At 36.8% G+C, this 69,368-nt stretch overlaps 10 protein-coding genes across 12 annotated transcripts in view; 2 read left to right on the plus strand and 8 right to left on the minus strand.

Moving 5' to 3' along the window:
• LOC149384153 (protein STRICTOSIDINE SYNTHASE-LIKE 12-like) overlaps nt 1-1,754 on the minus strand; it is a 2,174-nt gene extending 420 nt beyond the window's left edge. Inside the window, exons 1-3 of the mRNA XM_089627992.1 lie at nt 1,525-1,754; nt 983-1,255; nt 1-166 (exon numbers count right to left, since the gene is read on the minus strand). The exon at nt 1-166 is cut by the window's left edge and continues 420 nt beyond it. Coding sequence (XP_089484118.1) covers nt 1-166; nt 983-1,255; nt 1,525-1,754 — 669 coding nt within the window. The remainder of the gene's footprint in view (nt 167-982; nt 1,256-1,524) is intronic.
• Nucleotides 1,755-3,822: 2,068 nt separating this feature from the next.
• LOC149384154 (protein STRICTOSIDINE SYNTHASE-LIKE 12-like) lies at nt 3,823-5,398 on the minus strand. Its single transcript, XM_089627994.1, has 4 exons — nt 5,338-5,398; nt 5,049-5,229; nt 4,702-4,974; nt 3,823-4,294 (listed from the first exon to the last, which is right to left on the minus strand). The coding sequence occupies exons 1-4, from the start codon at nt 5,396-5,398 to the stop codon at nt 3,823-3,825; spliced, it is 987 nt and encodes a 328-aa protein (XP_089484120.1).
• Nucleotides 5,399-8,755: 3,357 nt separating this feature from the next.
• Nucleotides 8,756-10,312, plus strand: LOC149384155 (ARM repeat superfamily protein). The gene is made up of 6 exons (XM_089629191.1): nt 8,756-9,080; nt 9,158-9,194; nt 9,305-9,378; nt 9,468-9,561; nt 9,663-9,745; nt 9,883-10,312. The coding sequence occupies exons 1-6, from the start codon at nt 9,009-9,011 to the stop codon at nt 10,057-10,059; spliced, it is 537 nt and encodes a 178-aa protein (XP_089485317.1). The 5' UTR covers nt 8,756-9,008; the 3' UTR covers nt 10,060-10,312.
• Nucleotides 10,313-10,781: 469 nt separating this feature from the next.
• Nucleotides 10,782-14,728, minus strand: LOC149384156 (WEB family protein At3g02930, chloroplastic-like). The gene is made up of 4 exons (XM_089629546.1): nt 14,450-14,728; nt 14,127-14,292; nt 13,511-13,715; nt 10,782-13,412 (listed from the first exon to the last, which is right to left on the minus strand). Exons 2-4 carry the CDS (start codon nt 14,141-14,143, stop codon nt 11,025-11,027), a joined length of 2,610 nt encoding a protein of 869 aa, XP_089485672.1. The 5' UTR covers nt 14,144-14,292; nt 14,450-14,728; the 3' UTR covers nt 10,782-11,024.
• A 6,012-nt stretch (nt 14,729-20,740) lies between these two features.
• LOC149384157 (F-box only protein) lies at nt 20,741-33,543 on the minus strand. Of its 3 annotated transcripts, none has more exons than XM_089628185.1 (3): nt 33,371-33,543; nt 32,693-32,911; nt 20,741-21,039 (listed from the first exon to the last, which is right to left on the minus strand). In XM_089628185.1, exons 2-3 carry the CDS (start codon nt 32,863-32,865, stop codon nt 20,919-20,921), a joined length of 294 nt encoding a protein of 97 aa, XP_089484311.1. In that variant the 5' UTR covers nt 32,866-32,911; nt 33,371-33,543; the 3' UTR covers nt 20,741-20,918. The 3 variants fall into 3 exon arrangements, with proteins under 3 accessions (XP_089484311.1, XP_089484309.1, XP_089484312.1); XM_089628183.1 differs by having other exon boundaries at nt 32,693-32,871; nt 33,371-33,512; XM_089628186.1 differs by having other exon boundaries at nt 32,693-32,962; nt 33,371-33,510.
• A 454-nt stretch (nt 33,544-33,997) lies between these two features.
• On the plus strand, nt 33,998-36,012 carry LOC149384158 (uncharacterized). The gene is made up of 5 exons (XM_089629289.1): nt 33,998-34,224; nt 34,348-34,406; nt 34,882-34,982; nt 35,423-35,477; nt 35,597-36,012. The coding sequence occupies exons 1-5, from the start codon at nt 34,141-34,143 to the stop codon at nt 35,727-35,729; spliced, it is 432 nt and encodes a 143-aa protein (XP_089485415.1). The 5' UTR covers nt 33,998-34,140; the 3' UTR covers nt 35,730-36,012.
• Nucleotides 36,013-40,945: 4,933 nt separating this feature from the next.
• On the minus strand, nt 40,946-41,583 carry BZIP70 (basic leucine-zipper 70). The gene has a single exon (XM_089627995.1). It carries the CDS (start codon nt 41,573-41,575, stop codon nt 40,946-40,948), a length of 630 nt encoding a protein of 209 aa, XP_089484121.1. The 5' UTR covers nt 41,576-41,583.
• A 4,631-nt stretch (nt 41,584-46,214) lies between these two features.
• On the minus strand, nt 46,215-47,977 carry LOC149384160 (uncharacterized). Its single transcript, XM_089629222.1, has one exon. The coding sequence runs from the start codon at nt 47,870-47,872 to the stop codon at nt 46,541-46,543; it is 1,332 nt and encodes a 443-aa protein (XP_089485348.1). The 5' UTR covers nt 47,873-47,977; the 3' UTR covers nt 46,215-46,540.
• A 1,904-nt stretch (nt 47,978-49,881) lies between these two features.
• Nucleotides 49,882-54,946, minus strand: LOC149384161 (transducin family protein / WD-40 repeat family protein). Its single transcript, XM_089629398.1, has 12 exons — nt 54,512-54,946; nt 52,917-54,031; nt 52,659-52,835; nt 52,433-52,546; nt 52,075-52,179; nt 51,724-51,858; nt 51,548-51,603; nt 51,350-51,449; nt 51,081-51,197; nt 50,874-51,000; nt 50,654-50,784; nt 49,882-50,567 (listed from the first exon to the last, which is right to left on the minus strand). The coding sequence occupies exons 1-12, from the start codon at nt 54,789-54,791 to the stop codon at nt 50,127-50,129; spliced, it is 2,898 nt and encodes a 965-aa protein (XP_089485524.1). The 5' UTR covers nt 54,792-54,946; the 3' UTR covers nt 49,882-50,126.
• Nucleotides 54,947-61,916: 6,970 nt separating this feature from the next.
• On the minus strand, nt 61,917-62,677 carry LOC149384162 (LOB domain-containing protein 23-like). The gene is made up of 2 exons (XM_089629278.1): nt 62,265-62,677; nt 61,917-62,171 (listed from the first exon to the last, which is right to left on the minus strand). The coding sequence occupies exons 1-2, from the start codon at nt 62,624-62,626 to the stop codon at nt 62,057-62,059; spliced, it is 477 nt and encodes a 158-aa protein (XP_089485404.1). The 5' UTR covers nt 62,627-62,677; the 3' UTR covers nt 61,917-62,056.
• Between the last annotated feature and the right edge of the window lie 6,691 nt (nt 62,678-69,368).

Below are 69,368 nucleotides of genomic sequence, written 5' to 3' on the forward strand. Positions count from 1 at the left end.
TTTAGATATGAACTCAGTCACAAGAACATAAGAGAGGTCTGAACTCAGTGCAACCCCAGCTGGGCCACTAAGATTGGATAGAAGCTGTGTCACTTGATTAGTATTAGGGTTGTATTTTAGTAACTTTCCTGTTGCGTCGTTGGCGAGGACTGCTGTCTCGATTTCGCTGCAAGAGGATAATTAAGATAATGACGGCATCGTTAAATGTTAAAAACATGCAAAGTGTTTGTGGTCATTAACTCATAATTTTTTTGGCCGGTAGCTTAAATAAAATATAATATTACCAATTATTTAGCAAATTAGCACGTTTTCAGCGAAACAATCGAAGTTATATTATCCAATTTATTTTTTAAAATGTAATTGTTATTTTTGACGATTTATATAAAGAATTTATCACTTTAAAAAAACTTGCTCATAGAGTCAAAAAAATTATTGAAATATGATACTTGTACATTTTGGTTATTTCACTCATTTTAGATAAATATTAGCTATTTTCCGAATCCATTAACTTTAATTGACCATTTAGCTAAAAGAACCAAAATAAAACATGTTTCAAGTTTATAATTACTATTGAATGCAGATTTGTGCAATAGTACAATTTATTTCATAAATATATTATTGATAGAAATCATCATTTATTTATCTTGAGGAGTTAGGCATATAGCCCATTTAAACTCCTTATGTTATAAGTTTAGCTGGACTATCTAAAAAATTAAGACAATGGTTCAAATTAAAGCATGACACGTGTACCATATTACAGAACTATAGGCATGAATTGAGCTATTTCTTTAATTATTCAAATATTTTGGCTATAATTTTAATTGATGGTAGCCGTTTGACTATTTCATATAGTTTTTGAGTTAGTATTAATGAAATCAATATTTTATATTCAACCAAATTTTTTTTTCTCTTAAATCAATTAGTTCTTTGATTTTTCAGTGTGTAAAGACTCCATATATGGTAATTATATATAAATAAATACCTGACATTGAACCTAGTACTGGCGATTACGTAGTAAACGTTTCCGGTTGTCTGGTCAACGTCCAATCCGGCGGCAAACTTGACTCCAACCGAAGTGTCATTGGAGATTACCGGAATTGCAAGCGTGTCCCCATTTCCAGCCACAAGAAGCCCTCTAAATGCATCTCCAACATACAACTTGTTCACTTTCAAATGAAATCCCAAACCAATTGGCCTCCCACAAATAAACCCTAGCCTGCCTGGATCATTTGTACCATCACATACCAAACTAGTCCTGAAAATATATATATATATATATATATATATATATATATATATATATATATATTAAATTAAGGAAGAACTAATTTATAAATATTTAAGCTAAAAAAAATGTAAAAATTTATATAAAATGGGAAAAAAGTGCAATAAAAAATTTGAGAGGGGCTGGCTATAGCTTCATCCTTGCACACTCGTATACACACACACACACATATATATATATATATATATACACTTATATATATATATATATATATATATATATGATTTTTTAATACTAACCTATTCGGTGACGTAATGTAAGCATCTATAAGGCTAGACCGGCCATCGTATCGGACAACTCGGCCATCGGAAATACCCGTATAAACTCTACCCTTGTAATCAAAAGTTGTGTCCTCAGGGCCTTTGGAAGTGCTTGGTAAATCAACCCTTCGAAAACGAAATATTGGGATTGCAGAATGAGCAATGAAGGGCAAAGTTAAGCATAGAAAAATAATAAGCTTGGTCTTCATATTATTTGTACTCGGTAACTAAAGTTGTAACTTTTTAATGTAATGATGGACTATAGCAGGACAATCCCGCTAGTATTTATAGAACGACTTGTCTATTTCAAAGTGCCGTGTCGAGTTTTTTTTGCCTTGACTTACAGGAGAGCTAGGCATATATATAGCTTGGACCATTTCTGTTAAATTTATAACATAATTATCTCATAATTAAAGAAATCGTCCAACTTAATTAGACAACAGGTATTTACCAAATTAGGGAAGAGTTAAACATGAGCCGGACTGTATTTTTAATTATTGAGTAATTAGACTATAATTTTAATTTGACATAGTTATTTCAAACAGATTCTTCTTAACTTACATGTTGCATTTTCTTTCATCACATACCAAACTTTAAATATTTGTTAGGCAGCTTAATTATGAAAGAGGAAGTTTGTTAGGCAGCTTGAGTATCAACACACTACCCGTAGGCATCTTGTATGGATTAGATTATTTAAATTCTGAACATCTTTATCTTATCGTAGATCTCTAGTGATCATGGGTAATTAAAAAAAACTTAATAGTTAGGCAAGTCACTCTTGATTGAGCTAGATACTATTCTTTGATATCGTGCTCTTAATTTTTCAACTCGTTCTAGTTGTTTAGTATTTTATTTGCATTTGATATCTCCTGACCCCCAAACATATTTTAAGTAATTGTTCTTCTTAATACTCTGTAGATTCGGAATTAGTACAACACATCAACGACTCGGTAAGAAAAAAATGTACATTTTTTTTTACATTTTTTACCGATGGCATATATCGGCTAAGCGTATAGAATTCGTAGGTAGAGCGATACACTTTCCTTCGAGAATGTTACCCAGCAAAATAACCTGGATGTTCCAATTATGTTAGCCACAATAGGGTCCAAGCTTGTTAAGTATCAATCGATGACTCGAAATAAGCAGAAGAACAACCAGTTTCTATAGTCGGGACGTAATCTTTCAAGCAAACCCTCTGATAGAGGATAAATTAGTGACTCAAAAGGCCTAGTCAAACTATAATAAAATGTTTTCTCCAACTGAAAAGAACCACACAAAGTCACTTAGATGTTTACGTTGGATGTAACATTGAGTTTATATGTTAAATAATTAGTGTATTGTGGACTGTTTAATGAATGTGCTGAGCTTTATTGTTAAATAATTAGTTTAAAAGTGATCTAATACGATTTACGGATATCGATCTTTAATGTATTTATTAAGCTGGGACTTTCACGTGTATGGGCATCTATTTATGAGATTGGCTCAAATAAGAAGTCACTATATTAACCTAATGAGTACCTATAAATATGACTAGTCTCTAGGTCATTGGCAACGATGGTCATTTTTTTATATCACATCATTGGGAGTGAAATGAGAGAGAAACAAATGAGTTCTCTAAGATATATTTAGAAGTTCAATTATCATGGATTCATACTGGTTTATGATTTCTCAACTATTCAACATATATGATTCGTTCTTAGAATTAGAATTTGGTGATGGTTTAATATAACAGTGTCCTCTCGTTTTGAAGGATTGCGCGATGTTAATTTTGATATTCGCATATAACAGTACTTTCCTCTCGCTTCGCAGGATTGCATACTTGTTGTGCTGAATATTGAAGCGAACAGTTAATTCGGACAAAATATTGTCACAGCCATAATTTTTGGAAAACACATAAAATACGAAAATTATCTATGTATTGTAAGCAATAGAACAAGCGGCTATATAACAATTTTCATCGGAAAGTACCATATGACATATACCAATACCAAAATAGTAGATATATTATTTTATAATCATAGGAACAAGCTAACCCAATAGCAAGTTACACGCGTACCTTATTTTTTTTGTAGTCTTATTCGTATACGAAGCCAGCTTTAATTGAGGAGGGGCTTTAGCCCTCCCTCAATTTTTTTTTTTTGTATTTTTTACCCACTTTTCATTTTTTTTACAATTTTTTACCCTTAAAATTTACAAATTAGCCCCCCCTAAATTTTTTTTTACAAATTAGCCCCCCCCTAAATGGAAATCATGGCTTCGTCCCTGTATATATTTAGTTTAGTTTATTACACCAAGAAAATCAGCTTGGAGTGATCCAATATAGTATTGCACGCCACGTTGTTGGAAGCTACTAACCATCGTATTGTTGTAAAATCTGCTCAAATCCACTATACTCAAAATCCTTCCATTGCCGTTGATTCTTATCGCTTTCGGAAGAGAAATCCCATCACGAACCGTTTCAGTCACGGCCACCCAGAAATCTCCAACAATAGTCCTCTTAATATTTACAGGCCGTCCTTGAAGCGTCGCAATCACTTGCGACGTTGAAGCTCTCGGACCAGTCAGCCAATAGTTTGTGATTGTTTGAGATATGAAACCAGCCACAAGAACATAAGAGCGGTCTAAGCTCAGTGCAGTCCCAGCTGGGCCTCCCAGATTATCTAGAAGCAATGTTACTTTATTATTATTAGGGTTATATTTTAGTAACTTTCCTGTTGCGTCGTGGGCTAGGACAGCTAGCGGAAGTTCACTGCAGGAGTATATTTGAGATAATTAATATCAATTGAAAATGACATTAGGCTCGTTCATTAATAATACTATTGATGGGCTGTTTATAGTTTATAATTATAAAAAAAAAAAATTAGGTAAATAGTCAACTAAAATGTTTGGAATTGTTATATAGCTAACGTTTCGTAAATGTTAAGTAAATAGCTATAAAGATGACGTGGTCTAATAAATAGAAGTGACTATTTATCTAAGATTTAGATCTGTAAATATATGAAAATTGATATTTACTTAAGATTTACGAAACGTTGACTATTTAGTAAAGTTAAACCGTAAATGTGACTGTTTACCTAGACACTTATATTATTATTATTGATGGAATTAAATATAATATTATATATATATATATATATATATATTATATATACATACCTGAGATTGAACTTGGTACTTGCAATTGTGTAATAAACGTGTCCGGCTAGTTGGTCAACGTCCAAGCTACTAGCTGCTTTGACTCCGTCTGAAGTGTCATTGGAGATCACAGGAAGTGCGAGCCTATCCTGAGCTCTAGCCACAAGAAGTCCTCTATAAGCATCTGCAATATACAACTTGTTCTCTCTGAAACTAAACCCCAGACCCAATGGCCTCCCACAAATCAGACCTAGCCTGGCTTGATCATTTGTTCCATCACATACCAAACTGGTCCTGAAACATTAAAAAAAAAAAAATCATCAAATTGACAGTGCTAGTCATAAATACAACTATAGATAAGTACTAACCTATTCGGCGAAGTGATGTAAACAGATATAAGGGTTGACCGGCCATCGTATCGGAGGATTCGACCATCGGAAATACCCGTATAGAGTCTACCGAAAGAATCAAAAGTTGTGTCTACAGGGCCTATTGCAGTGCTTGGTAAATCAACCCTTCGAAAATTGAATATTGGGATTTGAGAATGAGCTATGAAGGCGAAAGTTAAGCATAGAAAAATAATAAGCTTGCTCTTCATTATATAACTTGGTAATTAAAAGTTGTAACTCTTCAGTCATGACTTCTAGCAGAACAAACCTTGGTAGTATTTATAGAGACTGTCCATTACGTATACAATTATTTCGAAATGCTGTGTCATATTTCTTGCGTTGACTTATACTTCACTTGTTTGTTTATTTACTATTTTTATTAAAGCTGGTGTTATACTTGTAAATAATTAATTCTGGCGAGCTTACTAAAGATAAAGTTTGTTATGCAGCACATGGGGAGCAATACATTATACGTTAGCATTATATCCTCTACATATTTTTGTTATTATAAATTATGAACATCTTTATAATATCTTATCAAGTGATGGGTTGTAAATAAAAAAGTTTGTAGTACGTCACTTTTTAGAATTAGCTAAATTTTATTCAAATCTTTGTTATCTTTTTTTTTTTTTTTTTTTTTTCTATATGAATGTAATTTTTTGATTCCTCCTCTTGGTTTTTCAAGTCTTCAATCTGTTTACTTTGACAATTATATTACTAAAATCAAGAGAGAAAATTATTTTCTTACAAAAATATCATTTCGTGACTATTTTCTTATTCCGTCATTGTTTTCTTATTTTGTGATCAATATGTCACAATATATTTAAAGTAGATCACGAAATATAGAATTTTGTGATCGAACTATTACAAAAGTTTGTATTTCGTTACCGATTGGTCAAGGAATTATAAAATGTATTGTAGTTTTTGTAAAACTCGCTAATTAAATTATTGAATTTTGAGTTTTAGTTTATTTTGGTAAAGTGACATGAATTTAGTAAAACTTGTATCAAAATCCCTTTAATAAATGGTAAAGAAAATAATTGGATACAAAATTTAAATAAAATATTAATTAAATAAGTCAAAAGCCTATATTTTAAATTAAATACGTAAATTCACGGTTATAAAGATTGGAGGAAACGACGACAAAAATACTTAATATTTTAGACTGGATACACTTTGCCATTAGAAGTGTCCATCGCTCTCTAATTTCCCGCTAAACAGCAACTCCGACGGCAGAAACACCTCCTCCGGAGCTACCAGAAAAAGTGGCGGCACAGCAGGAGGGTCGCCGTCATGAGCGGACCCAGGTGTAAGGCTCAAGAGGCCTAGCCCCTCCCAAACCCAAATTTTTAGGCTTAAAAAAAAAAAATTCAGCCTAAATTGATTTTTCGCCCACCCCCCCCCCCCCCCCCCCCCCTTCTAAAATCTGGATCCACCACTGGTCGCCGTGCACTTCGTTTTCGTCGGACCATAGCAGCAACAACGAAGAGAAGATGGAGGAAGGCCTCTTTTTATTTTCAATTTTTTTTCTAACTTTTATTAATTACTTTTTTTTTTTTTTTTGTAATTATTCAAACTCACAAGATTGTGAAACGTGTACTTCCGTCAAGACTAACGATCAAAGTAATAACGGTGACACTAGAATGTAACGTAAGGTATTTTCGTCGTCGAAAAAAAAATAGGTAATAAAGTGTATCAAACCCAAAATTTTAAATATTTTTGCTGCAATTTCCAAAAAATATTGAAAGGGGTGAGTTTTGACACTATACAAACAATCCATTTAGTCTTCTCAGTTCCAGAGGCTAGTATAGATGCACACACATACATACATAATTGCAAACAAAACTACAAACAAATACTTGTATTTAGACTCACAGATAAGCAGTGCAAACAAAAATGGAAAAAGAGGACACAAAGTAGACTATCCATGTAACAACTTTCAGAGAAAGAGGAAGCGGAATCGACATGGCGACGAAGAAGGCCGTGACCATGAAGAACACCCCGACTCGCTCCAGCACGTGGCCGGCGATCGGAAACTTGTCTACGATGGATTTGGCGACGAAGAACGAAGCGATGGCCAACACGACTCCCAGAGAAACCATGTGTACGCTCGCCGGAATCTCGGACCGAGCTTGTATGGACACCATTGCTATAGCCATGGCGGCTCCGAAGCAGACCGGAAGCATCGCGTTCGCCCACTCGGTGCTGCTCCGGTGGTCATTTTCCGGCGAACCCCCGGTTTCTGAATCCTCATCAGCCCTAGTCGAAAGACGCATTTTGTCGAGCACCTGGCGGATGTGTTTGAGGGTGTTATTGGATAAGTGTATGTCAGTCATTGTTGAGTCTGGGTTTGTCAATATTGAAACGAATTGTGTTGTAGTGTTTGATTTATATAATGGTTGATTGTTTTGAAGAGTGGGAAATAATGTGAGGCTGAGAAGTGAGCGCTTTTGCTTGTAAGTTTGAATCAGTGTTTGGGACACGGTCGTTTGTTCGTGAAGAATCCATGCATATAATGGTTGGATTCATTAACGGAACAAAGTACGTGCAGGTTTAACATAAAAGCGACTCCAATGCCTAGCTAACTTCGGATATTATCCAAATCTAATCAGCGCTCTAATTTTCTTTTGTTCTGTTTTTTTTTTTTTTTTTTTTTTTTTTTCTCTCTTTTTTTGCTTGAAGTTTAATACAATTTGTATTGGTAGCTCGGCGTTGCTTCTCGACCTATTGCACAATAAGTATTTTTATTAAAAATTTCACTACAATTTAGAAAGAAAAAAAAAATTTGAGTAACTAGTCAATTAAATCGTTAGAGATTCTTTTTAGTAAATCTCAGCTAAATAACCATAGAGATGACGTGACATTTTTTGTTTGTCTTTTCATTAGTATAATTCTCCCATAAATGATCAATCAGAATATGTAATTTCAATCAAGAAATTGTTGACATCTTACACTCACATTTGACTCAATTTCAATAAACGATTCTTATTTGATTATGCACGCACTTATATATTTTTTTCCTATTATGTCATGTGTGATAAGTTTAGCTTTTATTGAATATAATTGGTGTTGTTTTTATTTAGTATGTATTGTGTTTAAGTAGTTTTATGTACTTTATTCAATTTATCTTATTTACTCATTTTTTTTTATTAATGATATGTAATTTGTTTTTATAAATTATTTAAATTATGGTCTAAACTATAAATTATTTTTTCAAAAAATTAAGTAACTAACCAACTAAAATATTTGAGATTGCTATATAATCAATGTTTTTTAAATTTTAGGTAAATAGCCACAAACATACATGACGTGACATTACTGGTTTACTTTTTTATTGGAATAAAATAATGGAGTACGTACGTTAATTTACATGTATAGATACATGGACGTGACTTCAAATTATACACGAATTTGAAGTAAAAATTAATGTGGATTAGAGTAATATTCATATAAAAAAAATGTCACTTCTTACACCAAATTAGCATGGGAGGTTGGAGATGACCTTTTGAAAACAATATTTTTTTTCTTATATTAACATTTAAAAGCTAAAAAAAAAAAAGAAAAAAAAAAGAGCTAATGATGTGCTCTATTGTCATATTAAATGTTTATTTAATTGATTTTTTTTTTAAAATAGTTACTAAAATTTCAAATTTGCCCCTTGAGAATTTATATACAAATTAGGGGACGTTCGTGGTCGGAAGATGCACAAGACACCGTGAATATACCAGACCCTCCCCGGTAAAAAAAAAACAAAAAAACAAAAAAAAAACAAACCAATAAGCCCTTTCTCTTATTTTATATTCCCGGCAAGCTTGATCGCGAAGACACCGTGAATTCTCATCTTCTTCTTTACGCATTTGATTCTGTATGCCCATCACCTGTTTGATTAAAGCACCGCCTGAATCTGCATTTTTTCTGTAAAATTAAAAAGAAAAAAAAATGTTTACGAATGATCGAAGGCAAGAAGAGCGAATGGGAAGATATGGAACTCCAAGGCTTCAATACCTTCAGGTAAAGTCAATGATTTCATGATTCATTTCATTCAAATCTATTTCTTGTCGTTGATTTTTCATATTTCTTTGTTCCAGGAATTGGTGACTCAGTTTCAGAACTCTACAAATGAAGGTCTGTTTATCAATTGAGATTGAATATGCTTTACCTTTTTTTGTTATCCTGATAAACCCTAAACCACAAAGAATGTTTCTCTTAGAACTAGTGTTGTTTGTATTCAACAGAAACTAAAGAGAAAGTTGTTGCAAATTTGGCCAACTTTGCTTATGATCCGTACAACTACACATTCTTGCGCCAGGTAAAAGGCTATTTCTCTCAGATATTTTATACTTTCCCTATTTTTAAGGAAAATCTTTAGATTATGATTTTAATGTGTTTTGAAAACAGCTCAATGTGTTGGAACTTTTCCTCGACTGTATCACAGAACCGAACGAAAAGCTTGTTGAATTTGGAATCGGAGGAATTTGCAATTCTTGTGCCGGTACTTTGTTCATGTGTTTTGAATTTCACTGTGATATATAGTCACTAAATTTTGCTGGATCTTGTGATCTTCGCTACATTGATGTTTTTTTCTATCTCAAGATCCGGCGAATGCTGAGATAATCATTCGATGCGAAGGAATTCCTCTCGCGATTCAGTGCTTATCAAGCCCAGTTAGAAACACTGTAAGTTGAATCACTGTCATACAAGAATGGAGTTTTTTTTTTTTTTTTTTTTTTTTGCTACATTATATTGACTCAGTGGACTTTTTATTATGAAATTTGGACATTCATAGCGGATCGTTATTTTTTTCAAATTTTAGGTGAATTATGCCCTCGGGTCTCTGTATTATCTCTGCAACAGAACGAACAGGGACGAGATTTTGAAACCCGAAGTGTTGGAACTCATCAACAGATATGCAGCCTCAGAAGCTGTTAGTGTCAGCTTCAGTAATTTGGCCAAGGCCTTTATAGACAAACATGTGAATGAAAACAGCTAAAAGAAGAATAATAGCATCAATTTTCCCTCTGTCTGCGATTCTTTGACTGCCTATAATGTGATGAAAAATGCTATCGAATATGAGCTTGGGCAAGCCGATGCGAAACTGCCTCCATTAACATTTTTTTTTTTTTTTGGGAATTTGGTGTAACTTTCTTCTCTTGCGACTTCAATCAAGATGGCTTTTTCTAGTTCAACAACTTTGGAAATTAATATCAATGGCCATAGTTGAGAATGAATCTGAGCTCGGCGTTGAAGCTTAAAAGCGTAGACTTGTTGCTGTAATTGTAGGCTCATCATGTTTTTTTAAGAGACTTTAATCCATCTTTTATTTAACATTGTATTACTTATAATTATAGATGAAAACTGTGGTTACTGGTTAAGTCAATTGTAAGTTATAACTACTTACTGAAAACTAACTGTTAATAATGGTTTCAAAAAGTAACATCGGTAAACCGGTTAATTGTTAACGGGCCAGTTCGGTTACCGGTTAAGCAATATCTTTTTTTTTTTTTTTTGGAGATGTTAAGCAATAACTTTTAAAGAGACTTTCTTGAATTAAAAAAAAAAAAAAAAAGTTCATTTAATCGGCTGGTTTTGACCATAGCGTGTTCAAATGACGGTCAAACTGGATAAACTGAATTAAAAAAAAGCACATCGTTTGTTGTACCCCATATTTATTTGTTCGAAAAACCACTACCAAATAAAGGGTACATTTTCAAATAAAAGAAACCAATCAAACAAATTTATAAAAAGAAAATCTGTAAAAAAATATAGATATCCCCCCATAATACAACATCTCACTGCAAAAGAATCATACAAACCTTTTTTTTCATTTTCCAAACCAAACATGTTTTGAGTTTCAAAATAGTATCCAAACAAACTGTGATCTAATAATACCCATAATATAATAACAACAAACAAATAACAAATAAACAGCAACATTTTTTTTAATCACCAGATTATCTACTTGGGGGTGCTTGATCCTTTCTTCTTCAACAGGCTTCCGAACTTGCGAAGCAACGGCTTCTTCTTCTTCGGCTGTTTCTGTTCCTGGGTCGGAGAAGTGAGCTCGCTCGTGTCGTTGTTCTCGCTCGGCGAAACTCCGTTTGTCTGATCGAAGCTCTCTCCTCCTCCGCTCACCTTCGAATCAGCCTCCTCGTCGAACGACTCTCTCTCCGCCTCTCTCTCCGGCGAGAACTCTTTCTTCTCGATCTTCACGCTCTCCCACATCTTGTACTCTGTCTCCGCCGCCTCTTCGCTCTCACCTTTCTTCTCCTCTTCCTTCTCGGCTTTTCCGTTCGAATGGTCGATTTTGGCCGGCCCCGAGTCTTTCGATCCATCGTTGAGCGACGACTTGGGCTCTTCCACTTCCCTTGCGTGCCCGTTTTCTTCGGAGAACTCGACCACTTTCGGGAGCAAATCGTAGTCCTTTTCGGTGTCCGAGACCTCTCCGTTCTCCGAAGATTGCTTCTTGGCTTCTTCGAGAGACTGTGAAAGCTCTTCGGCCCTCTTCAGAGCCGAGGCCTCCTTGGCTCGAAGCTCCTCGTTCTCGTGAGCGATGTTCTGAAGCTCGGTCTCTTTGTCCAACACGCTCTCCTTCAGTTTCTTGCTCTCGGCCTTTGCCTCCGCAAGAGCTTCCTGTAAATAGATCGCCTCGGATTCGACTTCCTTCAGGCTTTCCTTCAACTGTGCCTCTTTCTCCTTCTCGAGGTTTAGCAGACTTACCAGCCTGTTCACTTCGCTCTGCAACGAAGAGTTTTCCTCTTCTGATTTCTTTACGCAGCTCACGAGGTGGATCTCTTTGTCCTCCCACTCGGCCCTGGAATCGTTTAGCTCGGCCCTTGACCGCTCTATGCTGCTCGTAAGAGAGTCCATTTCGTGCTTTGCTTCATCGAGCAGCGATTCGTACTTCTCGTTCGTTGCTTTCAGGACCAACTTCAGGTCTTCGATCTGGGACTCGTGACTCTCATGCTCGACTTGGCCTGATAGCAGCTTCTCTTTGGCTTCTCTAGCTTCCGCGGAGACTTCGTGCAAAGCCGAGGCTAAGCTTTCCATTGCCTTTTTGCTCTTTTCTTCTTCGTCCCTGGAATTCTCCAACTCGCTTGCAAGTTTGGATTTTTCTTCTATTAGGGTCTGAACCTTGGAAGCTGCGAGCTTCTCGTTGTTCAGAGCCTGTTTCTTCTCCTCTTTCGCAGCCTGTAGTTCAGACTTGAGAGACTCAACCAACTTCGCCATTTCGGAAGTTTCATCTTTGGCCATACCAAGTGAGAGATCAGCTTCCTCGAGATCAACTTTCTGTCTCTCTATGGTGATTTCTAACAGACCCATTTTTCCTTTGAGAGAAGTGACTTCAGTTCGAGCGCCATGTAGCATATCATTGTTTTCCTCTAATTGCTTCATCACCGACTCCAATGATTCAGATGCGGATCTTTCCAATCTATGCGCTTCCTTAACCTGCCTCTCTAGTTCATCAACATTGCTTTTCAATTCTTCAACAACACTTCTCGCGTACGATTCAGCCATCCTCGCCGCTTCGAGCTCCACGTTAAGCTGCTCAATCGAAGCCTCTTTTTCTACGAATTTTGCCTCAAAACCTTTCGCCTCTTCGAGCTCCAAATTAAGCTGCTCGATCGAAGCCTCTTTCTCTACCAGTTTCACCTCAAAAGTTTTGGCCTTTTCAAGCTCCACACTAAGCCGCTCAATCGAAGCCTCTTTCACTTTCACTTTCTCCTCAAAACACTTCGCCCTTTCGAGCTCTTGTCGCAACGACGCCACCTCCGAAGTCAGCTCCATCACGATCTCGTGCTTTTGGCTGGTCTCCGTTTCGTTCTTTGAGTCGAGCATGGCCTTCAGTTGGGTCAACTCGGTCAAAAGACTCTCCGCTTTTTCAGCGTGAATTTCGGCAACCTTAGTTGCATCGTCAGCATGGGCAAGAGCCTGGTTCTTCGCATCGCATGTCATGGCGAGTTCTTGCTTCAGCCTCTGAAGCTCCTCGGTGATGGATTGGAGAGTAGAAACATCCATGGCATGTTGGGTTTTCACGGACTCGATCGCCTTTTCCCATTCCTCGTCCTTCTTCTGGGTCGCCTCAATCCCCGCCTGTTCCAACTCGACGGCCCGGAACTTCTCGATCTCGGAACTCTCCTCCGCTCGCTTCTGCGCCACCACAGCCTCTCTGAGCTTCTCATTTGCTTCTTCAGCGACTCTCTGAGCTTCGTGCAACTCTTCGAGTGCCTTTGCCTTTTCCTTCTCAGCAAGAACTATCTGCTCCTTGGCTTTCTTCAGGTCCTCCTGAGCAGTGCTCAACTGAGCCTGCAGCTCCGATCCCTTTGCAAGACGGCTCGGTTGTTTCTGAAAAGCATCAACAGCGCAAAGGACGAAATTATCATGAAAACATGGAATCGGGATTCGAAATTATCGACGAAATTTAGTTCTGGTAAATGACATACTTCTGGAGGAGTGGCAAGCTTTGGAGATCGACGGTCAATTGTGGTCTTTGGGGGAAGAGAGCGCGGAGAACGATCAACAGAAAGACGAGAGCTTTGAAGAGGAGAGTGTGAATCGGTTTCTGATTTACCGAATCCTCGGCTGCTTGGTTTACTCACTCTTGGAGTTACCGGTGAAGTTTTGTTCGGAGTATCCGACAAAGCAGATCTGTTTCAAAATGATCATAATCAAACAAACCTATAAGCACACTGCCATGGTAGATCTAAACTCAAAAGTTACAAACTTTGTTCATCAATCCAAACAACTAACACCAATGGGTGAACTTTAGATGAGACCCATCTAATTATTTTATAAAAAAAAAATAATAATGAAAGAAATATGTAAATTTGAAGTAGAAACTGATAGTTGAAAAAGGAAAAATGAGACAAACTGCAGATGCAAAATTAAGACAAATCAAAGATGCATTTTGGAATTTTGAAGAGAACTGAAGAGGCAAAAGCAATAGATCCGTCAATGGAAAATTGAGATGATCACAAATCACTGACGGGACTAAGGAAAAAGCAAAAAGAGTGGTGTGAAGTCAGATCTCAGTGTATAACGAAGAAGAAAGAGACTCACTTGGGCTTGGAAGCCATTGTTTGCTGTGGCGATGAGTGAATCGGTAAATAAAAACCGGCGTGAATGTGAAGACGAAAACGAAGCTCCGTAAAAACCGCTAAAATGCTGTCATTTTTTTAAACCACAGTCGTAATCTCGAAGAAACTCTTCAGACCACAATTAATGTCTGCATTAGGGAAACAGCAAAATTGATGTCAACTTTAGTTACCAAAAAAAAAAAATTACAACCGGAATTCTGAGTAGTATCACGAATCCGAAAAAGCTACTCATCGCAGATCTGAACCTGAAAAAAAATGGTACGAGTTAGAGTGAGCAGATCGAACCTGAAACTGAGACGATTCCGATGAGTTCTGAGAGTTCGCGATCTGAGCCCTAAAACGACGACTTCGAAGACCCTGCTGACATCACGCCGCCATTTGAAGCGTAAATACTCTCAAACTTGACTGTTGGGAGTACTTTGTGAGACTGAGATTTTGAGAGGTTGAATTCGAGAGTATCGCCGAAATGAAATACGAGCGAGCAAAGTGGAAAAAGAAAGAAAAGAGAGAGAGAGAGAGAGAGAGAGAGTTTTTACTTTATTTTTAGTTTTTACTCACTCAAGTCTCTGAACAAGACAACCAACTTTTTTTTTTAATCAATATCAAACCAACCTTTTGTTTTTCAAAACCGAAAAAAACAAAATCAAACAAACAGTTTTCGCTGTGTTTTAACGTTTAATTAAAAAATGTATTACATTGATTAAAAATTAGTGAAGTGGAATTTAATTCTACTAGAGAAAAATAGTTTTTCAAAACTGAAAAAACAAAAACAAACAAACAGTTTTCGCTGTGTTTTAACGTTTAATTTAAAAAAAACATATTACATTGAATAAAAATTAGCGAAGTGGAATTTAATTCTATTAGAGAAAAATAGGTCTTCGAAATATCACAAAAAAAAAATTATGTATACAATGAAAATAGTAATTTTTCTTAATAATTACTTTTTTGGTACAACCATATAAGGCTATTATTTTTACACGAAAACTTCTCAATATTTTAAAGAGAACGGTCTTTTTACGTGGTAATTGCTCGATAATTTTAAATATATCAAGTAATATTTAAAATATAACGGCTTTTTTACTCGATAATTGTTCAACAAATTTGAATAGTCGATCACTATTTTTTACGCGGCAATCACTTAACGCTTTAGGATAACGACATTCTTAACGCATTACCGTTTACGGCTTGATAATGATTCTGTTATTCGATAATTATTCAACAGTTTTGAGTTTTTAATAGATCAATTTCTATTTTTACGTGACAATCACTCAATATTTTGGGATGACTATTTTGCTAACGTATTATTTTTTTCGGTTTGATAATGCTTTTATTTTTCATGATTTTTCACTAATTTTAAATAGATTAAGCAGTATTTTTACGCGCCAATCACTCAACACTTAGAAATAACGATTTTTTTAACGTGTTAACTTTTACGAGCTATACAGATATAGTAATAAATAAAATAAGATGATCTAGACAAACATTTATTTATTTCTAGTTATGCATGTCGTTTTTTTTTATAGAAACAATCTTCTCTTAGACAAAATATTTAATATAAAAAGTATAAAGTCAACGAAAATCATTATGAAAAAATGGTATCGAAGATAGACCAAAAATAATGCATGGTGAAAAAAAAAAAAATGTGGCCAACGTGTATCTCCAACACTCTTTTAGGGAATAAATGTAATGTTAGGGAAATATTATTCCCAAAGATCACGCCAAATAATTTTAAAACACTATGATGGATTTTATCAGAGTAAAATACTTTACCCACTTTCTAGGATTGGTTTTAAAATCTTTCAATTTTTACTTCTTTATTTTGGCATTTTGTGAATATATCAATGATCTTTTTTAATTGAAAAGGTGAATATATCAACTCACTCAAATACACTCTTAACTTTAAGCTTTTAGTGAACTGCATATATAAGGGCATTTTTACATGATAACGGTGTAACGGTCTAACGCTGGTAGTTGTTCAACAATTTTGTATTATTAAGTACTATTTGAGGATAACAATTTTAGTAATTGTTCAACGCATTTGAATAGATTATGAAATATTTTTCTGCTGCAATTTGATCAATGGTTTTGAAGGGTAGCACTTTTCTTAACATATATTGATTATTAAGCTAACGAAGAGGCTTAAGGTTATCCGCGGTTAATCAAGTTCTCAACTCACAACCGTTATAAAAATCGCATGCACATTTTGGTGACGTGTCTTCCGCAATGAAAGGGAACCAGATTTTTTATCATTGAAATTATACTCTTTATTCTTCTTTTCTCTTTAACCGAGCTCTTTCGTTCCTCATCATGAATTATTTTTTACGATATCGTCAATAAAAGGTCATCAAGCCAATTTTACTATTCGTGACTTATATTCTTGCTTATCCATGTTCATATTCTCTAAACTATATATTACCTTCCATCACCATAGATTAGAAACGAAAATTCAACAAAAACAAATCAAATTATCTACAATGTCATCCTAATTTCGAAAAGGTGTATCTCGACATCAACAACATATTCTATTGTTTTTTTAATCATACAACTATTCTTTTTCTTTTCTTTTTTACTTATATTTTGTTCACATCTTGTGAAAAATATCAATTCACTAAATCAAATCTTACTTTAAGTTTTTCACGATCTAGGTGTAAGCGTACTTTTACGCTGGAACTATACAATTGTTCAACAGCTTTGGATAGATCAAACACAACATATATAATTTGATGATAAGTTCTATTATTTTATGTTGGGGTATGCTAAGAAAACTAAATAATAATTATATCTTAATTAATAATTAAGATATATTCAAATGTTTCAGTATGCAATAATTTACTAACAATTTAAACTTTTTTTACAACAATCATCAGGGTTAAATGGCTGGCTGTGTAATAATGTAGGGATATTTTTGTATATCCCTAGAGAATGTTGTTGCCTAATTTTCGTTTCAACGTTTAGATTTTGGAAGAGATGGCTCTTGAACTTGTTGAGTAAAGTTGAACTTAGGCTTTCATTAATTTTTGTTAAACTTTTACACACATGTAGTCCCTTAACTTTACCAATTTTGAGAGATTGGTCCTTATTCTTTTTTTTTTTTGCGTCAACCCAACTTTAAAAATTTGGCACGCATGTTCCTGAATTCCCGTAAAAAAAATAGCATCTCATTAATAATGGTAAGTTCATTTGAAAAACGCATAATCAAATTAACATTAAGGTTTCCAAAAAAAAAAACTGTGGGTTACACACTTGAGATTGTGTTTAAAAATTAATTTGGTGATGACCCCTGCAATTGAGTCGATCTTTTAACCCTAAAATTAGTCACGTAGAAAGTGTGGGTCAAATCAATAATATTTAGGTTTCAACATAAAATGAAGAAAATCAAAACAAAAGAGTCATGGGTGTCAAGTTTTCAGTGTTCATCCGAAAAATGTAAACTTCGTTAATTTCAAGAATCACATGACATAAATAAGCATTTTTTGTTCAACTCTGAACAATTTTTTTTGTTTTTGGGCATCAATAACACATTCTTTAAACGTATTTCATATTTTCAACGAATAATACTAGTACAAAAAACAGCATTGGGTGCGACTTTTTTCGCACCTAAAAGTCAAAAGTCGCACCCAATGATACCTTTAGGTGCGACTTTGGGTGCGACATTTCCGCACCCGAAAGTCCGCACCTAAAGGTCGTGGCTACGAAAAGTCGCACCCGATGATCATGACTTTTAGGTGCGGTTTTTCGCACCCATAAGTCAGAAAAGTTATGCGAAAACATAACTTTTTTTCATGTGTATTATAAGAAAATGACTAATTAATTCTTTTTTATTTATTAAAACAAGCATAACAACGAAGACATGTTAAATAAATAATTTATAATAATATTTTATGAAACTTGAAAATTATTGAAAAATTTTAATATACAAACACAAAAATAAATAGGACTACAAATGCAAAAAAAAAAAAACCAATCATTCTAAAAATAAAATAAAATCAATAGTGAATGTCAAAAGAAAAATAAAAGACTACTAACGTGCAAGTACTCGATAAGTTAAGAGACCCCCATGAAAAAAAATTGAAGTGGTAGATGGAAGTTATATTATAACAGTAACGAATATACAACCAAAAAAAAGGTCTAAACATCTTTAAAAAAAATTTAACTATAATTTAATCAGGTAACTTCAAGCGTAAAACATTATATTCCTCAACCAGCCAACAATCACGATAGAGATTATATACTGCTTTATTATTATTATTATAAGTGTAGCAGTTTAAAAGTCATCCTAGCCAGTTGAAAATGACTCGAGGGAGCCAAAAAGTGAATCAAGTTAAAAAGAAGAGGTTAAATGTTGCGCTCAATGTAGTTGAGTATCGTTCTTCTATTGCTCTAATATTTAATGTAATATAAAATACTTTGGTTCTTTTTCCCTTCTACTCAAGCCTCTAGTTATAAGTTATAACTAGCTAACCAACTAAAGAGATACTCTCCGGTTAGTTAGTACTTGCATTGTAAATTCGCAACTCATCATTAGGTGTAACAGGAGTGATCAACCACCAAAATGAAAGAAGTTATTATTTAGGAAAAGCGACTCCGAAACTCTAAAACTAAGTTTAGTGTGTTTGAGATTTACACTTAAACAAAGTAATTGATGCATCTTTGTTCGTACTCATTATCCATTTGGTGTGACAAGAGCAATCAACGGACCAAATTCAAATAAGGGATCATCTAGGAAAATGACTTGGGAACTCCTGAAATGTGATAGTTTTTTTTTGTAGCATTTTTTTTTTGGTATAACGCAAGAGTAGCGTTTTTTAAATTTTTACTATGAAAATAACATTTTTAATTTATAAACGGTGTTTATAATTTTTTTTATAAAAATGTTTCTTGTTTTGGACTCTATTTACAAAATCATTTATATAAAAAAAAATAAAATAATGTTTTCCGTCTGAAAAAAAAAATATAATTTTAAATTTTTTTAAAATAACCATTATATTAAAAATGTTGCACCTTAAAGACACTATTTTGTAATTCCAAAACAATGTGGTACCTAGCATAGGCTAATTGGTAATTCAACATCATTTTCAAAATGGAGGTCACAAGCCTCCTAAATTGGTGGTAATTCATATCGTAACGGCATGATGTAGGTGTTTCCATTTTTAAGCAATAGAAATATTGATAAAGATAAATATAAAATATCATTACGGATGGATATATCGTTTTCTTATGATTATTAATTGAGATTCCAAAAAAGGTTTCATTGAAAGAAAGATAATTTTCATATATATGGTCTCTTAATGTCAAATTTTATACATTAACATATAAATGATAAATATAAACGTAATAGAAACTAGAGTTGCAATATGAACAAAATGTATGAGACTTTTATTCCATATATATATATATATATATATATATATATATATATATATATATGTAATATATATACATATATGTATGAGACCACTCGTTTTGGATTTAACAATACTCACACCGTGAAATGATTTTAGAATATGCACTAATTAATGTATGTTCATATATAAGTACCATACGTTTAATACACCGATAAGTACATCAATATGATTAAATTATACTATTGGATCTATTTTAGTGAGATCTCCAAACTGATTGTATCTATGACGAATCAATGTATTCAATCCATGGGTGTTGTTAATCGAACCATGTTTTATAAGCTGCAGGAAAGTATTTGAAGAATGTAATAAATAAATTATACATGGAATTTTGGTTAACCTGTTAACCATAATCTTGAATTTTGGGTCAAGGTTAATCTTAGACTGAAATGTTTTATTTATCGTTGGTTTATTACAATAAAGTTTTTTTTAGTTAAATTAAACAGGTTAAGAACCCATATTTAAAATAAATAAATAATATTGTTTTTTTGTAAATAAATAAATAATATTGGTTTGCCTGGTTGTTAAACGTGAATAATGATATGGTGTAACAATCAATCCATATAAATGGGGTTGTGTGTGGGATAGTAATATATATGATATATATACAAGTAAAAAAAATTGGAGGAGCCATGTGCAAATATGGATATTCTCATGAAATGTCGGTCTAATGGTGTTGGGGACCACGTCCAATCCAATCAATCATGCAAAGTAATCGAACGTACCTTCCACTCTCCCCAATATATCAACATTTATAATAGTAATAATAATTATTATATAAGATCAAGGAAGATCAATAATATGCGATCAGAAACAGTTGCAACATTAACAGCTCAAGTGTGGTGATCTGTGAAAAAAAAAACAGGAACCCAAAGTACATATGTTCGACTGAATTGCATTAATTACTTTATTTGAAACATAACGAGACAAAAAAACGTGCACAAAAGTAAAAGAGGAGAGATCGTGAATTTTTTTCATATGTTTTTTTTTTTTTTTTTAATTATTCGGTGTAATATTTATTTCTTGCGCAATCAAGTTGTCAGTTGTAAAGCACTGCACAAACAAATACCCCATGCATGATTGGGTTATGGCAACGAATTTATTCGTGTGCGTAAATATAATTTAGTTAAAAGAAAAAAAAAAAACTTCAGCAAGTGATAATGCTATGACAGCGTGTTTAAAACAATGTTGCAATTTATTTATTTCACATGCAGACAATGATCATGTTGCTCCCACATGCCATGTTCCTAGCAAAACATCATGCTTTTATTTCCCACATTTATAGTGACTGAGTGATCAAACAAAATGATACATATATACACAATATATATATATATATATATATATATATATCAGTGATCGTAGGTCACGTGAGCGGCGGTGGTGCAGCCGGGTGCTCCGGGATCCTCGGCCCCACAGCAATCGTAGAACTTGGCCGCATATGGTGGATCGTCGTCCCTCAATTCATAGTACCTTATAACCCAACAAATACCACTTCAAATTTCAGTCTCATTATATTATACATAAAATTTTCTCTTACTCACAAAAACACTAGTTCAATAAACAGTTTTTTTAAGAAAAAATTTGAGATTGGACACTAGATTCTTGAGTAGTGTTCATTCGTACCGATTTTTGTTTTTTTTATCAGAAAAATAAAATATCTCCAAACAATTTTAAATACATTTTTTTTTCAAATCTAAATATTTATGGGCATGTCTCTATATATTTTTTTCTCCAGACTAAAATATATTAATTATTTCGCAGCAAAGGGCGAGACAAATCAGGTACAACCCTAGGGAACATGCCTTAGAAAGCCGGTCAACTAGGTTTACCGCTAGGCTACCTGAGGAACACATAGAAAGAGACGTACAGATAGAACCTTTTAGGACAGACGACCTTAGAAGGAACATTGAAAGGATAAACAAAAACATAGAGTTTATTAAGTCCTCTATAGGAGCAGAAGAGTAATGTCGGATTTAACCAAACCACATTACTACAACGAGGGAATACAAAAGAACATACCTAGAAGGGATAACAAAACTGGAAGAAGTTTCCTTTACACCAGAAAGTGGGAAGGACAACTCATAAACGAAAACGTAATTCATATAGGTTACGCCCTTAATAATGTCAACGCATTATTGGGAGAAAACTATATTCGAACTATAAATAAACAGAAAAATACTAAGATTGATTTATCAGCAGTGGAACGACTGATAAACAACCAGAACAACAAAATCGATTCCTTGACACAAGAAATCGAAAAACAAAATAAGGGTGAGAATCCAAACTCACAAAACCTAAAAGAAATCAAAACAAAGATTGAAGACATTCTAGGAAAGAATGATCTTGGAAAGTTCAAAGATCTCGAAAATCAGATCAAGGAACTAACCAATACAGTAAACGACATCCAAAGAATCATCAAGACTCTAAACGACAAAATCTAAAGATGGCACTCACGGATGCCACCAAAGACATCCAGAGAGTTGTAAACGAAGTAAAAAGCCTTCTGAGTTCTGATGGATCTGCAAGAACTCGAGAAAAGAGTAAATCGACAAATCGCAGAACTCAGAACCGACTTCGCTAAGGACATAAGAAATGCCAAGACAAACACGAAATGGAAATGAAGAACTATGTTGAAACCGCAGCGGCAAAAGCCATCAAAGAAGGAGAAGACTGCAAATGCCAAGAAGAGTTAAAAAAACTCTTAGACGCATTCAACGGAAGAGCTGTCAAGACGGCGCCAGATCAATACAAGCAAAAGGAAAGCATACCGGAACCACCGCCTTTACCAAAGAAGAAGGAAAAAGCACCAATACCGGAAGAAGAACCAAGAGACAGATACATAGGACGAAGACAACCTATGAGGGAAACTGTGCAACCATTCGTATTTGGTTACACAAGATACCCGCAAAGGTAAGAGAAAATTCTTAAGAAAGGTAAGAAATTTTCTACTAATCTATACTATGAAATACGAATTGGGAAAAGTTCTCAGACCAGCACATAGCTCTTGTACTATGAGGCTGCTTGCCGAGGACATAAGTCCAAAGCACAATCCGAAAGGAGGCTCGAGAACATAATAACCAAAACTAAAGCATAGTAAAGAAAAGAAGAAAACTACACCATTCTTTGAGAATAAATTTCTCAGTAGAAGAAACAGAAAGCCAGCAACCCCTAGATGAAGACTTGCTAAGAGAAATTGAACAACACTTCAACGAATTAACAATTGAAGAATCGGCTTCTGACATTGGCTCAGAACCAAGAACGACAGATGCGAATTTCACACCAAAAGAAATTCCACGGAGGAACGATAAAGGAAAATCCACATCCACCTCAGGACCTACTAGGACTGAATCAATCCCAGTAGAGAAGGTACCAGGAGAGATAACAAGCACAAGAGCTCTAAATCTCGATTGTGGATCTGATCAAGAAGGAAATATCAGAATCCAGAAGTGGTACAACGAAATGAAAGTTCTCGTATACGCAAACGAATACTTGAACAGGGTCGCGAATGATCCAAGGGCAATCAAGGAAGCCATAAACGTAACCTTAACAGGGAACGTTGCGAAATGGGCAAAATACCTTGTATTTCCCACAAACCTAGACAGAAGCGGAATCGAATACCTCGAAGGATTCGTTCAAGGCTTATATCAAGAATTCCTAGGAAAGGACTACAATGCGTTTCTAGAGGAAGCAAACATCATTGAACAACAGGAAGCAGTTTTCAGATTAGATAACATGAGACTCTGCAATCTCTGTGATCTAGAAGCATTCATATGCGAATATCTGAAAAACTACTACAAAGTAAGCGATCGAAAGCGACAACCCAAGTACAGAGATCTTATATTTGATAAGATGCCACACGGTTTTGGAATAGACCTAAAGGCAATCTTTCCAAATTCATCTTATCCTCAGACAATCGGAAGAGCTATAAGATCGATAAGATGAAAACTTCTCATAGCCTGCAAAGAGATAACACAAAAGATAAAGGTCAAGAAGGCCTTAAAGAGAGGATATTTTTGTGAAAAACAGGAATTCACAATTAAGGATTTCGGATGTAAGAAGCAGAAGGACAAAAGGAGAAAACCTTCAAAAGCTTACTACTACAAGAAACCCTTCAACAAATACATGAACAAGAAGTATAGAAGCTTCAAGAAATACTCAACGAAGAAGTACAAAAAGGACTTCAGCAATTCATACAAAAAAACCCAAGTTCAGGAAGAAATTCTTTAAGAGAAAACCTGAATGGAAAAAGAAACCACCATGCCCCAAAGGAAAAGGCAAGGATTGTAGATGTTGGCTCTGCAATGAGCAAGGATACTACGCGAATGAATGCCCGGTAAGAGCAACCGGGCAAAACAACCAAGAATGGAGAAATAAGATAAAATATCTAGAGGATCTGAGAATGCTAGATATATACCCTATAGAAGATAATATAATTGAAGATAAGGAGGAAATTCTTTATTTAGATTATTCAGAAACAGAAGAAGAAATAGAATTTATCCAAGGATCATCAGAGTCTTCATCAGAAGATACTGAAGAGGATGAATAAGATTCATAGTGTGCATAACATTACGAATCCTAATTCAATCTATATCCGGTTGGATTAAAACATAAAGGACACATGAAATTTCATGTGCATGCCCTGGTAGACACATGAGCATCATTGTGCATAGCATCAAAACATATATTTCCAGAGTCAGCCTGGCAATGGCAAGACACTAAGAAGACCTTAGTGGCAAAAATTGCCAATGGAGAAAGCATAGCGATCACAAAATGTATCGAAAACCAGAAAGTCGAGATACAAGGAATGGAATTCACAATTGATATAATATATCAATTTTAATCAGGATTAGATTTTATAATAGGAAACAACTCCCTATGAAAACATCAACCCACCGTTCAAACGAATGATCATTTTATCTTGACAAAAGAAAAGTCAAGGATATGCATACCAAAAGTCAGAGGAGCTAAGAAAGTCGGACGACAAGATTTTCTTAAAGACTACAAGAAAAATATAAATATAAACGTTGCTGTTTTAGAAGAAAACGACAGTGACGACGGTTTTTGGAAAGCTTTCGACGAAGAATGTCATTTGTTCTTTAACAAATGCCAAGAAGAAAATGAGATTGAGGAACTATTTGAGAAACTATGCTCAGAGAACCCTCAAGATCAATCAATCAAACGAAAAAAATTTCAAGCCAAGATTGAACTCAAGGACGAGGATGACACAATTGATCAACCCCTGAGATGAGTCAAGCAAGAAGATACATAGATCTTCAAGAAGGAGATTGATAAACTATTATCCCAAGGGTTGATAGAAGTATCGAAAGGACGACACAGTTCACCAATTTTTTATGTCGCAAACAAGGATACGACAGACAAAAGATTGGTCATAGACTACAGAGAAGTCAACGAAATAACCAAGATGGATGTTTACAAGATCCCGCATAAGGAAGATCTACTCAGCAACATTGGAGGTAAAACATACTTTTCCTCAATTGACTGCAAATACAGCTACATCCGGAGTCAAGAGAGATCATAGCATTCAGCTGCCCACAAGGATTATTCCAATGAAATGTATTACCATTTGGATTAAAGCAAGCACCAGGTATTTTCCAAAGGTTCATGGATGAAACCTTTAAACCTTATACGCAATTATGTTGTGTATACATAGACGACGTGCTGATTTACTCAGATACATTAGAACAACATTACAAAGACGTAAAATTCGTTTTACATCTATGTGAAAAAGATGGCATCATCCTTAGTAAGAAAAAATCAGTTTTCATTAAACAAGAAATTGATTACTTAGGATTAACCATCAAACTGAGAAATTACACTTTACAACCACATATCCTTACTAAGATATCAGAATTTCCTACTAAGATAAGTGACAAAAAACAGTTACAAAGATTTTTAGGAATTCTAACCTACGCGGAAGGATACATTAAGAATCTTTCAAAAATAAGAAAGCCCCTTCAAGCAATGCTTAAGGAAGACCACAAATGGAATTGGAAAGAATCCGATACCAAATGCATTGATGGTGTTAAAATAAAGATTTTGAAAAATATACCGAACTTACATTTTCCCAAGCCCAATGACATTATGATCATTGAAACTGATGCTTCGGACCAATATTGGGCCGGATGCCTTAAGGCTTATACAGGAGAAAAGACTTTTGAAGATTTGAAAAATTCAAAAGAGAAAATTCACAAAGACGAACATCTGTGTAAGTACACAAGTGGATCCTTCTCAGGAGCTACTTTGAATTACCACTCAAAACGAAAAAGAATTACTTGCTATTCTCAAAACAGTTAAGAAATTTGAGATTCATATAATTCAAAAACCTTTCTTAATTAGGACAGATAACAATAATCTGACTTATTTTAAGAAAATGAAATTTGATAAAAGATCAGCAAGATCACGATCAAGATGGATACGATGGCAACTCGAATTAGCCGAGTATCAATACGAAATTAACCATATTGCAGGTACAGACAATTCTTTACCAGATTGTCTAACACGCGAATGGAAACCAGGGGACTAGGATTATATCATCCAAAAATGTCCAAATATTTATGGGTATTAGTAAACCCAATATACATAATAAAAAGAGATCATATACGATCCAACGGTATAAAACAGGACAAAGATAAGTCTATAAAAACCCTCGATACAAATGAAACTTGGTCGAGAATCATCTCACGTTACGATGAGAATGAGACTAACACATGTCAAACTACAAAACGCAGGAAACAAACGATGAACATGGAAGAGCTTAAACAAAAGCTAGAACGATCCATTGAAGAACACGAAGAATTCATGATCGAAGTTAACAACAAACGAAGAGCGATGATCCAGAAGATTCACCGCATAGAGAGAAAGATGGGAAGAACCCTTACAGCCTTTAGGATGTTTGAAATTCCCCAAGAAGGAGGAGAACCAAACGCTACCTCAAACATAAACAAACTAGAAAAAGCCAGTAGACCAGAAAGAGCCTACTCCCACACCTGTCAAGAATATGACACTACTCACACCAAATGATTTCCGGAAACAGGTAGATCAAATTAGGAAGATCACCAGCCTTTCTAGAATCATAGAAGAAGAAAGAGATTATAAACAGGCACTAGAGAAACCAAATCCTAGGGAAGAAAAGATCATTAGACCCAAACTCAGCCTGAGACCAAGGAAACAACTTTTAGATCTTCATAGGATGAACCTAGAAGAAAAGAAAGAACCCAGAATCCAAATAGCAAAACCCACGATACAAAGCTTCTTTGAAGACGCCAACATCATCAGGAAGCTAACAAACGGGAAACAGCAACAGTCCAGACGACAGACGGAGCTGACATATCCAGACTCAAGACCCGCATAGAAGTTGACCCGATAATTGTCCGAAGATTCTTTGACATCGGTCTTATCACGATGATCCAGGTTTCGGAGAACGCAAAGGAGATACAACTTCTACCAGATGGCATAATCATGAATGTCCAGAAGTTCCTTAGAGTTACACGAAGAAGAGAATGCGTACTAGACATCATGTCTACCATCGCAGATTGGAACGGTCAAGACAGTGAACCAGTGTTCTACGTCAAGATCAGACCATCAACAGCTTTAGCTGCATCAAACGAACAAAATGGAGACCTCAAGCCAGAGTCGGTGACTGAACTCAGAGCCTCAGCCGCCATCAACATACTAAGAGCAATATCCATGATCAACCTCGACACGAAACTCAGAGCTGAATTAATATCATAAAACATTCTGATGACTATAGGAAGCAAAGAGAAAATAGAGGAGACATCCATCGGACACGTGTCCGAATTTCAAGACCTCATACTCAGCAACAGCCAGAGGATGGGAGGAACTTTCACACGCGCTCTGCTGTGTGCAAATTTGAGCGATATGGATGACATGAGCAGTTCACCCATGGACCACCGGTGCCTCTACTGCATCAAGGTATACGAATCTACATCGACAACGTCAGCAAGCGACGAAGAAGGAACGTCATCACTGACCCCACCAGTCGGCGAAAAGAAAGACGACAAAAGAAAAGATAAGATGTGAAATCTTATCCTCGGTGTGGACCACACCACGATAAAAAGCATCCGCGTAAGATGTAAAACTACATATGAATTATGTAAGTGCCCATGCCCATTTATTTCTGTCGGCCACTTGTTTAGGCCTTTATCTTTTACTTTTCTGAAGAGCTAAGTTCGACCTTTACTTTTTCGAAGGGACACTTGACCCTTCAAGTATTTGATTCCAATCCCTCGCCTATATAAGCGAGCTCATTCCTCAGAGTTAGGCAAGCCATTCAATCCGTTCACTCTTGAACAAGCCAACTCAAAAACAATCTCTCTGTAATATTTTCTTAGAAATAAAACTACAAGCTCTGGCATCTAGCCACCCAGATCCTTGAGATTACACAGAAATATACTTGAACTATACAGATCTACGAAGATCAACCCAGAGGAAGTAAACTCTGGAGGATACCAGAAGAGTGCAGAAGCATAAGTACCAGGGGAGAAGAAGCTTCGAACCACATACCGTAAATATCTTGAGCCCCTATTTCCATACGAGTTGATGAGAATACAGATTTCCACGCGACGAGTGTGTTGTCACCAAGAAGAAAGCTGTTTGTTATCACTGCATCCGCAGAGGCAGAAGAGTCATCTGAGAAGAAAGAGAATGAGAGCAGAAGAAGCCCTCTGGCGGTGGTGTTGGAGGCTTCGCAGAACGTTTGGAAGCAGACGCTGCGGCCTCTGAGCGACTTCGGGTTCGTTAAGCGCAGCATTTGGGAGGGCGGTGTGGGGCTGTTTCTGGTGCCGGGGGAGGTGATTATGGCTCTGACAGTGGCCTGGCTGCAAGGGTTCCGGCTGCGGTCGCGTTTGCGAAAGTATTCTCCAGTGTTCGAGTTCTCGCAGGCGTGCGGCATCCAGACGGGCACTCCGGTGCGCATCCGAGGAGTGACGGTGGGCAACGTGGTGCGAGTCAACCCGTCCCTGAGAAGCATCGAGGTGGTGGTCCAAGATACTTACGGTATGTGGTTCGAAGCTTCTTCCCCCCTGGTACTTATGCTTCTGCACTCTCCTGGTATCCTCCATAGTTTACTTCCTTCTGGGTTGATCTTCGTAGATCTGTATAGTTCAAGTATATTTCTGTGTGATCTCAAGGATCTGGGTGGCTAGATGCCAAAACTTGTAGTTTTATTTCTAAGAAAATATTACAGAGAGATTGTTTTTGAGTTGGCTTGTTCAAGAGTGAACGGATTGAATGGCCTGCCTAACTCTGAGGAATGAGCTCGCTTATATAGGCGAGAGATTGGAATCAAATACTTGAAGGGTCAAGTGTCCCTTCGAAAAAGTAAAGGCCAAACTTGGCTCTTCAGAAAAGTAAAAGCTAAAGGCCTAAACAAGTGGCCGACAGAAATAAATGGGTGTGGGCCCTTACACAATTCATATGTAGTTTTACATCTTACGCGGATGCTTTTTATCGTGGTGTGGTCCACACCGATGATAAGATTTCACATCTTATCTTTTCTTTTGTCGTCTTTCTTTTCGTCGACTGGTGGGGTCAGTGATGACGTTCCTTCTTCGTCGCTTGCTGACGTTGTCGATGTAGATTCATATACCTTGATGCAGTAGAGGCACCGGTGGTCCATGGGTGGACTGCTCATGTCATCCATATCGCTCAAATTTGCACACAGCAGAGCGCGTGTGAAAGTTCCTCCCATCCTCTGGCTGTTGCTGAGTATGAGGTCTTGAAATTCGGACACGTGTCCGATGGATGTCTCCTCTATTTTCTCTTTGCTTCCTATAGTCATCAGAATGTTTTATGATATTAATTCAGCTCTGAGTTTCGTGTCGAGGTTGATCATGGATATTGCTCTTAGTATGTTGATGGCGGCTGAGGCTCTGAGTTCAGTCACCGACTCTGGCTTGAGGTCTCCATTTTGTTCGTTTGATGCAGCTAAAGCTGTTGATGGTCTGATCTTGACGTAGAACACTGGTTCACTGTCTTGACCGTTCCAATCTGCGATGGTAGACATGATGTCTAGTACGCATTCTCTTCTTCGTGTAACTCTAAGGAACTTCTGGACATTCATGATTATGCCATCTGGTAGAAGTTGTATCTCCTTTGCGTTCTCCGAAACCTGGATCATCGTGATAAGACCGATGTCAAAGAATCTTCGGACAATTGTCGGGTCAACTTCTATGCGGGTCTTGAGTCTGGATATGTCAGCTCCGTCTGTCGTCTGGACTGTTGCTGTTTCCCGTTTGTTAGCTTCCTGATGCTGTTGGCGTCTTCAAAGAAGCTTTGTATCGTGGGTTTTGCTATTTGGATTCTGGGTTCTTTCTTTTCTTCTAGGTTCATCCTATGAAGATCTAAAAGTTGTTTCCTTGGTCTCAGGCTGAGTTTGGGTCTAATGATCTTTTCTTCCCTAGGCTTTGGTTTCTCTAGTGCCTGTTTATAATCTCTTTCTTCTTCTATGATTCTAGAAAGGCTGGTGATCTTCCTAATTTGATCTACCTGTTTCCGGAAATCATTTGGTGTGAGTAGTGTCATATTCTTGACAGGTGTGGGAGTAGGCTCTTTCTGGTCTACTGGCTTTTTCTAGTTTGTTTATGTTTGAGGTAGCGTTTGGTTCTCCTTCTTGGGGAATTTCAAACATCCTAAAGGCTGTAAGGGTTCTTCCCATCTTTCTCTCTATGCGGTGAATCTTCTGGATCATCGCTCTTCGTTTGTTGTTAGCTTCGATCATGAATTCTTCGTATTCTTCAATGGATCGTTCTAGCTTTTGTTTAAGCTCTTCCATGTTCATCGTTTGTTTCCTGCGTTTTGTAGTTTGACATGTGTTAGTCTCATTCTCATCGTAACGTGAGATGATTCTCGACCAAGTTTCATTTGTATCGAGGGTTTTTATAGACTTATCTTTGTCCTGTTTTATACCGTTGGATCGTATATGATCTCTTTTTATTATGTATATTGGGTTTACTAATACCCATAAATATTTGGACATTTTTGGATGATATAATCCTAGTCCCCTGGTTTCCATTCGCGTGTTAGACAATCTGGTAAAGAATTGTCTGTACCTGCAATATGGTTAATTTCGTATTGATACTCGGCTAATTCGAGTTGCCATCGTATCCATCTTGATCGTGAGCTTGCTGATCTTTTATCAAATTTCATTTTCTTAAAATAAGTCAGATTATTGTTATCTGTCCTAATTAAGAAAGGTTTCTGAATTATATGAATCTCAAATTTCTTAACTGTTTTGAGAATAGCAAGTAATTCTTTTTCGTTTGAGTGGTAATTCAAAGTAGCTCCTGAGAAGGATCCACTTGTGTACTTACACAGGTGTTCGTCTTTGTGAATTTTCCCTTTTGAATTTTTCAAATCTTGAAAAGTCTTTTCTCCTGTATAAGCCTTAAGGCATCCGGCCCAATATTGGTCCGAAGCATCAGTTTCAATGATCATAATGTCATTGGGCTTGGGAAAATGTAAGTTCGATATATTTTTCAAAATCTTTATTTTAACACCGTCAATGTATTTGGTATCGGATTCTTTCCAATTCCATTTGTGGTCTTCCTTAAGCATTGCTTGAAGGGGCTTTCTTATTTCTGAAAGATTTTTAATGTATCCTTCCGCGTAGGTTAGAATTCCTAAAAATCTTTGTAACTGTTTTTTGTCACTTATCTTACTAGGAAATTCTGATATCTTAGTAAGGATATGTGGTTGTAAAGTGTAGTTTCCCTGTTTGATGGTTAATCCTAAGTAATCAATTTCTTGTTTAATGAAAACTAATTTTTTCTTACTAAGGATGATGCCATCTTTTTCACATAGATGTAAAACGAATTTTACGCCTTTGTAATGTTGTTCTAATGTATCTGAGTAAATCAGCACGTCGTCTATGTATACACAACATAATTGCGTATAAGGTTTAAAGGTTTCATCCATGAACCTTTGGAAAATACCTGGTGCTTGCTTTAATCCAAATGGTAATACATTTCATTGGAATAATCCTTGTGGGCAGCTGAATGCTATGATCTCTCTTGACTCCGGATGTAGCTGTATTTGCAGTCAATTGAGGAAAAGTATGTTTTACCTCCAATGTAGCTGAGTAGATCTTCCTTATGCGGGATCTTGTAAACATCCATCTTCGTTTTTTCGTTGACTTCTCTGTAGTCTATGACCAATCTTTTGTCTGTCGTATCCTTGTTTGCGACATAAAAAGCTGGTGAACTGTGTCGTCATTTCGATACTTCTATTAACCCTTGGGATAATAGTTTATCAATCTCCTTCTTGAAGATCTCTGTATCTTCTTGGTTGACTCGTCTCGGGGGTTGATCAATCGTGTCATCCTCGTCCTTGAGTTCAATCTTGGCTTGAAATTTCTTTCGTTTGATTGATTGATCTTGAGGGTTCTCTGAGCATAGTTTCTCAAATAGTTGCTTAATCTCATTTTCTTCTTGGCATTTGTTAAAGAACAAATGACATTCTTCGTCGAAAGCTTTCCAAAAACCGTCGTCACTGTCGTTTTCTTCTAAAACGGCAACGTTTTCAGTTTTTATATTTCTATTTTTCTTGTAGACTGAACATTTTTATGAGGTTTGAAAAAAAACTAAGACTGCTCATACCAAGAGAAAAAAAAAATATACTAGACAATATAGACACGGATCAGATAGTCCCAACATAGACCTTTTCTCAAATTTTTATTTATAATTTATTAGGATTTACAAATGTCTTTGAATTAATAAAGCTAACTAAATGGAATAATTCGAAATTTTCTGAATTCTAAGTCATAAGAATAGAGAAATTCAACTTCAATGAATAAATTTTTATCCGAGAGAGATGTTCATCTAAAAAAACAAATTTATATAACTAGTCTAAAATCCAGTTCCGAGATTGGTAACCAGATCAGATCATTTTAAGGCTGATTCCGACGCCAGTTTACGATAAAAAAAACGATTTCAAAAAACCGTTAGAGCTCCTGATTCTATTATACGAATTCCAATATGCGACCAATGTCTTAAGTCAAACTTTACACGTTCTATGTTTTTTCTTTCTTTCTATATATATATCATCAACACATGAACAAAAAAAAAGTAGCTGAAATCAAAATTACCTTCTCTGGTCATCGTGGCGGCGACACACGAAGAAAGATGGATGAAATCGACAAGAAGAAGCTGCGTTTGAGTTCGGACGGAATCTCTTGTGGCATCTTCTACACACACTTTCTGGATCCGATTCCGATTTCGACATATTTCCATTAATCTCAGCCATTTTCTCTGTCTCCATTGTCACCTTTTTCTCTCCAACACAAACAACACTACTCTTTGAAGTTCTGAACGGCCGTTTGATAAAATAGACCAAACTCGAAATACTTATCAGTTAGCTAACATTGGTGGGAAAAAAAAAGGTTCAGTTTTCTTTGCAAATCATAACTTAAAATAAAGGAATTCTCATCAAAACACATGTTTGTGTTTCGTTTTATTATTCTTATATATACTGAATTTAATTTGTATAGCTGGAATGAACTTATATCCCAAATTCTTCACGAACGCAAAAGAAAAAGAGAAATACATAACCTAGGTTCAGTTAACCAGAACAAGAAATAAAAATTAAAAATTAAAACAAAAACCTTTTTCTCCCTTCAATTCCGAGTGTTTGATAGTTTTTAATTACTTTCGAATCGAGAGAAAAAGCCAGCAAGGTTTTATGTAGAGAATTAAGATTTAAGATTGAGGCAGATATGGAAATTCTACGATAGAGAGAGAGTGAGAGTATTCGAAACTAAGCATACCTCTTCGAGTCGAAGTTTGGAAACGAAATGAAAATATTTGATGTCAGATCTCCAATAATCTCTGGGAGAGGAAAAGGGTGGAGAATTACACAAATCTCAATTCTCTCCAAACTTCGCTAACCTTCTAGACATATCATTTTATTGTTATTTTTAAGACGATTTTGCTCTTACAAAATTATAAGCAATAATAAAAATTGAATAAGACTATAAACAACAACAAAAATATAATAAAATGAGTATTTACAAAATAAATAAATAAAAGGTTCTTAGTCATATTCCAAAAAAATAAAATATTTGAAATGGATAATTCGCTCATTATTTATGAATTTTTTTTAATGGGTTTCACAATGTAAATTTCAAAGAACTAGAAAAACGTAAAAAATATATATATATATATATATATATATCTAAAATAAAATAAAATAAAAAAAACCTTAGGAGGGTTTTTTTTTTTTTTTTTGAAAGGTTATTAGGAGGGTTTTCTCTCTCGTCCTTTTGTTCAGGGTCGATATTAATTTCAGTCAACTCTCTGGAGACTTTATTTAGGTTTTTTTTTTTTTTTGGTGGTAATTGTTTTTTTTTTCTTTTCAAACATAATGAAAATAAATAAATAAAGTTTAATTTTACATTTCTTATTTATGGCATGATATTTTGGACTATTATTTATTTTATATTCAAAATCCTCTTCATTTCGTCTTCGTTATACTGAATGAAACTGAACAAAGCAGAGCACTAACAGATTCGATCTAAAAGCCATTCAGAGCTCTGCCATGGCGAATGTATCGTCTTCATCGTCTCCGCGTTCTGTCTCCTCCGCCGTGAATTCCGATAACTCTCTCTCCCCTAAACTCCAGGTCAGTTATATACATATATTATATATATATATATATATATATATATATTCATCATGTACAGCCGTGAGGTATATGTGTAGGTGTGTTCTTTACAATTCAGTCATGTATTGACGTATATGTTAGGTTGATGGGGGAGAGAACGATGTTGATGATAAGAGCCCTATATTATCTGGTGATTTTCGGTTAGTATTATTATTATTTATTTATTTTTGAATTCTCTGGATATTAAGTGTAAGTGTTTTAGTTTTAGCTGAGATACGCAGGTTTTTTTTTTTTTTTTTTCATTTCTTGATTGGCTTTAATTTTAGGTAGAAGTATTATCTGCTTTAGTGCTATCCTTTAAAAAAAAAAAAAAAAAAAAAAAAAAAAAAAAAAAAAGAGGGTAATGCTTGAGGATTTTCATCCTCATTTGGTGTAATTGACATAATATTTGTTGAATTTTTTGTCTTCTTAGTTCATTTCTGAACCGTCTTTGTAGAGCTTTTGTTATAACTTATAATCCTCGAAAACGTCTTAAAGTGACTTTGATTCAGAAAAAAGTTAAGTTTTTGTTTTTTTTTTTTTTTAATTTTAACCATGAAAGTGATCTTCAGCTAATGTAATTGGCATTGAGTGAATGGCATTTTCTTTTCTTTTATTTTTATTTTCTTTTTATAGGGAGCTTCATGTTGAAAAAATGGAGAGATTCAAGAAATATGAAGACGAGTACACAACTCGGTTGATGTCAAAGTACTTCTCTAAGAAGAATCTCTATGGAGGTACCAATTAACAGTGTCCTCGAACTCGAACACAGACCTTAATTTAAGCGCTAGAAATCTAATCAACGCGTTTTCATATTCAGTTAATGTTCTTTTTAAGTGTCTCACAGTGATTCAACTCTCAAACTGTAGAAATAATTTTGGTTCTAACTTTTCAAGTGTTTTGGTATTCAATTAGATAGGAAATATTTTTCCCACCGGTCTGCTATTCTCTTGAAAACCAATTGTTCCTTTTGGTATTTCATTTTATCGAAAGGACTAATGTTACCAATCGTTAATTTCTTGAAGACTTAAGATTTTTAGATTGTATTTTTTCCCCAATCACTCAACTACTCTAGAAGAGTACTATATATATATATATATATATATATATATATATATATATATATATATATATTTTATAACAAATTATTGATCTGCTTTGATTTTTATTGTGATAGGCAATATCTTTGACGATAATATAACAATAGATGACGAGCTTATAAAGTCAAGCAGGTAAACAAATTAAAAATTAAATACTTTTGAACACTATGTCCCTTGAACCAAGATTTTGTGTATGCAGTTAAAGAAGTTTTATCGATTTTTTAATATTTTTTCGGGTTCTGTTTCTATAGGTGGCCTTGTACTCGCTCATACGCAGACCCGGTACAGGCTTTTGAAGATCATAACAGCAATGATTTAGCTACGGTTAGCGATACTCCGCTTATAATCTCAAATGGAAAACATCAGCCAAAGAAGTCGGGTTAAGTATTGCTTTTTTTTTTCCCCTTAGGCGGAGAGTAGAGCTTACATTTTTTTTTCTTGACTCATTTTTAATGTCAAAATAGTTAGTGATAGCTTTGAGTTGCTTCTAGTCTACGATGGTTTGATCGAGGATTAACAATGCCTTGATAAATCCATAAACATTCCACCTCGACCGTGAACGGGCTTATGTCTTGAAAAGAGTGAATTAGCTCCGGATTCAGATTTGAGGGGTTAAATTAGATGCATTGAAAATGAGTGTGATGATGTGCTATTTCTAATACTGAATTGTGATTAATCTCAATAGGTTGGTGGTTTTTCAATATCTGTTCTATATATCAGAATTGTTGTGTTTAAATTGAATGTGCTTCTAGGTTTGGTAGTTTCTTTGGGGAAACTTTGGCGCTTGGAATAGCCAGATAATGGTAGGTTGCTTTTGATTTTCAAAAGGGGCTTATTCCGTGTGGTAAATTTGGTTTAGCTGCTAATCATATTTTTGCTGTGCGAGTCAATCATTTAATTCAAAGGTTTTATTTATTCTATTGAAGAGAGCTTACTTATTTCTAATCACAAGGCATATAGTCAATTTCTGTTAAATTTTTTCTCACTATTAACTATTAAGAAAAGGTATTGTATCACGCACGTGTTTAACTAAACCATTCAATTTCTTCAATTCACAAGCCAAACATGTGCCAAGGAACATCCAATTCTTGAATCAGAAATAGATAATATAAAGTACAAGCTTTTCATGAATCGCAGAAAGATCGGTATACAATTTTCCATAAAGGGGAGATACGTCATCAAATCCCAAACACTTTCAGCATCTAATGAAAATGACAGGAGAATCGCTTCCCATACTTTGGGATATGAGGTTTGTCGACCACGTGTAATTCCGTGGCGATTGGCATTATAAATAGAAGATCTGTCAGTGTTATTCTCGCCCCCGGTGAGATCCGAAGATGAAAACTTGACAATACTCGCAATTTCTCTCTTTATGTATCTCCTTTATCTCTTGTTACGAAACCTTAAGGAACTTGCTAAACCTTTCAACGCATCCTCGGAAGAAAATGGCAAACGTGTAGATTCTGTAGCAGCGCTTAGCAATACAGAGAAGCACATTGAAGCCGTGATAGTCTTAACTTGGGAAGATATCGGTTTCAGCGAGGAAAAAAGAAGAAAGAGGCACAAAATAAAAACATAAATTCTGATTGTACACAAAGTAACTAATGCCGTTAATGTCGTTCAGTTATGATAAATAAACCACCAAAAAAAAGTTCATTGTTGAATATATTTCACTTTGAACTGATAAAATAGGTGGTTGATAAAACTTGAGTCAATGATAAAAGCAGTGGCCATTGTACATCCTGGTTGAATGTCATCAAACTTTAGCGGCTATGGAAGAAAGACAATGTAGATTTTGGAACAGGAGAGACGATCGAGATCAAGCTTTATGAGTTATGACAGAACAGCTAGTTGGACATAGACAGAGCCATAGTAATGCCTAACTAATATGACCGAATAAAATTGTTTCATTAATTTAAATAAACAAATGCTCTTATTTTTTCTTCAAAAAAGAAAAAAGAGCCCACACATATTCCAAATGAATGACGCAAAGTAGAAGAATGAAACAGGAAGAGAAAGAAGAAGAACGAAACAGGAAAGAGAGATATAGTTCAGACGTTGCTTCATTGAATCCATATTCCAAAGAAGCAAAAAAAAAAAATCAATCCCAAAGAAAAAGAACCAGTAGGAAAAAAAAATTAAAAAAAAAAAAAGAAATAATCATACCACAAGCCATTTCAAAATCTCACACAAATTTAGCCCTATTTTTTGCAAGAAACAAGAGATCAATACTGAAATCCTAAAGACTATTAATAAAACAACTTGAAAATCCCCTAAAAAAACTTGAAAATTATGATCAGTCATCTCGAGTAGGTGCTTTTAACCGAGAGGGTTAACAAATCTCTCTGTCCTTTATTGTTTTTTGTTTGATTGTTGAGTAATTTGATCGAGCTAAAAACAATCAGCTGTCTAACAAGTTGTTCCACCCACTAGTTGAACAACCATCTTAAAACACGTTTAGTCATTTCAACCGGTATCAGAGCGGGTCTCTCAATTCACAGTGTGATCCGGCTTGTCTACTAATGATTTGTTTAAAATGAACATGAGCGGGTCTCTCAATTCATTTTTTGCCCGTTTTTGATTTTTTTTTTTTTTTTTTTTTTACCCAAAAAATTTACAAATCAGCCCCCTCAACTTTTTTCTGCATATTAGCTCCTTCTAACTTAAATTTATGGCTTCGTCCCTGGTCTAAAGAACATTAGAGAGAAGTCATGGAGAACTCGAAAGCTATGAATGTCATATTCTCTGTTGTTGATGAGAACATATTCAAGCTGGTCTCTAACTGTGAAATCGCCAAAGAAGCACGAGACATCACTACTGTTATTAGATTAACCCAAAAAATTGGTATTTCAAAATTTCCCCCAAACATGTTTACTGATTCAGAGGACTAGAAAACTTTCCTTGTTAGCTGTCTTACAGTACAGAGGCAAGACTCGTCCACCCGGCTACTCTAAACTGAATATTTTCATGATTCTGTCTAATTTTATGTTCAACGAACTTGGACATTAGCTTCGATTCCTAAATGGTGTTTTGCAATACTTAAACTTTTATCATATTTGGTCTTTTCCGCGAACTAGTGTGGCTGCGTCAAAATGCGCTCGTTTGTTGGAACACTTTACATGAATTTAGTAATATTTATATATAAATATATATATATATACACACACACACACACACACGACTAGCATAACAGGATTTCAAAAACTTGCATATACATTAAAAAACAAGTCGTTGAAAACCATAAGAGGGAAGTCAAAATTACAAACAAGAAAATTGAATCATAGTTAGAACAACTAACCCGGATGATGATGTTATGATTTGTGGATTTCTTTGTTCTGTTCTTCATGCCTAACATAAAAGGAATTAAGTGTGGGCTTTAAGTGAACAAAAGTAATTAGAAATTAACTTTTGTGCTACCAAAGCACATAACTGAACTCGGCTTAAGGGAAGAGAAAATGGACGGGGAAATTGCAAAGAGAGAAAGACATCCTTTAGCTCTCTTTTTCTCTCATTGGCTTAAAATAAAAAATTCAAACAATTTTGAGAAACTGCAAGGGTGTCATTTGATCTAAACATTAAGGATGTTACTAGACCACCTCGGATGAATACTAATTTCCTCCTTACAACTCATTGTTTATGACCTTAAATCATCAAATTAACTCATGAATCAATCTTGAGTAGTTAATAAAAATAAAAAAAATAAAAAAAATAAAAAAAAAGTTTGGAACTAATGAAGAAATTACGGTGTCAACTATGCCCTCACCATTGTTCACGACCATCTTAGTCTTTTAGTCTTAGCATGCATGGCCACCCTATTAGTCAAAGTTTTAGGGTTTGACATTTTAATTCAAGCAAAAGCAGTTCGACACAACCAATGAACGGATCCCATTTTACTTCTCGCCCTTGGGACACAACCAATGCTCGATGCTGACCCTCACAAAGCATGAACGCTTATGGAAGGGTGAAAAAAAACCTTCATCATATGCAAAAGTACAAACGCTCGCAGAGTAATTGACGCTCGTTACCAATCACAAAAAGTATTGATGCTCGCTGAAGAGAAGGAGAGGATCACCATCGCTCTCCAAACACCTTCGCCGTTGCTCGCCCTTACTTGCCACCGAACAAAAGAAAATCCTCTTGCCCTTCGCTCGCAACAAATCCCTTTACTTCGTTAAGAAGTCTCCTCGCCTCGCCTCACCCGCCAAGTAAAGGCCTCGCATTGCCTCATTACACCTCGCGAACGACCATCTCGTGAACCAAGTTTTCTTTGCCAAGGGGAATCTCGCAAGCTCATATCTTGCAAGTTTTCCTTTTTTTCCGGGGCCATGTCACCATAATCTCCTCTTTGTCTAGGTGGGTCGATCGTTTCCATTCAAGCACGCCCAAAGTCCTCTTCGCCTCCTCTAAATATGCTCCCTCAAAATCACTTTGAGGTAAGTGATTTCTCGCTAAGTCAAAACTCAATAAAAATAACCACTCGGACCAAAATATAATTTTTCACTATCTAACCGTTTTTTGTCTTTTGCGCTCTCTTAACTATTTTATCGTCTTTCTAAGGCTCCTTAGAGGTCATAGCATATCGGGTTCATCCCTTTCGTAGTTACGGCCTTCTTGAGCCTGACAAAGAAACAATATCGACTACCTCATATCCCTCATTATTTTTCTTGTCTCTCCTTGGATCTTTACAGGCCATGGCGTATCGGATCCTCCTTTTCATAGCCACACTCTCTCTTTTTGGTACGATGGAGAAACTATGGGAACGATCGAGTTTAAAGACTCCACCACCATTTCGTTCCACTTTCAATCATAAGTCCGGTCTTAGATCGAATCACGTATGATATTAATATGTGATTATAAGTGTGATCCAATAACTGACATTAACAAGAAACATGGTCAATCAATATTAGATCCAGCATAAAGAAGATTGATATCCAAAGGCATATATAGTCTTAAAGAGACAATGTAAATAAAAAACGAAAAAAAAAATCCATATATTAGACTGTAAGAGCACGACTCTTTGATAACATAAACCAATGAGCTTGAAAACGGGGCTATAGTATCCATAAATATATGAACTCTCTCGTTTCTAAATTAATGAATAATTAAACATCTAGAATATATATCGCTATATACGGCAAAATATACAATTTAATTTTTTAACCAATTAAGAAAGCTTAATTAAGTAAAACCAACTTCATCATATTCAATCTGTGCATTAGTAAATAAGAAGAAGAAGAAGAAGAAAAGAAAAGAAAAAACAAGCCTCTTTCTTTGTTTAATTTATTATTTTGCCATCACCCAACCATACTGTACAACCTAATTAATTATACCTTCTTTTCTGATCATGCTAATAATTAATTAAGCACTTCTGTATACAATCTGACGAATAGCTCAATAATCGCACGCTGAGATCAGGGTCATACAATAAAGCGGTATATAATTGGTTACAAAAAACCCTTCGCTATAACCAATCACTTGTGTACATATATATATATATATATATATATATATATATATATATATATATATATATATATTTTTAAACACAAACTAGTATCATAATCATAATAATAATAATAATAGTAATAGCAATAATATTGCTAGTGAAGCAAGTGCATGGAGGTAATAGTAGTGACCGGCGTAGAAGAGGCCTGGGCTCGAAGAGCTCTATCCCCGGCCCCACTTGAATACTGATCTTCACTCACATTCCTCAGAGGGACGAGAAACTCAGAGAGAAGGATCTGAAGAGAAGAGACCTTCTCTTTGAGCTGAGAGTTGTCGTGGAGGATCTGCTGATTGCAGTCCAGGAGCTGAATGAGCTTCTCGGACAGCTGGCGATTCGTGTTCTGGAGCTGAACGACGAGATACTGAAGCTCCTCGATCTGCATCTTCCTCCTCATCCTCGATCTCCGAGCCGACTCGCGGTTCGATATCATCCTCTTCATCCGACGCTCGTTGCTTGCCCTAGACGCCGAACCTCCGAGCCGACTCGCGTTGTTTCGATCTGCATCGTCGGTGCTCGTTTCCTCGTTGTTGTTGCTGTTGGGGATTTCGAAGAGCCTCACGGCCGCGGAGGCCGCGATGGAGAACGGGTATATCGCCTCGGAAATAGTATGATTGGTGTTTTGGTGAGGTATATTGTTGTGCCCTAGGGTTATGGCTTCGTATGAGAAATTATGGGGTGCTTGTTTTGGGGCGAGAGAGCATTTGAAATCTGTTTTTGTTTCCATGGTCTGGCCAGTATAGAGAGAGAGAGAGAGAGAGAGAGAGAGAGAGAGAGAGAAAGAGAGAAGGTTTGATTATCGAAGAAGCAAGAAATGAAAGAGGGTATATACTAGGGGAAAAGTAGAATAATCAAGGTGTTTTAATGAGAAATAGGGTTTTAGGTGATTACTTTTAGGGTTATGATGTGTTTATTATTGTTTCCACGTAAGTTTTGCCGGATCATAAATGAGTGTGTTTTGTGCGTGTAAGTGACTAAAAGCGGAATTGATTTTGACGAAGACGTGAACACTTTAAATTTAAGCTTTTTGAAATTGTAATTATATATACCATTACTTACTTAAAGCTAGTTCGTAATTTGGAACGCAAGTTGTGAGTTTAGTATTTGATGAGAACCACCCACGGCTAATTTGGTACTCTTATAAAGCATTTTGGTAAGGTTATAGTGTGTGGGAGAGGAAATATATATTGTATTAGATTTGCAAAATGTCGCTGCTGACTATAATAATGACCGTGATAAATATATATATATATATATATATATATATATGATCTACGATGAAAATACACATAGTTATATTTGTTATATTTGTATTGGTCATTCAAATATCATTACCAATCATATTGGTAGTTTACTAAGATATCGGTTACCGATAGAGATATCAACGGAGATTTTTTTTATAGATATATCAAATATTGTTATTGGCGTACCAATAATAAAAAATTACAGAGATACCGGTTATCGACGGAGCAACCGACAGATATCCTATAAAACGATATACATACATATATATATATATATATATATATATATTACAAAATAAAAATCCTAACATATACTAATTCTATTTTTTTTCAAATGATATTCATGTTTTATATATTTGGGTTCCTACAATTTCTATTTATTTTATTTTATGAGGATGACACTTTAAATGAAATATTATGCATAACGATGTATATTATAAATACTATCTCAACGTTAATTCAAAATTAAAAGTAAAAAAATAAAATTAGTAGACATATTTTGCAATAATTTAATTTTTTTTTATTAAAACGTAAGATTCATATAAATTGGATGAATTTTAATTATTCAAATCACAAATTTTTAATAAAAATAAATAAATAAATAATTGGAGAAAGATCCCTAAATCTTGAATATAACTAGCCTAACCAAATGCTTTATAATTTAGTATACTAGTAAAGACTTTGCCAAGTCACGTGCATTTTACATAAATTTTTTATTTGTGGAATTATTTTTTGTTGACTTCATTTGAATCAGTCCTCTTGACTAATTGGAATAATTAATTTGGCGTATATTTATTATGAATGTAGGCTGAGGCAGTAAAAGAGGTGAAATCACCAAAATAGTTTCATTCCATATCGTGTGAGATCTAAAGATTAAGAAATATATACCATTTCTAGTAATTTTGATCTACCAGTATTATCTTTCAACGATGGTGGGTGATGAAATTAATTTTATGAGTGTTGAGAGTAATTAAGGGTTTTAAGATATCTTTAATTAGAATACGAGACCTGCCTTTGGAACTTATTTATTTCTTTGTTTCGGAAAATGATATAATTTTAGAAATCTAGTATGTCCGTTGAAGAGTCGAGAAAATAAACTACGCGCGTTCGTTATTATAGAATTTTCTTTTATATATAATTATTGGACAGTTAGTTACAACCTTCTACTATTGCATGTGCCATTTTTAGTCTAATATAAATAATACTTTTAGTCAAAAGTTTGTAGCCGCAGCATTGATATCAGTCACAACACAAGTATGTGACTGAATTTGTTTGGAGAAGTATAATTTCATTAGAAGTGGATTTTGTTTCAAACTTCAAAAGTTGTGATTAAAAGTAAGTAATTTGGATTGCACCTCTAAGAGTATTTGAGTAGGACTTCTGTGTTTTACTTTCGCTGTAAGAAGCCGCCCTTTGCTAGTATATATTACAATAAAATATGCAGAAACATATAGATAATTTGAAGAAGAAAAAAAATGTGGATGGAAAACTAAAATATAAAAATAGGAGACATAGAAGAACAATATATAGAAAATATTTGAAGTACAAAATATGATCAAAATTTTGCTTTAAGAAAATTTACATATTAAAATAAAATTATTCATACTTTTAATAACCAAGTTTTCATGTATTCGTAATTAATAAAGTATAATGAGTATTGTTTTATTTGATTGTAATTTTAATAAAAAAAAATGGATATATTTTTTAACAATAGCTCATAATCTTAAAAAAAAAAAAAGCGTGATTCGGTTTGGATGTTTGGGTTATTTAGTTTGGCGGTTCTCATGAACACCCATAATGTTTTTAATTATTTATAATTACAAATTTAGATTTATTGATTATGGGGCTAATTGCGGCATAAATACCTAATATTTTCGATTGATAAAATTAAATACCACTTCTCTTTTTTCGACAGCAAAAAGACCAAATATTACATATTATGACTACCGTTAGCGAAAATTCTATTATATGACACGTGGATGCTAAATTTTAAAAGATTATAAGTGTATAAACCCCAAAATATTGGGTATTTATGTCGCAATTCCTCTAGTAATAATAACAATAATAATAAATGAATATTATAGAATCTCAATTTGATATTGAACCCATTTCTCAAAATTTTATTACTTTAATTTTTTCATATAATCAAATTTTCTTGCAACCAATCATCCAAATTAAAGTTCGAAAACACGTCTTAAAACGAAATGGCTTATTTTTAGCTCAAAATTTTAGAAAATGATATTTTTTTTTATTTTGTCAAAAGCCTAAAATTATGCAATTCGGATATTCTTGTTAGCTCTAATGAGTTTTGATATTTTCTTTGAATTTTAATACTATTACTATTGACCTGTCGTACATTAGAACCATTGATTTCAATCACATAGGGTTCTTTCTTATATTTATGATGCTTTTAACATACCGACAAATACAGGAAGAGTTCCACAAAGTAAATAATTTTTAATGAAATAATCATTAATAGTTGATCAATTATATGAATCTTAAACGTATAGATGAATTGCGGGGTGAATACCCAATTTTTTTTTTGGCCCATACACTATATATTCATTCTTTTAAAATTTAGCATGAACGTATCATTAACGTAATTTATGCTAATGGAAGTCCTGAAATATAAAATTCGATATTTTTGTCATCGAAAAAAAGTGGTATTTAAATGTATCAAATCGTAAACAATAAATATTTATGCCGTTATTAACCCCATAAGGCGACCTTGCGCTCTTATTATGACACACCGAAGCAAAATACTTCAAGAGTAATCATCTCCTCTCGAGTCATTTTCTTCCGATAATTCTGGTATGGGTTGTAGTTCGTCGGAATTGGGCATTGTGATTCAGTGTTTTGTTCGCCATCGTTGTATTATGAGAAGTTTTTGCTGATAAAATTCAACACCTATTGGAAAAGCGATATAAAGCTTCTATAAAACCATCACACCATGACATTTTTCTTATTATTTTTTTTTTAATTTTGTTATCACGGTTGATGTTTATTACATATTGTGTTTGTGTATTTCATATCTTTTACTTCTTGGTTTACTTTATATTAGTTTTGTATATAAAGAAAAATTGATTTATTTAAATTGTTTTGCACTTTGTCACAGTTCCGGCAATTATTATTATTACAAGTCTTACATCAAATTTCCCCAAATCTTTGTTAATTCTTTTCTCTGAACATTGATATGATTATAGATGGTTTTTTGTTTTAACGTCAAGATTCTATTAAGAAATTGCTTGAATATGGTTATACTATACATCTACAAAATGCTTGAATATCCTGGATATCGACAATTTAACGTTGTAGAATTTTGGGCAATATCCTTATATAACTTCGTTCAAATCTGCGCCACACTCGTCCTCTTATTTACTTTTGCTTTTTCTCAAACAAGAAAAAGAAAATTGAACTACAAAGAAAATAAATTCCACTCATTGATTATTTATTACTCCTCTTACTTACCCTCTTTCCTTTTTATTTTCACTCCTATTTTTCATTCTAAACATAGCCTATGAGATTCTAAACAGAGCCTAGAGCATCTTCGGGGATCAAATAGGAACATGAAGTTTCTTAAAAAATTAAAATGCCAATTACACCAAGGAACAATCCTATCACTAGAAAACTAATAGATTATCAAAAATAGTATGAAAACAGCCCAAGTAAGCTTCAATTTTAAAGAATTCTCTCACTCAAACGAGAATAATGCCCTTTTAGATTCTCAACCCTATGATGAAAAAAAAAAACACAAATTAATTGCTCGATTTTGTATCAATAGTTAATGTACAAGGAAACACAGGAGCGAAAAAATGCTTTCAAAATGTACTCGTGAGCCGAGTGCCATATATTTAGGGTCATAATTTTCCATGGTTGGTTCCGTTTCTTCTGTTAAAAAAAAAGTTAGTAATAATATGCTGACATGGGATGATATAAAAGAAAGAGAGAACAACAAAGGCAATATTAAAGCCCAATGACCAGTCTGAGGTGGGTGATTTTGGACAATTTAATAGCAACTTTCAAAGCTCTTGCATAGTAGGAATTGCATTCCTTTCTTCACATAATAGATGAAACAAAGGGCAAAAAATCTCTCCTCACAAATTAAGATTTTTAGAGTACAAATAACCCAAAAGCACCTTTGATTCTCCAACAAATGAAAACACAATAGCAGAGTAACCGCAAATGGGAAACTCCCAAAATTTTGTCTTTATTTTTACACATTATTGTAAAACAATAAAACTAAGTTAAATCAAGCAAAACATAAAAAGTTCATCAATACTACCACAGATATCCCCTGCCCAAAAAAAAAAAAACCACAATCCGTCTACACAAAATCTTCTCAGTTCAGTGACTATACCTTTGTTTTTTTTTTCTTTTACATATATTAAATAACCTAATGCTCATAAAAAAACAAGACCAAATATATATATATATGGATTATTACCGAATCAGCGAGCCGCGGCGCCGCCGCGGAGAGCCCTGGATTTCCTGCGCTCGTAGTCGGCGTCGTCGGTGGGCAATTCGTGGCGGCAAACGGGACAAGTGTTGCGAATCCCGAGCCACGGAACGATGCAATCTCGGTGGTATCGGTGAGAGCAAGGAAGCTCCTTGGCCTCTTCTCCGATCCCCATCTCGTCCTTGCAGACCGCGCACAGAGCCGCGTTGCTCTTCACGTCCTCGCCGGAGACCACCACCGTCGGAAGATTCTCCACCGCCGACGCCGACGCCGGCGGCCGCCCCGCCGACCCCGGCTCCTCGCTCTCCGTGAACTGCCCGAACAGCATGTCGTACTCCAACGGGTACTCGTAATCGTGCTCGTTCTCCGGGTTCGCGTCGAACGCGTACGTGTTCAACAAGATCTCCCATTCTAGGTTCCCAGGCCCAAATTCTTCTTCCTCTTCTTCTTCTTCTTCTTCTTCTTCGTTGCGAGCGAGGAAGCGATGCGTGTTGTCGTTCCCGGTGAGAACATCGCGTTCGTCGACACGAACGTCGATCTCTTCCCACTCGAAATCGTCGGCGATTTCCCTGTGATCTTCCAGCTGAAGCGAATCCCAGCGGAGAGGAATTGTGGTTGTATCTTCATCGTCGTCGTCGTCGTTGTAATCGTCGTGCATTCCAATTCCAAAAGCATCCTCCGAATTCAAATCGATTCCGACGATCCCGCGCTCTTCTTCGTCCTCGGAATCGGAGGCGTTAATGTCGGCGAGCATTGCGCGGCTTCCCAGCGTCGAGGCCTCGCCGGAATCGTGCCTCGAAACCCGCCTCGATACGAAGAAATCGTTGTCGTCGTCGTTGTCGTCGTCGTCGACTTCGGAGAAACGCCTGTCGATCTCGAAATCTAGCTCTAAGCCTAACCCTAACCCTAAGTCAAGACCGTCGGGATTCCCATCGATGACGCCGAAGCTCGAGTCTCCGAGCGCCTCGGCGACCAAATCTTCGGTGAGATTAGACTCCTCGACGCGCTGGTGGAAGAGATCGATCACGAAATTGACCTGATTCTCGCGGTCCTCCATGCCGTCGGCGGTGGTGCCGATCCCCGGAACGACGTCGTCCTCGTCTATGTCAAACGACGATCCCAAACGCGAGAAAAGGTTGTCTTCGATGTCGATTTCCAGGTCATCGTCTCCGTCTCCGAGGGTGATCTGGGCATGGAGAGAGAGGTCGGAGAAAGGGAATTCGGGATCTGAGGAATAGAGGTCGAAGTCGAGGTGGTGAGACCAGTAAGGGAGAGAGGGATCGTCGATTGGCTCCGAGAGACAGAGGTAAGTCACGTCCGCCATTGGTGAAGATTATTGGAGCTTTTCTTCTTTCGAGTTTGATTTTCTCTCTTTTTTTTTTCTTTTTTCTTTTTTCTTTTTTGCTCAGGCGCTAATGGCAAAGTACTTCGATACGGTTAAGGAAAAAAGGGTGCTTCTTTGGAAAATGACATAAATGCCCTTTATCTTTTGGTTCAGTTTTGTAGTGTGCTTTGTTTGCCTCATATTTATCTCTTAAACACGCTCGTTCAAATGTTTGAAAATTATACACCATCTTTCCATTTTTTACACAAATATACTGTCGATTTTTTTCTAAAGCAACGTCAAATGGTTTTCACAAAGCATCAAATTTTTCATAAAATTGTCGGATTTTCGCAACAAATAAAAAAAAGTATCATTGGGTTTTTTTTTTATAGATTTATTCATAACTCACATCCCACAAAATAAATACTAGCTCAATGGAAATAGCTTGGAATGGAAAAGCTCAAGTGGAACACTAACCTCTTATTTTACTTTTGTATACTCATTATATTTAATATAAGCTAGCTTTTACGTGTCCATATTCGAATGTGAGACATGTTAATGTGTTTTCGATCAATATTTATTTCTCATGTGGTTCGATTTAAGGACGAATTTTACTATTACGCGTGAAACTGAAAGGTGGAGAAACTTTCACACCTGATGATTTTGTCTCATCGAAAGTGATTTTATTTTTTTGTCGCGCGATAAAGATAAGAGAATGAATTAAACGGTAGAGGAGGGATTTTCTCCAACACATTTTCTAATACTCAACACTAATCTTTGTTAAGTGTCAGATAAGAATCTAAACTCTTCTCTAGATTTGAAAGGGATATAATTTTCGGTTGATAAACTATTTTGACATAGCTTTCTCAAAATTAAAGAAACTTACCTCATGATTGAGTAGAGTATATATGCAGCTAGCAAGTTTGTGGAAAGTCAAAGAGAAATGGTGAAGGTTCTCGTAAGACATGAGCTTGTCGTGTGGTCGAGACCAGCCTTGGTTTGTAAAACTGTACCATCGTCGGGGTGGAGCCTCCCCCCGTGGCCGAGACTATCCTTAGTCTAAGGTGACTTGAGGCGCGAGGTGTGAGAGCCCTCGTCTTAAGGCCAACTATTACGAGGTAAATCCTCAGTGAGGGACTAGTCCTTGTCTTGAGGTCAACTCTCCCGAAGCTAGTCCTCATCGCGAGGGATGAGAACCTCTCCATGAGGCTAGCTCTTGTGAGATGCAAAGAATTGGCCCTAGTTTCGATGTCGGTTTTTGCGAGGCGTGAGGGACCAACCCTTATCTTGAGCTTGGACATTATAAAAGCGTGAAGAATCGGCCTCAAGGGACCGACCCTTCGTCTTGAGGCTAGCTATAACAAGTTCAGTCCTCGTATTGTGGCCAACACTCTACTTGACGTCAACACTCAACTTTAGGATGATACTAAGTCGCGAGAAATCGAGCCTCAAGGGACTTCTTCAAAGGTTAGCTTCATGCCTTCTCCTCTTTTTTCTAGGCTAGCTTGTGGGCCTAAGGGCTTGATTGATTTTGTGTTTGGGCCTTGAGGCTTCACTTGATTCTCTAATCTAGTGGGCCAGCTTATGAACTTGGTCTTCCGGCCTGAATCTTTCAACTTTGTCCTTTGGTTTGAAACTCCATTCCTACAACTAAAACTCCATCTTTCAATTAAGTTCAAAATAATTGTCACCGTTGGTTGGTAATCATATCGTAAACTTGTTTCCATAATTAGGATATATTGAATTTAAATGTGTGTTTTGAGGTATGTGTTTACATTTTTCATAAGCACCACCTTGACCAAAACTCCCTATGTTTTGAGGTATGTGTTTACATTTATAAAAAGCAATTTTTACATGCCGTGAGTGAATGTATATCGGTATATGTACATATAAGTAAAATTTTGTCTTTCCAATCGTCGGCAAGTTATATTTCCGTGGAAAAATACTTAAGGTAGGCAATTTTATTTTTTCAAACTACTATTACAATTTAAGAAGAAGCCGAAAGAAAGGAATAAATAAACTGTAGAGTAAATGTTATTATACGTCAGTGAAATCTAAACTGTGAGAGAAAAATATGGATGATAAGCCGGTAAAAAACCCTGGGGAACTGAGACGCAACATGTACAAGCTCTGTCGAAGCACAAAGAAATAAGGATCTAGTACATTAATTACAAAGACCATACTTGTAAAATAGTTGAGCTAGCACAATATATTTCAAGGTCTGGACAGTAATAAAAAGCATCAAATGATTTATTCACTTGACTGAAGACTTCAAGAATGGATTAGTTGGTCTGTTGAGGGGTTGTACTTGATCTCCTTCCACAGCCTTTTTCTCTGGACTGATCAGAGATTTCGAAAATGGATTAAACGGGCGTTCGGATTGTTGTATCCGATTCGATTCAGCTTCCTTGACTGTGTTTTTCGCCTCATCTTTCTTGTTCACTTTGGTGTCACCGTCTACTTTCTCGGCTCGGCTTGTTTCTGCCTTTTCTGTTTCCGCTTTAGCTACATGTGATTTCGCTTTCTTTGCGAATAAAGGAGCAGACAGTTTCGGTGATGTCATCGCAACGTCCGTTTCAAAAGTGGCACTTCTTTTAGCAGAAACCGAAGTCTTGGGAAAAACGGGGTCGTCTCTGAATCCTCCGACGAGCGTTGAACTCGTTGCGTTCCCTTTACTTTCAGCCAAAAGCCTCTCCTATTATTATTACAAGGTCTTGTGTTATGTTTTGATCTACCAAGTGTTCTCTCGTTTGGTTAATGCACACAAAAAACTAAACAAACCTCCAATATGGTATTGAATCGTTCGGCCAGATTCGGAAGCTTCAAAACAGTTACGAGCTTTATTGCGCCCCTGACCGACTTCTCAAGTGACAAGAGATGAACCAACTCGGTGGCCCGCTCAAGCTTATCTCCTGGAATAGTGAAAAATCATGAGATCATCAGACCTTTTTTTCCCCACGAAAAAAAAGGCTTGTCTAGAGAGTGAGATCTTTTTGCTTACCATTACAACAAGACGCAATAAGCCTCAGAATGCACTTATCTTGAGCTGTTTCCACGGTGAAAGCTTCGTCCTCGAGTAAAGTGGTGTCCAAACCAGAATCAGACAGTTCCTCAATTTTCTTGTGTAACTGTTAGCCAGGCCGTCTTTGATTAGAATATGGCCTAGGCAAAGAATTGACTGAAATAAGAGTTGAATGTATTGGCAAACCTGAGAGATTTGCACATTATTTAGCATGAACTCGTTTTCAAGGGCATCAGCTCCGAGATCAGATGATGCGAGTGGGAATGATAGAACTAGTAGCGTAAGAACCGGTTTGGGCATAACCTGAAAAGGGACAGAGAGTCGGGCTATATTTATTGACAGACTCTGCTCACAATTAGGTACTAACTCTTCTCGTAACTCTAATGATCCACACGTAATATACTGAGATATAATTAAATGTATACTAATTTACCCTTGCGGGTCAAAGAGATTACCTGCGGGAATAACTCGGGACTCTCGCAAACTATACTAAACAATTTGCCCGCAGTCAAACCAACCACCCAATTGTTTTCAGTCTTCTTTTCTTTGCTAGGACTGCACAAAAAATATCAATCATATCAGGTACCGATTGATAAATATAAAACAGCAGTCTCGGATAAGAAAAACAGACATCGTGAAAAAGTACTGCAAACCTGAAAAGTGGCAACCAGCTTCCTCCAAATTGTCCCGAAAATACTCTAAAAACGCCCTGCAAATTTAAGTTTTAAACCAGTTTAGATGTCAGGTAAAGCATCAGGGTCAATTTATTTATTAAAAAAAAAAAGTATCAGGATCAACATTAATGATGTGGAAAAAGTTAATTAAATACCTTTGAATCGTAGGAGCAGAGTTGTCCTTCGTCACTAAACCCGAACCATGCCAGGTGTGAACCTGGAGATATTGGAAGACGCCCTTTGAGCGGGATTGTCCCATTTGATATGTCAAATACTTTGAACTCAAGCATCTGCAAGTTAGAGAAAGAAAAAAAAAACCCTTGAATCTCAGTCTTGAGGACTTATATTACAGTGGAAGACTGTAAGAGAAAAATGAAAATATCCTAGAGTTTCCCATTGGTTTTGGAGCTTTTACTGTATGTGGTCCAAGTCAGCATAGAATGAAATTGATTTTCCTTTCTCATCGGGTTTTTGAGAAAGCGATACAGAAACTTGAAAACAAAAACCTGATCATTTGAGGGAAGAGAATCAGAAGCATGAGTCACAACTGCAAGCTCATTGCTGAATCCCGATGCAGTCACCACTGGTCCATCGAGGCAGAGAATATGTTTCTGCAACAACACCAGCTTCATTAAAAACATTGACAAGTAATATTGTGCAGAGACTATATGTGTAAATGAATAATATTAGCAAACTTTACACGTTTGTGCTTCTCATAATTGGTACCACACAATTATCTTCGAACAGTTATAATAGTCTCTTGAAAACTAGTTTTTTTTTATTTCATTTTTGTGTACTGTAATTTCCGTTCGTAATTTATTAACATTTAGCTGAAACGACCAGAAAGTTACTACATGGATTTACCTGCAAACCACCCTCAGTGAATATGCGAAGGAAATTGAGACTGGTTATAGCAGCCACCCAAGGAGTACCAAGCGCCACAGCCTTAACTTCTTCCCCTTCGAATCGCATAGACCACTGTGTGTTATTGTACGATCAGACTTAGCCATTTGTAAACAAAACAAGCATATCCAGTTTCATTGTAATAGACTGACTCTGCAAAATACTTGTGAAGAAGTAAATATCTAACCTCGCTGTTGTTAGCCCAGCTACCAAACGGGCGATACATGAGAGTGCTCATGTGTTTATCACCCTTGCACGGATTCGCAAACACGCTTCCTTTCTCATTCAATGAAGCCATCGTAAAACCGAAATGATCGTTCATGGAAGGAACTCGTGTACCTCTGCTCGTATCATGGAAATCTATCTGCATCACAAGAAATGTCACTAAAATCGTTCTCAGAAGACAAACATATATGAGGATTTTAGAGTGAAATTTTTAGTTTACCTCTATATGGGAATACCCATCGTGATCCATAGAGGTTATACTTCCCAGCATGTTGTAACATAAGAAACGTCTTTTCCCCGGTTGTACAGGTGTCGCACCCGGCTGAAAGGCCTCTTGCATTTTCGGCTTACTAGTTGCAACTCTACCTCTATGCCCCTCAGTTCCTTCTTCTTTGCCTGACTTGGGCAAATGATGTGGTCTTTTACGAGACTCGACTCTCGGAAGCAGTTTCAACTCGTCAGTTTCATCATCATCATCATCCAAATCATTTTCGAGCGTAGAGTTCTTCCTTAGCCTTTTCCTGCTAGAGGCTTCAAAACCATCTAGGCTATCATCACCAAATTCACTCAAACTACCAGACACAGCTGGCTCGTCTTGTTCCTCATCCTCGTCGAAGAAGAGGAGACCATTCTTTGAGTTCGGGTTCGGAATATCTTCAGTGGGCGATTTCATAGACGATGGGACCACGGAGTCCCATATACCATATCGTCCCGTAACATCAATCACAGCCAGAGAATTTCCATTCGGTTTCCACGCCAAGCAAGAAATCCTCTCGTCAAACTTTTGCCTGTCGATATCAAGCTTCTTAACGACGTCCCATATCAGAACTTGCTTATCTAAACCAGAGGTCGCCATGTATTTACCGTTGGGAGACCAAGCCAAATAGCAAATCGGCTCGGTATGATCACCCCTCAACGAGTACAGTTTCTCGGCCGTGTCTCGATCGTACATCACGACTTCGTTTCTCGACCCCGGGACCGCTAGGGTTTCTCCGTCGGGACTCCAACAAAGCACGTTCATCACAGAAGGGTCTAACCCGAGATCGGGAGCAACGGCTTTGAGTGAGTGGAGTGTGCATCCGGAATTAAGCTCCCAGTAAATCAGAGTCCCCAGTGAATCAATGGAAGCCAAGTATTCTCCATTGGGGTCGAAAGCCAAGCCAGTCACGGGTCCTTTGTGGGCTTTGAGAACCCTTGCTATCGAGCCATCGATTGTGTTGATGAGCTTAATCCCTTCGTCATCACCGGCCGCTGCTAGCATTGTTCCCGACCTGTTGAACGCAAGGGCACGTATCGGGAGCGTAAATCTAGTAATGTTCGTCTCAAACTCTCCTCCTAATTCACGATTAAATCACCCAAAAAATAAATTAAAAGAGTTTAAATTAGCATAATATCAGTAGTGACGAAAATCAGAGTTGTATAAAGCGATATGATTGGAAAACTTATTCAAAGGAAAATGTAACATTGAATTTTATAAATCACTGAAATTTCCAACTCATGAAGGATTAATGAATTTTACTAATCCTGCAATGACCTAATAAGTAAATCATAAATCACAACGAAAATTGTGGAGCATGAACTAGACAATGAAGATCAGAAAATAAAATTCTGGTGAAGCTAAACCTGATCAAAACTTCATTGATTTAATACATGAAATTAAGCGATATATTTTCCAAATAAGAAAAAGAGCAATCCTATACCTAATCTGTAAAAGAAGAAGAAAATTGAAGCGAAAAGCTCTCAGCTTCAGTGACTACCACAAAATGATATATATATATATATATATATATATATATATATATATATATATATTACCGGGAAACTTGTAGAGCTTGACGGAGTGGTCGACGGAGGCGGAGGCAAGGCAGGTGGAGTTGGGGGAGAGGGCGAGGGCAGTGACGCCGTCGCGGTGGTGGCGGAGGATCTTCGGAGCGGCGGAGGGAACGATTGGGTCGTGGATGGAGATGCTTGGGTCCGACGCCGATGCCGTCACCAGATGGTCGGCGTTCTTGTCCCACGCCACCGAACAGAACGACGCTCGTCCTCCGCTCGCCGCCTTGTGGGCCTCCCTGAGCTTCACCGACCGGATCTTCATCGTCTCTCTCTCTCTCTCTCTGTGAAAGTGTTATGGATTTTGCCTTTGCGTTCGTAAGAAATGAATTGTGTCCACTTTTTGGATCTGAGGGCTTTCTTATTTTGGCGGGAATCGGGATTTCGTTTGGCGGGTGAAGATTTTGTGTGCATATATATTTTTAAATATTAGGCTTTTTCTTTCGATTTGTGGATATGTAATAGGGGAATTGACACACATAATAATAATTGAATGTCCCTTATCAAATATAGCCCAAAATGAAAAAATTGACACATGTAATACCTAAGCCATTGTGTAAAGACTATTATACCCTCAGAAATCTTTTAAACGCATGCAAACCCATTCCCGGGTATTCTTCATCTTTTTCCCAAAAAAAAAACCCATCATCTTCTCTCTCTCTCTCTCTCTCTCTCTCTCTCTCTCTCTCTCTCTCTCTCGCACGATCCCTCCATTTTTTTCAAGCTCAAAAACATCGGCATTACCCTGGTATTCTTCATCTTTTTCCCAAAAAAAAACCCCCTCATCTTCTCTCTCTCTCTCGCACGATCCCTCCATTTTTTTCTCGCTCAAAAAAATCGGTCATTCCCGGGTATTCTTCATCTTTTTCCCAAAAAAAAAATCCCTAATCTTCTCTCTCTCTCTCTCTCTCTCTCTCTCTCGCACGATCCCCCCATTTTTTTCTCGCTCAAAGAAATCGGCCGCACGTTCTCTCTCTCTCCCTCACACGTTCTCTAGCGAAACAGTGATCCTCCATCGTCGTTCCAGGTCGCAAGGCATAACAAAAAAATGTATGGGTATTACTTGGGCGAGTGTTTGTTGTGTTTGGCCGAGAATGTGTTGTATTTGGGTGTTTGATTGTATTTGGGTTTGGGTGTTTGAGTGTATTTGTGTTTGGCCGAGAATGTTTGTTGATTTAGGGTTTTTGGCTCAAAATTTTTTTGATTTAGGGTTTTTTCGTGCTCATGAACTCCCGGCGTTTCCAAATTTGCTGCTTGTTGTCTCGGCATTCTTTTTATGGAGTTTCTGTGATGAAATATATATCATAATTCTTTTAACCTAACAATAGTCCTCGTGAAGTCTTAATGTTGATCAATCACCCTTGTAATATAATCGGTTCCTCACTTGGTTGAAGGAGTTTCTAAAGAATAATAATGTGCGCTTGCTTGTATAAATGACAGAGAGCTGTATTGACAAAGTGTTGCATTGTTGCAAAAGGAGTCCCAGTTTAAAAATAAATCGAGGTCATAGGAAATTTTGTTTTTGTCTAAAAATTGAATCCCTGATTCATGAATTATTAATTCACTAGTGTCCTGTGTATTATTACTCATTTAAGTAGACAAATGAGAAGGTACTCAAGTCATTCATTTCTTGTTATTATTTTTCAGTTCAATTGGAACCAGATTCATTAACTTAGATCCATTAGTTGGTAAAGTTTAAGCGATATAGTGTATTAACCAGATTCAAATTTTTTTTGGGTGTTTTAGTGTATTTGGTGTTTGGGCGAGTGTTTGTTGTGTTTGGCCGAGAATGTGTTTTACCTTCTAATTTCAAAACAATCCGTGTTCTTTAGCTTCACTGCCCGGACCGCCCAATCACAATTTTTACCCGCACAAATGACATGAAGTTTGAGCGGAGATGAGTTCTTCGTTTTGAACCGATAATGATTATTGATTGCATCCATCCGCAAATGCTTCAACAACGCCGCTTTGTTTGCATATAATCCTTTTTTTTACACTTACCGGAGATAAAATGTCCAACACCTCAATATCGTTACTCTCGACACATGTATTTGATTCGGGAGCCGTAACCGAACACCCCACATTCTCTTGGCTCGATACATTCTCTTTTCTTTGTGATCGAGTTGGCGGCTGTGGTGGAAGAGGAGGCTCTTCCTGGTGTTGAGTCTGTGGTGGAGCCTCTATCGACAAAATAACTGGTGGTGGAGACCTTCTGGGTTGGGGTGTTGCCTGGCTAACAGTATTCATGTCATCCAACCCAGCAGTATCATTGTCGAAAGCCTCCGGACTTGGCACGTCCCATTCACGTGCCTCGGATATAGGACTCGGCATGTTTGGAATGATCCTGCTTCGATTGCAACCAAATCTACTCTCGCTTGTGTTTGCTGTTGGAGTGGATCCAACCCGTGGAGAAGACGCGTCATCCGCTTTTTTATCCTGAAATGCCTCCGGACTAATCTCAAGTACAAGATTCAACTTCGTCCGGTTCGGTTCGTTCTTCCTCAAGTACAAATAACATCGCAAACTTTCGTCGTCGTCTATGGTTGGCGGTACGAGCCCGTCAGCTTCATGTTTGACGTTGATTGAATCGTTGCAGGGGTCACGTTCAACCGAGCATACAATGTTTGCATCAAACTTTGGTAATTCAATTTGGTAGGAAGTAAAAGCGTAAGAGTACCACCTTCTTGATATACGCCCGATTTTACCCACTTCCCGCTATGCTTAGCATATAAACATATTTCCGCCATACCTGTATACGTTCACTCAGTATTAGAAATGAGTATTAAAAGACGGTTATTAACATGGAAAAACATCCAGTTCGTGACACTAGTGTCACGAAGTGAATCCAATTCGTGACACTAGTGTAACGAAGTGAATCCAGTTCGTGACACTAGTGTCACGAAGTGAATCCAGTTCGTGACACTAGTGTCACGAAGTGAATCCAGTTCGTGACACTAGTGTCACGAAGTGAATCCACTTCGTGACACTGTGTCACGAACAGGATTCACTTCGTGACACCCTGGAAAAATCGGGATTTCAACAAAAATCACAAATTTGACAAACAAATCACACTCAAACACAATGGAACCTATTTCAACATGAATAAAACAATTAAACTTGTTCTTATATGTTAAAAATAGGATGAATACCTCAACTTATGTTTGTAGAAGTTTTGGATCTTGGATTTGCAAGAAGAACAACCTTGGATCTTGAAGTTTTGATGAACAACCTAGGATTTGCAGGAAACTTCTTCAAACATTATTGCAAAATCGGTCTAAGATGGGTTTAGCATTATTGGAAAATGGGTTTAAGATGGGTTTACCATTATTGTAAAATGGGTTTAAAATGGGTCTAGGAAACTTACCGTCGACGAGCAAGATTCCGGCGACCCAAGAAGCAAGCTTCATCAACTCCAGCTCTGAAATCGGCCACAGTAGGTTCTCAGAAGAAAAGAAAAAAAATCGGCATGTTTGGTTCTCAGAAGAAAAAAAACGTAAGTAAAGGGAAGGTAGGGTTGAGGGTAGATGGGGAAAAAATTATTTCTCTCACCTACCATTAGTATTACTTTTGTCAAAAATTTTCATTTTGGGCTATATTTGGTAAGGGACATTGTAATGGTATTATTTGTGTCAATTCCCCTATGTAATAATGTAAATGTCCAGTTGCAAACCAAAAAAAATATATATATATATTGTCAAAGAGCCATTTTTACAAGAGAAACTTTTAAAGGGAAATTTGGGAAAGTATCTGTTGAAAGTTGAGAAATTTGGTTTTTAAAGCTAGTAAGATGTCAAAGAGCCATTTTTACAAGAGAGATTTTTTAAGGGAAATTTGGGAAAGTATCTATTTTTTAAAAGCAAGGAAGTTTTGATTTGAAAAGTATGTGTAATTTGACAAAAATGTCAATGATACAGTTTTCAAATTTTAAATTTTCAAATCTCCACATGGCACATCAGGATATCGCATGTCACTGCAGGACACAAAAGAAGACCGCAGAAAATCGCAAGATACAACAGAAGATCGTAGGTCACTGCAGGTTGCGACTAGACTGCAGGCCATAGCAGGAGACCGCAGGTCACCTCATGACGCAGCAGAAGAACGTAGACAACATCTTTAAAGATTCGTACTTCAATGACATTTTTATCAAATTGCATGTACTTTTCAAATTAAAACTTACTATCCTTTATAAACCCAATTTTCCTCCCTTCAAAACATACTTTCCCAAATTGCCCTTTTTAAATAAATCAACAAAAACAAGAAGAAAAAACAAAGGTTAACAAAGAGAGCTATGCGAGAGAAAAAAAAACAAAAAATAAATAAACAAATAAAACTCCGTCGCTACATGTCTACATAGGAACTTGATTATATTATTGATTAAAAAAAACTGTTTTATGGACACAAAAACAAAAATTGTAATTATTTTATTTATGCAATTTCAAGAATGAATTTTTGTCACCATTTTAGGGGGAAAAATGCCTCTGAAACTTTTTAAAACCTAATTTGCTCTAATTTTTATCATTTTCTCACTTTTCTCGCTCTCAAACTCTTTTGTTCTCTTTAAAGATAAGGGTTCCGTGGATTGAATTTGACGATAACTGGAATATTTTGTTTGTTAGTAATTATGGCGAGTTTAGAAATATGAATTTTTTTGAAATCTCAGATCAAATATATATAAAAACTTCGATAATTTTCTGTTATTCAGAATGACTTTCGATGACATTAATTTGCATTTTTTTATGATAACTTCTTATGGCGATGATTTACGACGGTATCCGGTGACTTTCAATGATTTACAAAGATCTACAATGAGCTAGAAAAATTAAAAAAGAGAATTTAAAAGGTTTCATAGGTATATTTTGTAAACAAAACGTTACAAAAGTCGAGTTTTGAAAAAGTGTAAATAAAAAGTCTAATTATGATTGTTTGCTACTTAGGTCTAAAAAAATAAATTTTCTCCATATATATTTTTATATTTATACATAATGTTGTCTGTCAATTTTCCATCGAAAAAAAAAAATCAAACACACCGTTGAGCCATTCTCGAGAGTAGAGAATGTAAGGCTACATTCGGTCATCAAAGACAAAAAAAAAAGGAACATTCTGGGCCGAATCCAAGTTAAACCCGACTTGGGCTCGCGAATAAAATCGAACCGCAAAAAGTGAGCACTGCTCGACAAAGGGCGGGGCGTGCCGGCACAGCGATAGCGTCCCCGACGGACCACTCGGCGAGGCGACGAGCCACGAGATAGCGTCCCGGCGGACCACTCGGCGAGGCGACGAGCCACGAGAAAGCGTCCCCGACGGACCACTCGGTGAGGCGAAGAGCCACGCCGACGAAACACTCGGTGAGGCGAAGAGCCACGAGATAGCGTCCCCGACGGACCACTCGACGAGGCGAAGAGCCACGAGAAAGCGTCCCCGACGGACCATTCGGCGAGGCGACAAGGCCCGAGCCACGAGAAAGCGTCCCCGACGGACCACTCGGTGAGGCGAAGAGCCACGAGATAGCGTCCCCGATGGACCAATCGGCGAGGTGACGAGCCACGAGATAGCGTCCCCGACGGACCACTCGGCGAGGCAACGAGCCACGAGATAGCGTCCCGACGGACCATTCGGCGAGGCGACGAGCCACGAGATAGCGTCCCCGACGGACCACTCGACGAGGCGATGAGCCACGAGACCGAGTCTCTGACGGACTCGTCATCGAGACAAAGAGAACCAAAACAAGGCTACCAAACTCATACAATATCACACAAAAGAAGAGAAAATGATAAAGCAAAACACAAAAGAAGAATAATCTACTTTCATTCTCTGTAGAATAGGAGAAGAAATATTTATTCTCTCAAACACATTATCTCAAAAACCAAGGCTAATCAAGCCAAATTAAATATACCTCTTTAAAAGTGTCAAGAGCTTGAATCGGTTCTCATGTTCTTCACTTAATATGAGGAATATTTCAGCACCACACTCAAATTCTACACGAGTCTTCATCCCGAATCACGACTCAAAGATTTCTCTGAAGCTCCGGGACGCTTTGGGCCTTGTCCTAAACTTCCTTGAGCCATTTGGGATCTCGAAGAGTGATTTTGGGCCCATCCAATACTAGGCGCGTGACTATTCCAGGCACACCACGTGTCCTCAAATGTTAAATCCAAAAAACGGCTTAACAGTTAGTAATTATGGCGAGTTTAGAATTATGAATTTTTTTGAAATCTCCAATCAAATATATATATATATATATATAAAACTTCTATAATTTTCTGTTATTTAGAATGACTTTCGACGACATTAATTTGCATTTTTTTTATGATAATTTCTGATGATTCACGATGATATCCGGCGACTTTCAATGATTTACAAAGATTTACAATGAGCTAGAAAAATGAAAAAAGAGAATCTAAGGCCCCGTTTGGTTTACTTTTCCAAACCCGTTTTCTGTTTTCTGATTCTAAATTCTAGATAACAGTTTTAGAAAACCTGTTTGCTTATGTTTTTAGAAAACAGATTTAGAATAATGTTTCTGTTTTTTTTGAAATTTGTTTAGAAAACAGAAAACAATGAAAAATTGTTTTCTATTTTATCTCTCTTATATTTTAAAACAATTGAATGAAAAACATAACCAAACAACATTTAAAATATTCTGAAACGTAATTCTAGCTTTACTTTTTTGTTATATTTTTGGTATGCCTTTGGCTAGCTTTACTTTTTGCTTACCAAGAATAACCAAAGGCATAACTCAGACACTTTTATTATTAAAACCGATATGAAATTTCCTTTTTACCTTTATATTTATTATATTTTTCTTTTCCTCATTTTCTTCTCTAAGAGCATCTTTAATGGTAAACTAAATGTCATATGGTTCTTATTAATTGAAAAAAAAATGGGACTCATTCTTTGCTAAGTTAATGGTTAAGCAATTTGCTCTATAGACCTAATTTGTTAAGCTAAATCAATAGCTAATATACAAAACAATGGTAAACAAGTAGCTTAGAAGTTTTACTATTTACTAGCAAATCCCTTTAATCGTTAAGCAAATGATCAGATGCTCTAATGCTCCTAAACCATCGCACCTCTTCCCAACCACCACTCCTTCTCATATGCCAATGGTATATCTATAGTTTGTATTGTATGCTTGAATCCGCTACTTCCCAATAAAAAGACTTGTATATTTTCAAAATGGGAGTTATGAAATCCCTCTAACTTAAAAAAAAAAAAAAACAATTGACAAAAAAACACAAAATATGACTTTTAAAATATTCAAGCTTTCACTATTAAATATATCCCTTTTTCGCATCCAACTCTGATTTCATTTACTCAAATAATACATACAATCTAAATAGTATATATTGCGTACAATCAGCAAAATGAGAGGAAAAAAAAATCTATGCGACGTTTTCGCGAAAAGAGGGGTGCGATTGTATAGATACAGTGAAAACGGAATTCGTCATAGATGATGATGATAAGACTAAGCTTGACTGCATAACGAATTCCGAAAAAAAAAGCTTGACTGTATAATGGTCAAATAGGAATCTAAAAGTTGTGAATTTGTTCGTCTCCCAAAGTGTAAGAAGCGAAGTGTTTGATTTGAATGGACGGATCATCAGAAGTACCAATAACGCTGTTGCTATCGAGTATCGATTCCTCGCTGCACCACCCAAAAAAAAAAAACATAATAAATTAAAAAAAAGATAGATATAGTGTGGATTACGGACGACGTAGTGTTAGTATCCGTACGTACGTGAAATGGTGATTTGTGGGTTGGCGGAGGGCGATCTGGGCGTGGAGCTGAGCGAGTTGGAGGGTCCGCTGAGTGAGCTTGGCTCGGAGGTGGTGGGCCACCCCGAGGCAACCGTGCACCTTGAAGCGGGCCCGCATCTCCGACTCGAAGATTATCGACGTCATCGCGTCCTTGCGTGACCCTTCTGGAACCTTCTTCAGGATGCCCACCATGTTCCTCACGCCGTAAAGCCGGTGCGCGGCCTGGAACCTCTCCGCCTGCTCCGCCGGAAAATACGGCGCCAGCTCGCACCCTTCGCTGCATTTCCGCCGTTGGTACTTGCACGCCCCGCACGCCTGCTGTTGCTCCCTCGTCAACGACATCTTATTTTATAATAATAATTTCTCTTCATATATCTACCCCTTTCTTTTCTTCTATCGTATCATATATATTTGCGAGAATAATAGATATATTTTGTGTAACAACTGGATAAGATATATTTGCGATTCCGAAGTGATTCTTGTTGACCACTTCAAAGGGGTATGCGTATAGCCTCTCTCCTTGACACGTTTGGAAGAAAGTGTGGGTAACACACGCTCTCTCGACACACATCAAACATAACGCACGCTCTCTTCCCTTACACATTCATAATTAGGCTTGGGCTTCGTAATACTCCTTAATTCCAAACCTTTTTTTTTTTTTTAACCATTTTCCATCAACACCTCAAAATTCCTAAAGTATGACTATGATAGAGGAGAGAGACTTATTCAGTACAAAAATACCCCTTTTTAATAATCATTTTAATTTCCGACGGCGGACATCAGAATTTTTTTGGCAGAAGAGCAAGGGACGCTCCATGGAGAGCGACACTCACATCCCAATGATATGACCACTCATTATGATGGGATTCGGTTCGCTGTACCCATTTCTACCCAATACACAAAAAATATATCAATCAAACTGGATTTCAACCAACGTAGGACAAAAAAGAATTAACTTTAAACTATTTCACGAGATCAAAAAATATTGACTAATTTAGGCCCCGTTCTGTTTTCTGATTCTAAATTCTAGAAAACAGTTTTAGAAAACATGTTTTCTTATGTTTTTAGAAAACAGATTTAGAATAATATTTCTGTTTTTTTTTTAAAATTTGTTTAGAAAACAGAAAACAATGAAAATTTGTTTTCTATTTTATCTCTCTTATATTTTAAAACAATTGAATGGAAACATAACGAAACAGCATTTAAAATATTCTGAAACGTAATTCTAAATCTGTTTTTTAAATTTAAAAATCAAAATAAAAAACATAATTTAAAAACAGAAAACGAATTTAGAAAATTAAACCAAAAGGCCCATTATAGCCTAAAAGTGGTACACATGTTGAATAACTCTGGAGTGAAAAACTTTTGCTTTATTTAACGTTGTTTACTTCCAAACTCTTCATTTATAATCAATGTCGGATTTTTGGTTGGCTTAGTTTTCAACCTCAAACAAAAAGGGTAGCATTTGATATACGTTATATTGCGTTTTCTTTATAATCAATATGCTTAGCCATTCTTAGCGCTAATTCGTGTAAAACTCACTCAAAACATCTCAACTTTCCTATTCACGAATCGTTACAGATAACGAGTCCAAAACAAGGCTCGGAATTTAAATTCATAAGCAAAATACAAGAAAGTTGAGTGAAGCTTACCGTCTTCATCTTTGCCAAACCCTACACGACCTTCTTCGGAGCCTATCGATCACCAAACGCACACAAAACAGTGAGAAGTGTGTCAAGACTCCAAAATAAGTATCGGTCGTCGAAGAACTCACCATTTTTTATACACCTGAAAGACGACTGAGGAAACGAAACGAAACCTAAAAACCCTAGAACTATATACACTGAGACCAACACGAAAGCTGGGCTTTTAAAGGCCTCGTTATTAAATTCCTTGATAATCGGGCCTTTTATCTACTGAAAGCCCAGTCGAAAATATGATGGTAATTCAAACTGCAAGGTGGACGGAGAAGAAGAAGAAGAACATTCTTGGAGTACGGTGTGGTGGTCAGCCATGGCAATGGAGGTGGAGAGTCAATCAGAGTTTCCGTACTGGAAACCACTCTGTCGTAAATTCATGCCAGAATCTCCATTCTTTTCTTCTGGAAACGTCGAGCGAGAGCTTCTCGCCAAACAGGTATGAACTTGAATCGAACGCAATTTAAAATCTAAAACTTGTGGTACTGCCTTTTTTATGGTCCGTTTGAAAGAACTTCTGTTAGGTTAAATACTGATAGTCAGATTGTTGTATTCAGCTACAACTTGAGCGAGCTGCGAGCTAACTTGAGCGATCTGGGCGAGCTAAGTTGAGCGAGCTGGTATCATCGCCAAGTGTGAAGACGTGCTCAGTGACGTGGACAAGTGAATGGCGAGGATTAGAAGATCTTCAACGGCTGAGATTGACGCTGAGGATGAAAACGGTTACAAGTTTGTTATGAAGTCTTTAAGTTGTGGTTTTCGTTGTAATGTGAATGTAACAATTGATTGAGAGTTTTAGATCTGAAAAACACTTGAGATAGAAAGAGGCAAGCTCTGAGTGAGATTCTTAGAGAGAGAAAAGCCGAGCTCGAATGTGTGTTTGTATTAGATCGAACTCAGAGGAAGTGTGGATTGTACGGTTGTATTTGTTCTTGGTGATTAGTGCAAATCGGACTACCTTTGCCTGAAGGAGTTCGCGGGGACGTAGGCTAGTTAACGCCGAACCTCGTCAACAATCCGGTGTTCTTCTTTCTTTATTGTTCATCTTGTTATTTGGTTCGTCTGTGTTGCGTGTAGATCAAGCTAGGATAAAATACTGCCTAATTGGTATTGATCGTATTTCCTACAGTGGTATCAGAGCGAGGCTCACCTTTTGGCGTTCGTGTTTGGCGATCTTCGTGGACTCGAGGATCGCTGCTTGATTCGCAACACTGGAGGGAACGTAGAACCAGAATCCGGACAGGGACAACGACGGCGTAGCTCAATCGCCATCGGACGCAAGGCTTGAACAAGGAGACTCGTCGACCTCAACGCAACCAGAGAGATCTACAGGGAATCCCCTGCAGTGGAACAATTTCTCGGCAATGAGGATCGACATCGACAAATTCGACGGCACCGGCGATTTCCGCATCTGGAGACGCAAGATCTCTGCTCTCCTCGCGCAACAAAAATTGCTGCGAGTCATTATAGATCCGGTGACGTGGCCGCCTTATTTTCCAGAAGATCAGAAAGATGAGATGCTTGAAACAGCCACAGGTACTATAATCTTTCACCTGTCAGACTCGATCATCAGGCTCGTGGATAAAGAAGACACGCCATCCAAGATCTGGAAGAAACTGGATGAACTTTTCCAGTCAAAGTCTTTATCCAACAAGATTTATCTGAAGGAAAGGCTGTTTGGTTTCAAGATGGACACAGCTAAGTCTCTTGAACAAAATCTTGATGAGTTTCTCAAGATGAATATCGAGCTGGCTAACTCAAGAGATAAAGAAGAGTTGAGTGATGAGAATCAGGCAATTATCATCCTGAATTCTCTCCCTGACATGTATAAAGAAGTCAAGCTAGCCATCAAGTATGGAAGATCCTCAATCACTTTGGAGGAGGTGATCTCTGCTCTCAAATCTAGAGCCCTAGAGATCAAAGCTGACAAGCATGGTGATGGTGAGAATCACATGGCCAAGGGCAGAGGCCAATCAAGATCCACAAACAAAGAGAAGGGCAAGAACAAGCCCAGTAACAAGTCAGCAAACTCCAACAAGGCACCAAAACTCAATGCTGACAAGAAATGCTATCACTGCAACAAGATTGGCCATATCAAAAAGGATTGCTACTCCTGGATCAAGAAGAATCAGAATGCTTCTAAACCCAACACATCAAACCAAGAAACCACTGACTCTGCCAACCTTGGAGAAGGCTATGACAATGGTGAAGTCTTCTCAGTGGTAAATGAAAGATCTGATTCTGAGTGGATCCTAGACTCAGGTTGTACTTTCCATATGACCAACAACAAGTCATGGCTAAGAGACTTCAAGGAACAAGGAAGAGGCAAGGTGGTGATGGGGAATAATGAGACCTGTCAAGTCACAGGCGTAGGCTCAGTCAGCTTCAAGATGCATGATGGTGCAATAAGGATCCTCACTGATGTGAGACTGGTGCCTGAGCTGTCAAGAAACCTGATCTCTATCGGAGTCTTGGATGACTTAGGCTACACCAACAGCATCAAGAATGGCTCTATGAAGATATGTAAGGGATCCCTTGTGGCTATAAGGGGTCAGAAAATATCAGGGCTCTACTACCTGATTGGAGAAGCGCTCACTGGTCAAACTGCCTTAGCAGCAAGCACTAAAGACAAAAATGCCCTGCTGTGGCACAACAGGCTTGGGCATATCAGTGACAGTGGACTTCAAGTGATGTGTGATCAACAACTCCTAGGCAAAGGGAAGGTCAGCAAGGTGGAGTTCTGTGAGCACTGCATTCTGGGAAAGCAACACAAACTCAAGTTCACCATTGGCAAACACCAGTCAAAGCTCCCACTGGAGTATGTTCACTCTGATCTATGGGGTCCTGCCAAGGTGTCCACACATGGAGGTAACTCTTATTTCCTTTCTATCATTGATGATTTTACTAGAAAAGTTTGGATATATTTGTTGAAACACAAGAGCCAAGCCTTTAGTAAGTTCAGAGAATGGCAAACCCTCTTAGAAAACCTCACTGATAGAAAAGTGAAAACCCTTAGAACTGATAATGGTCTTGAGTTTTGTAGTGAGGAGTTCAATAGTTATTGTGCCAGCCAAGGTATCCAAAGGCATATGACTGTTAGGTTGACTCCTCAACAGAATGGGGTAGCTGAGAGAATGAATAGAACTCTCCTGAATAAGGCCAAATGCATGCTGTTTAGCTCAGGGTTATCTAAGAGTTTCTGGGGTGAGGCCATAGTTACTGCTGCTTACCTTGTTAATAGATGTCCATCTAGTGCCCTAGACTTCAAAACACCTGAAGAAATCTTGACCAACAAGCCACCAGACCTTAGTAACCTTAGAACTTTTGGTTGTGCTGCCTATGCACATCAGAGTATAGGAAAGCTTGAACCTAGATCCCTTAAGTGTATCTTTCTAGGCTATCCTCAGGGAGTGAAATGGTACAAACTTTGGGTTAGGGACGGCTCTTGGTTCAAGACCATTATCAGTAGGGATGTGGTATTTAATGAGTTTGAGTTCCCATGTTTCAGAAAGGATGAGACAGGTACAAGTTCTGAGGACACTGCCACAAGCTCCATTGAAACCACCATTGAACTCCAGGCTGGGAGTGAAGTACCTCATCAGGTGGAGCAAGCTGCAGTAAACTTGGATCAGGTGGAGCTGGGGTCTGATGCAAACAGGTCTTCCTCAGCAAATGAACAGCTGAGTTCCACAAGGGACTCTGAAATTCAAGCTCAAGACAGTCAAGGGTATGACATGCCAAATGAAGACCAAGCCTCTCCATAGTCATATCAGCTGGTCAGAGATAGGAGCAAGAGGGTTCCTAAGCCCACTCGGAGATATGGTTATAATGTCTACTCAGAAATGCTTGCCTATGCTTTTACTTCTGCTTTGGAGATAGAAATGAAGGAACCCATGACCTACAAGGAAGCAGTGAGCAGTGCTGAATCTGAGAAATGGTTCAAGGCCATGAAAGATGAAATGGAATCTCTCTACAGAAATCACACCTGGATTATTGTGAAGAGACCTCAAAATCAGAGACCAGTTGCCTGTAGATGGCTCTACAAAATCAAGGAAGGTGCTGACTCCAGTGATCCAGTCAGGTACAAGGCTCGCTTGGTAGCAAAGGGCTTTACTCAGGTGGAGGGAATTGACTACACAGAGATCTTCTCCCATGTGGTGAAGTACAAAACTATAAGGATCATGCTTGCTGTGGTAGCTCAATTCAATTTGGAGCTGCACCAAATGGATGTCAAGACAGCCTTCTTACATGGAGATCTGGAAGAAACCATCTACATGGAGCAGTCAGAGGGTTTTGAGGTTCACAAAGACCAGGACCATGTGTGCTTATTGAAGAAGGCACTGTATGGTCTTAAACAGTCTCCAAGACAATGGTACAAAAGGTTTGATGCATTCATGATGAAGCGAGGGTTCAATAGAAGTTCTCATGACCCCTGCATGTACTTCAAGGGCTCAGATGTGTTGAGCTGTGTGTTTCTTCTCCTCTATGTTGATGACATGCTCTTGATCAACCAATCTATGAACAAGATTTTGAAACTGAAGAAACAGTTGAGTACTGAGTTTGACATGAAAGATCTTGGAGAAGCCAAGAAGATACTTGGAATAAGTATTCTAAGGGACAGGGACAAGAACAAATTGATGATGTCCCAGCAAGGTTACTTGGAGAAACTTATTGACAGATTCTCCATGAGGGGCTCAAAACCTGTCAGGCATCCTCTTGGTACTCACTTTCAGCTTTCAAGTGATCAAAGTCCAAGCTCTCAGTCTGACAAGGAGTACATGGGAAGTGTGCCTTATTCCAGTGCTGTGGGGTCATTTATGTACTCAATGATCTGCACTAGGCCCGACTTGGCTCATGCTATTAGTACTCTCAGCAGATTCATGTCAAACCCTGGAAGAGAGCATTGGCTTGCCATGAAGTGGCTACTAAGGTACATTGCCTCATCTACAGATGTTGGATTGGTCTATGAGAAGACAGGTTCTGCAGTTGAGGTAAAATGATATGTTGACTCTGATTTTGCTGGAGATAGAGACACAAGAAAGTCCACCACTGCCTTCTATTTTCTGCTATGTGGAAACTGCATCAGTTGGAAGTCACAGCTGCAACCCATTGTGACTTTGTCCACTGCAGAGGCTGAGTACATTGCAGCCACTGAGGCTGTGAAGGAGGCTATATGGCTCAAGGGAGTTCTGAGAGAATTGAACCTGTATGAAGGCCCGGTGACTATTTACTCAGATAGCCAAAGTGCACTACATCTGTGTAAGAACCCGGTTTTTCATGACAGGACCAAACATGTGGATATCAAGTATCACTTCATCAGGGAACGAATTTCAGATGGTGATATCAACATGGAGAAGGTCAGCACTGATGACAATCCTGCTGACGTG

Source organism: Urtica dioica, chromosome 10, assembly GCF_054948205.1.
Source record: "Urtica dioica subsp. dioica isolate 48M chromosome 10, U.dioica_male_clone48M_v1_H2, whole genome shotgun sequence".
In the NCBI taxonomy this organism is placed as follows: domain Eukaryota; kingdom Viridiplantae; phylum Streptophyta; class Magnoliopsida; order Rosales; family Urticaceae; genus Urtica; species Urtica dioica.

Excerpts from the sequence above, each read along its gene's own strand:
- BZIP70 (XM_089627995.1), bottom strand. The coding sequence starts at position 41,575 with ATGGAAACAAAAACAGATTTCAAATGCTCTCTCGCCCCAAAACAAGCA.
- LOC149384155 (XM_089629191.1), top strand. The coding sequence starts at position 9,009 with ATGTTTACGAATGATCGAAGGCAAGAAGAGCGAATGGGAAGATATGGA. Across the intron at positions 9,081-9,157 it reads CAAGGCTTCAATACCTTCAG|GAATTGGTGACTCAGTTTCA; the intron begins GTAAAGTCAATG and ends TCTTTGTTCCAG. Across the intron at positions 9,562-9,662 it reads AATTTGCAATTCTTGTGCCG|ATCCGGCGAATGCTGAGATA; the intron begins GTACTTTGTTCA and ends TTCTATCTCAAG.
- LOC149384160 (XM_089629222.1), bottom strand. The coding sequence starts at position 47,872 with ATGGCGGACGTGACTTACCTCTGTCTCTCGGAGCCAATCGACGATCCC.
- LOC149384154 (XM_089627994.1), bottom strand. The coding sequence starts at position 5,398 with ATGACACAGCATTTCGAAATAATTGTATACGTAATGGACAGTCTCTAT. Across the intron at positions 5,230-5,337 it reads TCTCTATAAATACTACCAAG|CTCATTCTCAAATCCCAATA; the intron begins GTTTGTTCTGCT and ends TCGCCTTCATAG. Across the intron at positions 4,975-5,048 it reads TACATCACTTCGCCGAATAG|GACCAGTTTGGTATGTGATG; the intron begins GTTAGTACTTAT and ends TTAATGTTTCAG.
- LOC149384157 (XM_089628185.1), bottom strand. The coding sequence starts at position 32,865 with ATGGAGACAGAGAAAATGGCTGAGATTAATGGAAATATGTCGAAATCG. Across the intron at positions 21,040-32,692 it reads CGCCACGATGACCAGAGAAG|GTACTATGAATTGAGGGACG; the intron begins GTAATTTTGATT and ends TTGGGTTATAAG.
- LOC149384161 (XM_089629398.1), bottom strand. The coding sequence starts at position 54,791 with ATGAAGATCCGGTCGGTGAAGCTCAGGGAGGCCCACAAGGCGGCGAGC. Across the intron at positions 54,032-54,511 it reads CAAGCTCTACAAGTTTCCCG|GAGGAGAGTTTGAGACGAAC; the intron begins GTAATATATATA and ends ATCGTGAATTAG. Across the intron at positions 51,604-51,723 it reads TCTGCTCCTACGATTCAAAG|GGCGTTTTTAGAGTATTTTC; the intron begins GTATTTAATTAA and ends TTAAATTTGCAG.
- LOC149384158 (XM_089629289.1), top strand. The coding sequence starts at position 34,141 with ATGGCGAATGTATCGTCTTCATCGTCTCCGCGTTCTGTCTCCTCCGCC. Across the intron at positions 34,225-34,347 it reads CTCTCTCCCCTAAACTCCAG|GTTGATGGGGGAGAGAACGA; the intron begins GTCAGTTATATA and ends CGTATATGTTAG. Across the intron at positions 35,478-35,596 it reads GAGCTTATAAAGTCAAGCAG|GTGGCCTTGTACTCGCTCAT; the intron begins GTAAACAAATTA and ends CTGTTTCTATAG.
- LOC149384156 (XM_089629546.1), bottom strand. Across the intron at positions 13,413-13,510 it reads AGCTTGCCACTCCTCCAGAA|AAACAACCGAGCCGTCTTGC; the intron begins GTATGTCATTTA and ends GATGCTTTTCAG.
- LOC149384162 (XM_089629278.1), bottom strand. The coding sequence starts at position 62,626 with ATGTCGTTGACGAGGGAGCAACAGCAGGCGTGCGGGGCGTGCAAGTAC. Across the intron at positions 62,172-62,264 it reads CCCACAAATCACCATTTCAC|CGAGGAATCGATACTCGATA; the intron begins GTACGTACGGAT and ends TGGGTGGTGCAG.